This window comes from Triticum urartu, chromosome 2, assembly GCF_003073215.2.
Source record: "Triticum urartu cultivar G1812 chromosome 2, Tu2.1, whole genome shotgun sequence".
NCBI classification, from domain to species: Eukaryota; Viridiplantae; Streptophyta; class Magnoliopsida; order Poales; family Poaceae; genus Triticum; species Triticum urartu.
In genome coordinates this window covers 209,502,124-209,574,212 of record NC_053023.1, presented here as the reverse complement: position 1 = coordinate 209,574,212, position 72,089 = coordinate 209,502,124, and the positions used below count along the sequence as shown (strand labels likewise).

The 72,089-nt window shown below is 46.3% G+C and overlaps 1 protein-coding gene across 4 annotated transcripts; it reads left to right on the top strand.

Annotated features, from left to right (window-relative positions):
* The first annotated feature begins 24,092 nt into the window (after positions 1-24,092).
* Positions 24,093-52,939, top strand: LOC125536818 (septum-promoting GTP-binding protein 1). Of its 4 annotated transcripts, none has more exons than XM_048700092.1 (6): positions 24,093-24,894; positions 25,241-25,364; positions 25,479-25,575; positions 25,712-25,751; positions 25,912-25,995; positions 33,255-33,392. In XM_048700092.1, exons 1-6 carry the CDS (start codon positions 24,520-24,522, stop codon positions 33,375-33,377), a joined length of 843 nt encoding a protein of 280 aa, XP_048556049.1. In that variant the 5' UTR covers positions 24,093-24,519; the 3' UTR covers positions 33,378-33,392. The 4 variants fall into 4 exon arrangements, with proteins under 4 accessions (XP_048556049.1, XP_048556050.1, XP_048556051.1 ...); XM_048700093.1 differs by lacking the exon at positions 33,255-33,392 and adding an exon at positions 51,757-52,939 and having other exon boundaries at positions 24,095-24,894; XM_048700094.1 differs by lacking the exon at positions 33,255-33,392 and adding an exon at positions 50,941-51,066 and having other exon boundaries at positions 24,095-24,894.
* The last annotated feature ends 19,150 nt before the right edge of the window (positions 52,940-72,089 follow it).

The following is a 72,089-nucleotide window of genomic DNA, read 5'->3' as shown; positions in this document are numbered from 1 at the left end:
CCACGCATAGCTTCGATCTCCTTAAGCAGCGGGGGGCAAGTTTCTTGAGTAATCTAGTGCAGAAAGTTTTGATGTTGCCCAAGGCAACCTGTTCCTTCTCTGTGAGTTTATCTCCTTCCGCCAGAACTCCCACCCCTTGGACGCCCATTCCATGTGATGGGGCCACAATTTGCATGCCATGCGACGTAGTCATGTCACATGCACATGCAGCATCAACCAGATCCCTAGGTGGCCCCACCACCACATCAGCCTGGGGCGACCCGTCCTGGTGATCATTCGCGCTGGCACATCCATCCAACGCACCGAAATCTGAGCCCCGGCGCAACTGGGTGGGATGAGCTCCGCCATTGGCTGCCAGCCGTTTGTCTCGGGTTGCGGGGCATGCAACAGTTCTGACCGGATCAAATGTGCCTCCGAACCCAGGTTTGTAGCGACAGCTGTGGATGCCACACCACCATCCTGGAGCATCAGATCTGTCGTGTCCATGAGTGCGGCAGACGGTCCCACCGGCTCCACCACCTTGGCAATCATAGACTCAGTCTTGTCTGACCTCAGTTTCGGGATCCGTGGCTCCCCCACCGAAGCTGGCTCTGCCAGCCCAGCTACCAATGGGACGGCCAGTGGGACCGGCGTGGGATCTGCAACTGCCAGACCATGGTCTCTCGAAGGTTCCACCGCAGTCTCCACCAATGGATTGGCTTGCGCGCCTACCACAAGTGCCGGCTCCACCATCTGGGCACCTGGGCCAGCGGGCATGACCGAGTCAAAAGCACCTCCAACTCCTGTGTTGCTCTGATCCGCCGGTGAGGGGATGCCAAGTGTTGGCATCGGATTCGCTATCGGCACCCCCGGGCAGGGCCTCTGATTCGAATTTCCTGGTCTTCCCGAGCCTGGCACTTGAGGGGCCCCAGCAGGAGCTTTAACGGACAGCTCAGACGTCATTGGCGGAATCCTCCAGTCCGAGGGCCCCACATGACCAGCCAGAGCTTGCCGGTAGGAGCGGCCACCGCCGCCTCCGCCACCTGTCGCCGGACCAAACAAACGCCGACCAGCACCGCGATCATCCAAAACACCTCGCGTCCAGGGAAGAACTTGCACGTCACCACCTGGGCCCAGATCATCGGAGTCATCCGGCAGCCCGCTCTGCCCGCTGTCATCCGAGCTCCCTTCCCTTCTCCAAAGATCCGGAGCGGAGAAATCCCTCATCCGCCCGATGTGAATGATGGTGGGATACTCCAGCAATTGCAGGAAGGACGGACGGCGCGCCGCGGGGTCCGGGAACTGCTCCGGCGGCTCAGGCACCCACAGCCGCTTAGCAACCGGCACCTCGTCCGGATCCACACACCACGCAGAAGCTTAAACAGAGAGAGGTCTTCTCGGCTATCAGTTTCCGGTGCCAGGCTATCGATCCAGCAAGAATCCCCAAGGAGTTTGGCCACCGTGCCGCGCGACCAGGCATGCGAAGGAACACCCTCAATCATGATATCCACCTGCGTCCGCATGATCCTGGATTTCGCTTGAGCTTGACGAAGCTAGGGCTTGACGAAGAGCTTGAACCTGTCGTGCTCGATCGCGGGGACACCCAGCACTCTGTTCCGGAGCTCATGCGACGCAAACACAACCAGAAAATCCTCGGGATGGTACTTGTGCACGGAGAAGCGGTGCCGCGGCATGTCAAGCTAGCGCGAGATGGCTACCGCCACGTCCTCACATGACACCGGCGGCCTAGCTCCGCCAACGTACATCACAACCGCGAGCTGCAACCTGCGCTCAAGCTCGTCCATCCCCGGCGAGCATTGCAGAACACAGATGCCTGCCTGCGCAGCCGGGGAGGCCATGCCGGCCATCACGGGAGGGAGATTGGGCGCAACTGACAGAGCTAACGCACGCGGTGCACTCTGTCCAGGCTCCTGCAATGTCCTCCCCATGGGTGCAGCCACTGGCAGTGCCGGCACCGTCTCGGACACCTTAGCAATCACAGCGCGCCGGAGCTCATCCTCCGGGGTCGGGCTCCTGGGTCTCTTGCACTGCGATGAGACATGCCCCCGACAGGCCGCAACGAATGCACACAGGGTCGTTGGTGCAGTCTTGCCGCTGATGCCCCTCCTTGAAACAGCGAAAGCAGAGTCCATACATGTCCTGAGGAATCTCACGGCACAGAGAGGAAGACGAGGGCGAGGTGCTCCGGCGGCCGCCATCAGCCTCCTGCTGACGACGGAACGCCTTCCGGCGATGCCACATGGCCTTCCGGGAAGGCCCCTTCTGGCACCAAGCCTGGTCCGGAGCCGAGGCCTCAACACCCGCCGGAGCGACACCCGCAGACGAGGAGTGCGCCGAGCCAGGCGACCCCGAGAGTCCTAGCCCAGAGACGATCGGTCGCTCCCGAGGAAAGGTCGAGGACACCGAAGGGGGGCTCCGCGGGCCCGAGGCCATCGGAGGCAGAGGGTGGACGCCGGGGCCGGAGTGGCCGCCGGCGAGGAGGGAGGTGGGCGCTGGGGCCGGAGCGGCCGTCAGCGAGAGGAGGGGGAGCGAGAGGAGGGGACCTCAGCGGTTTTCTCCCAACGGAAGAATAACTACAATCAAAATAAAACTAACCCTCAACAAGATTTTGAACCTGGTACTTCTTGACACTACTGCTGCAGTGAATACAAATGAGCTACCAATGGCATTACGAGTGGCAGGCGCATTTCCCCACCCCCCCACTAGCACACTGCGCATCTCCCCACCGCCGTTGTCATGCTATATACAAGTGGCAGGTGGAGAAGCACACCCACAAGGCCACAACTACTAACATGCATACAAGTGGTGAAGGAAATATGCCCTAGAAGCAATAATAAAGTTGTAATTTATATTTCCTTATATCATGATAAATGTTTATTATTCATGCTAGAATTGTATTAACCGGAAACTTAGTACATGTGTGAATACATAAACAAACAGAGTGTCACTAGTATGCCTCTATTTGACTAGCTCGTTAATCAGAGATGGTTAAGTTTCCTAGCCATGGACAAAGAGTTGTCATTTGATAAGCGGGATCACATCATTATAGAATGATGTGATTGACTTGACCCATCCGTTAGCTTAGCACGATGATCGTTACAGTTTCATTGCTACCGCTTTCTTCATGACTTATACATGTTCCTCAGACTATGAGATTATGCAACTCCCGAATACTGGAGGAACACCTTGTGTGCTATCAAACGTCACAACGTAACTGGGTGATTATAAAGATGCTCTATAGGTGTCTCCGGTGGTGTTTGTTGAGTTGGCATAGATCAAGATTAGGATTTGTCACTCCGAGTATCGGAGAGGTATCTCTGGGCCCTCTCGGTAATGCACATCACAATAAGCTTTGCAAGCAATGTGACTAATGAGTTAGTTACGGGATGATGCATTACAGAACGAGTAAAGAGACTTGCCGGTAACGAGATTGAACTAGGTATTGAGATACCGATGATCAAATCTCGGGCAAGTAACATACCGATGACAAAGGGAACAACGTATATCGTTATGCGGTTTGACCAATAAAGATCTTCATAGAATATGTAGGAATCAATATAAGAATCCATGTTCCGCTATTGGTTATTGACTGGAGATGAGTCTCGGTCATGTCTACATAGTTCTTGAACCCGTAGGGTCCGCACGCTTAACGTTCTGTGACGATTTGTATTATGAGTTATGTGATTTGATGACCGAAGTTTGTTCGGAGTCCCGGATGAGATCAGGGACATGGCGAGGAGTCTTGAAATGGTCGAGACGTAAAGATCGATATATTGGAAGGCTATATTCAGATATCGGAAAGGTTTCGAATGATTCGAGTATTTTTCGGAGTACCAGAGAGTTACGGTAATTCGTATTGGGCCTTAATGGGCCATACGGGAAAGGAGAGAAAGGCCTCAAGGGTGGCCGCGCCCCTTCCCCATGGACTGGTCCAAATTGGACTACGGAAAGGGGCGCCCCTTCATTCCTTCTCCTTCTCCCTTCCCTTTTTCCTATTCCATGTGGGAGGTGGAATCCTACTAGGACTAGGGAGTCCTAGCAGGACTCCACACTTCGGGTGCGTCCTATGAGGGCCGGCCTCCTCCTCCCTCCATCCTTTATATACGTGGCCAGGGGGCACCCCATAGACACACAAGTTGATCATTGATCTCTGAGCCGTGTGCGGTGCCCCCTCCACTATAATCCACCTCAGTCATATCGTAGCGGTGCTTAGGCGAAACCCTGTTTCGGTAGCTTCATCACCACCGTCATCACGCCATCGTTCTGACGAAGCTCTCCCTTGACACTCTACTGGATCGCGAGTTTGTGGGACGTCACCGAGCCGAACGTGTGCATATCGCGGAGGTGCCTGTGATGGCCTGGCTTATTAGGGATGATAGACTACTCATATCAATAAGGAATTCCTTCTTTTTCGGGAGCCCATTCGGACAGAACTCCAAAGTTAAGCATGCTCAGCTTGGAGTAGTGCCAGGATGGGTCACCGACCGGGAAGTTGCTCCCGGGTGCGCATGAGTGAGGACAAAGTGCGCAGAAAAGACTAGTATTGATCTGTGGGGCCAGTCTAGATCCTGCCAGGAGTAACAACCACCAGCGGGTGTGTCCGAAGCGTTACAAGTTGGTATCAGAGCCGACCCTAGCGGTTACACGGATGGTTGCGGATAGGTGCGTGGTCATGTTGTTCATGACGTTTGTGACCCGTCGTGGCACATGGCATGACACATGTACTGGACTGGAAGCACAGACGTATGTGCCAAGAGGGAACGTTCCTGTGGCCCGACGAGGACATCGGTTCCTCTGAGTGGGGGCGTATGTGATGGCCTGGCTTATTAGGGATGATAGACTACTCATATCAATAAGGAATTCCTTCTTTTTCGGGAGCCCATTCAGACAGAACTCCAAAGTTAAGCGTGCTCAGCTTGGAGTAGTGCCAGGATGGGTGACCGACCGGGAAGTTGCTCCCGGGTGCGCATGAGTGAGGACAAAGTGCGCAGAAAAGACTAGTATTGATCTGTGGGGCCAGTCTAGATCCCACCAGGAGTAACGACCACCGGCGGGTGTGTCCGGAGCGTTACAAGTTGGTATCAGAGCCTTCCCCGACCTTAGGAGCCCCCACTGCTTGATCGAATTAGCTGACGAGTTGAGTCTAGAAAAATGTTTTGAGTCATTTAGGAATTATATATCGGAGAGTTTAGGAATTCTTTTTACTCCTCAGTCCCTTCATCGCTTTGGTAAGGCATCCTGACGTAGAGTTTTGTCTCTTCTCTTCTCAAATTTCACTAAAAAAAATTTAGGATCACGCGGGTATCTTGGAATCGTTCCGATCGATTTGTGACGAGAACATTGTTCTTGGTGCCTCCTGTCATTTAGGGGTTGTGGCAGTGTCCCGGGGAGTTGAGCTCCGAGGTGTTGTCGTCACAATTTTATCGTTGCAGTTCTGGAATACCTGAGATAGTTTCGCCGACATCAAAAATCTCTTTTATGCAGTTGTTGGTGAGATAACCTCGACGCCACCCAGTACTGGGGCGGGAGTTTGGGAGTATTGCCATAACTCGTATAACGAATGCTTTTCGAAGGTTGAGGTAGACGATTTCCGAAGGTTTCTTGGTTATGTGTTGAAGGATGGATACAGCTGGATGTAGGATTTGCTAGTTTTGGGTGAGATATTATGCTTCCCCTGTATCCCCAACAACTGATTGCATAACCGGAAAGTTTCGGGAGTTTATAAGTGGGAATTCAAGTAGCTCTTAGGATATCTTTCCGACATATGTATGATATGAAATTGGGGTTCGACGTCTAGTGGTCCGCCTATTCACGGTTGGTTTTATAGTGGTCTCGTTGTGTCTTAAAGAGTCCTTGGCTATGCCGACTCGGGGACGCTTCGTATGTCATGTGCACTGCCTTGTACATGATGGTGCTGTACGATCGAGCCCGTGTAGGCCCCACCATGAAAACTTCGGACGAAATCTCTATCATATGTTTGTTCCGGCTTATTTTGCAAGCCAATCCTTTGTTTTTTGTTTTGATTGTGGTATTCGAGTTGCTTCGAAGTCAAATGTTGATTCCATACCTTCTCTAAACGGTGTTCTCATATTTCTATGGGAATACTAATCCTTCTTGATCATTGAGATTGTCATGACAATCCTTTTCAACCGGCGTATTTCTCTTCAAGTGGATCCGATCAACATCCGCAAGATCAACTCAAGTTTTCTCAATGTTGTTTTTTTTCATCCGTCTCCAAGTTGCCTTTGTTTTTCCCACCCACCCACCCTTTTTCTTCAAGGACTAAGATTTCTTTATCAAGTATCCTTTTATTCATGTGAAGTCTCTCCATTCTTTTCCTTCATGTTCTTACCCGGTGATTCTCATGAAGATTCTAACGGAGCTTCAAGTTCGTCACTCTTCACTTGTTTTCTTCTCCGGTGGATCCAATTCAAGCTTTCGGTGTTGTTCATATTCTTTTCCGTATTTCAAATGTTTTCTCATGCCGGTGCACCTTATATTTAGTCATTCCACGCTCGTTATTCTATTGTTCTGGAGTGCTCAAGACATCTCGAAGATTCGTGTTTCCACTCTGCTTTTGTAATCCTTTTAAGCTCTTTCGAAGTTGTTATCTCATTCAAGCTATTTAATTCAACCGGGGCAATCTTCCTTTTAAATCGTTCAATGGTGTATCTTTTGAGTGGGCCCTAACCCACAGGTCTTTTCCCAGGATCTTACCTAACTCTTCTTATTTTCCCGAAGTTATCCTCAAATTTTTCTCAAAGTTTGACGTAAGAATGAGTTAACATCAGTCAAATGCCTTTCTCCAAGATCGGTTAAATTATTTTCATCGTTGGCTCAACCTCTTCGCTTTTGATTTTTCCTGAGTGTCTCAACGATTCTTGGTGGTGTTTCTCGTCGTCATTCTCAGATTTTGAAGACCGAAGAAGAGTTCCTCTTAAATCCTTATCCGTTCTCTTGAAGATTTGTGGTTCTAACTTGATGCCTTCCTCTCATAATTGTTTTTGATTGTGAGAATTTTTTTCCACCTATCCGGAGAAATTCAGGAGTCTTTTCTGCTGATTCTCCGAAGCGACCTATTCATTCTCAGCTTTCAGCTCTATTTCTCTCAATCTTACTGGTGCATCATTCAATATTCTCTAATCAGTTCATGATCTCTTCGTTCTTTTGTATCTAAACTCTCTCATGTGTCTTCGTTCAGTTGCTAATTCTTACCGGGGATTCATCCCTTTTCATCATTCATTTCCAATTCTTACGGTGGTTCATTCAAGATTCTCTTCTTTTGTTTATCATATCAATTTATTTGTTATTTCTATCCTACCGGTGGTTCGTTCAATATTTTCCCAGGTTGGCGCTATATCTATCTTAATGCTCTCGACGAGAATAAGTAATATGCAAAATCCGCTGCTTGTCATCAATTTAAATTGGTGAAATATACGCATAACATAATTCTTATTCTTGTTTCATCCAAGTGATTAATTCCTTATTCCGGAGGTTCATCAAAATTCTTGATCTCAATTGCTCATCTTATCTTTTTTTCCGGAGTTCCAAGCTCTTTCAATTATATCACCACGAGGACCCGTCTAAATCATTACAAGGTTTCACCTTGTGTTTCCAACTTGTCTTTATTTTCGTTATTCTTTTTGTTTACCGGAGTTCTTCATGAAGGTTCTACATGATGGTTCATAAAGGATTTAATTCCTTCTCGAAGTGTTCATCAAGTTTCTTTTCGGAGGAGATCAAGTATTCTTCATCTTGCAATCCAGAGTGCAATTCTTCCTTCCGTATCAATAGAGGTGGTATTATATCATTCTTGATAATTTGAGTTCATGTTTCATGATTCACATGTGGTCAAGAATGGGATATTAAAATCCATCAATCTCTTCCTTGGAGTTATCTTGGGTTATATTTCACCTTAAGCCTTCCCTAAGGTTTGTTGCTGTCTATGGTGCTTATAAAGGACCCAAGTTCTTCTTTATCCTCCTGGTGAAATATTTTCTCGTCTCCTTGTTCATACCAATCCAATTCTTTTTCCCGTGAGTGGCAGGTTGTCACCTCATAATTTGAGATGTATTCCATAAGACCATATCAAGCGTATTCTTTTCGTTGTTGGTGTTCCAACAACTCCGCTCGACCCGTCTCCTAAGGATGCCTTCTCAAGCTCTTTTGTGGCATAAGATGGCATTTTCGTCTCCATTCTTTTATTTCAATTATCTATCTTCTATTCTTTCGTTCCGGAGGCATTGTGTTGTTGCTCTCTTCAACCCTTCTTCTTGTTCTTGTCAGGACCTTGTTCTTTTCATGCTTATCCTTTTAACCAGAGTGTCGCGTCCTCTTTTCAAGTATCCTCTCATCTTGTCAAGATCATGTTCAATTCCTTCCATTTCCAACTGGAGTATTGTCGTAATTGATCTTTATCATTCCTTGTGCTTCTCGTTTCAACCGGAGTGCTTGCATGTAATTCTTGTTCATTGCAATCTTTTTCTTATGTCGTCAACCTACAAGGTTCTAGTAATGTTCTTTGTTCCTCTTGTCTAATGGAGTGTTTTCAACTTCGTTTATCTCCGATGTATTCTTTTATCGAAATGGTTTAACTTTTCAAGGTTCTTTGGTTTCACTCGTTTGTCGATGAAGCAACTTAGTTTTTACCTCTTCTCTTTCTTTTCCGTTGTTCCTCCGGTGCCATTCTAGATCCCGGGACGAGATCCTCTCGTAGTGGTGGAGTGTTGTGATGCCCCGAGACCGATGTGCCAGGTGTCCTCCAGTTATTCGCTGTTGTTGCCTTGTCATTGGCTTGCGTGTTGCATTTCATCATGTCATCATGTGCATTGCATCATCATGTTTTAAAACTTGCATTCGTCCGGGTTCCCCGAGTTCTCTCCGTTGTCCGTTCTGAGCCCAACCACACTTGCACGCGCCCGCGGCATGTCCGAAATATTATTTTATAAGTGGCCGGAGAATGTTCTCGGAATGGGATGAAAGTTGGCGTGCGATGTTGTTTTGTTGTCAGTAGAACGCCCGCCAAGTTTCATCGCCTTCGGAGTCCGTTTGATGCCCCAACGAATAACTATAGCGGCAATATAGCCGGTCTAACGTCGGACGTTTTCGGTCTCCGGAAACAGTCGCCGGGCCTCCCTCTCTTCTCTTCTCTCAGCTCGAGACCGTCTGCACAGGCTACCTACCGCCAGGTCCAACTTAACCTCTCTCGTCAGCTCGCGGCCCACCCCTCGCGCGTCCGAAAATTGTCCCGGACCCGACCCGAGCAGTCGTCACCGTCGTGTCCGGATCATCCCCAAACATCTACAAAACATCTCCTTTTTCCTATTTGTTCTTCCTATCTTTTATTTCTCGACCGTCCGATTAAAATCGGAGGAACCAAATACCCCTAACCAAAAATTCTCGTTGCTATATAAATAGATGGAACCCTAGTCCTGTCCCATCGATCCATTTAATCCTTCCGCCACCGCCACCCATGTTCCTCGGGAGCTTGTCCCATCGCCAACCAAATCCCCCTCGGGATCCATTCCCCACCAACCATCGCTCGCCACCAACTCCTCCTTGCCTCGATCCAGCCCACAAGAGAGGAGCTCCTCCTCTGTTTTCTTCTCGAGGCCGCAGCAACAGCGCAGCTCCCGAGCGCACCTCACCTCTCTTCTCCTCGCTGATGGCTCCGCCCATGCCGGAGCACGCGAACTGCAGCAGCTCCTCGCGTGCCCCTGCTCCTCCCCAAGCATGCTCCAGCAGGCCGTCCTCACTACCCCACGCCCGAGGCCCTGCCTTCTCCTCGTCCGTGCCGACCGAAGCCAGCAGGTCGCCGTATCCTTGCGTCCCTTCTCCCTTTTTCTCTGGTTCTCCTCTAACCTTCTCTCTCTGCTGCTCATGAACCAGCGCCGGCCGCCGCCGTCCCGTTCGTCTTCCAGCGAGGCGAGGCACCGAGCTCCGCCGCAAGTCCCTCTGCTGCTCTGCGTCGCGCCGCTGCTCTGCTTCCCGGAGGACCTCGACGGGAGCCTCGCTCGTGCCCCCTCTGTCCCGTCGCCCGGTTCCCGCCGCCGGCGCCCCCAAGTCCCGTCCAGCCGGCCTGGAACTTCTTCGCTGTCCGCCCAAGTCCGAGCAAGCCATCGTCCCCGGAACCTGGCCGTCTTCCTCTGCATCGAGCCAGTATGCTCGTCCGCGTCGACCACGGCCCCGCGTGACCCGCCGCCCCGCCAAGTCCCTGAGTCGTCGCGCGCCCCACATCGCCTGAAGCCGCCGCGCCAAGTCCCCTGCCTCACCTCTGCTTCGTTCGACGGAGGTGGACGACGCGCCCGGTCACTCGCGTTGACCGCGCCCCGCCTGCTTCCCCTTCGGCCTCCAAGACCCAGTGTCGCCAGCAGCCTCCCAGATCCAGCCGGCCTGCTTGCCCTGCCGGCCTGCCAAGCCTCTCTACAAACGGGCCAAAGCCCATGGTGAGCCGCCCCCAGCGCCTGCCCTGTTCGGCCCCTGTTCCAGATTCGGCCCGCATATGTTTTTTTACAGATCTGCGATTTTGCCTATTATCCAGAGACTGCAGTTTTTACAGAAAAACCCTCGTTGTCATGCATATAATAACTTATTAATCATGCATCATGTGTAAATAATTTATATATTAAAAGTGCTTAGAAATTCATCTAATTTCATAATATCCAACTTTCATCTATGTTTAAAATGTTTAAAATGATGTTTGGTTAAATCTGCTCCTATGCCATGCTAAAATGCTTTTATTCATAACTAATTAACCGTAATTCGGATTTTAATAAACTTTATATGTAAATGGGGTAGAAAATGCCTAGATTTACTTGGTGCACTCATCTTGCATGTTTAACAACTCTAAAATAATGTTTAGGGCAGAACAGGACCTAACCTAATATATGCACATGAGGAGTTCCCGGACTTGTTGTTTTGTTGTTCCGGCCTCATTTAAACTTGCCTAGATAGGTAGTTTTCTTTTGCTTAACCCCTTGTCATGTTAAGAACAATTAATATTGTTGGGTACATAACAAGATCGAACTAAATAATGGAATGTGGTGTTTTGTCAATATGCATCCCGATGCATATTGTGCTCCACTTAATTTGTAGGATTGTTTGTGCACTTTGCCATGGCATGCCTCATTAAACCGGACATGCATCATACTTGGTTGTGCATCATGCCATGATTATGTGGGGGTTGTTTACTATGTTGTTTGCTCCTTTCCGGTGTTTGCTTCTTCGGGTTGGTTCCGGTAACGTTGCGTTTGTGAGGACCCGTTCGACTACGTCCGTTTGTCTTCTTCATGGACTCTTTCTTCTTCCTTGCGGGATTTCAGGCAAGATGACCATACCCTCGAAATCACTTCTATCTTTGCTTGCTAGTTGCTCGCTCTTTTGCTATGCCTATGATGCGATACCTACCACTTGCTTGTCATGCCTCCCATATTGTTGAACCAAGCCTCTAACCCACCTTGTCCTAGCAAACCGTTGTTTGGCTATGTTACCGTTTTGCTCAGCCCCTCTTATAGCATTGTTAGTTGCAGGTGAAGATTGAAGTTTGTTCCTTGTTGGAACATGGAGATGTTGTTCCTTGTTGGAACATGTTTACTTGTTGGGATATCACAATATCTCTTATCTAATTAATGCATCTATATACTTGGTAAAGGGTGGAAGGCTCGGCCTTATGCCTGGTGTTTTGTTCCACTCTTGCCGCCCTAGTTTCCGTCATATCGGTGTTATGTTCCCGGATTTTGCGTTCCTTACGCGGTTGGGTATAATGGGAACCCCTTGACAGTTCGCCTTGAATAAAACTCCTCCAGCAAGGCCCAACATTGGTTTTACCATTCGCCACCTAGCCTTTTGTTTCCCTTGAGTCGGCCGGCTCAAGGGTCATCTTTATTTAAACCCCCGGGCCAGTGCTCCTCTGAGTGTTGGTCCACCTTGTCAGCCGCCGGTGGCCACCAGGGGCAACTCTGGGCTGGCCTACCGGAAGTTTGGACAATCCGGTGTGCCCTGAGAACGAGATATGTGCAGCTCCTATCGGGATTTGTCGGCACATTCGGGTGGCTTTGCTGGTCTTGTTTTACCATTGTCAAAATGTCTTGTAACCGGGATTCCGAGTCTGATCGGGTCTTCCCGCTAGAAGGAATATCCTTCGTTGACCGTGAGAGCTTGTGATGGGCTAAGTCGGGACACCCCTGCAGGGATTTGAACTTTCGAAAGCCGTGCCCGCGGTTATGGGCAGATGGGAATTTGTTAATGTCCGGTTGTAGAAAACCTGAAGTTGACCTTAATTAAAATACATCAACCGCGTGTTTACCGTGATGGTCTCTTCTCGGCGGGGTCCGGGAAGTGAACACGGTGTTGGAGTTATGCTTGACGTAGGTTGTTTTAGGATCACTTCTTGATCATAGTTCATCGACCGTGCTTTTGCCTTCTCTTCTCGCTCTCTTTTGCGAATATGTTAGTCACCATATATTCTAGTCGCTTGCTGCAGCTCCACCTCATACCTTTACCTTACCTATAAGCTTAAATAGTCTTGATCGCGAGGGTTTGAGATTGCTGAGTCTTTGTGACTCACAGATACTTCCAAAACCAGCTTGCAGGTGCCGTTGAACCGTGCCGGTGATGCAACTGAGCTCAGGAGGAGCTCGATGAAGACTTTGTCCGTTGTGTTGTTTCATTCCAGTTGATTAGTAGTGGAGCCCAGTTGGGGTCGATCGGGGATCTGTGTAGCATTTGGGGTAGTCTTCTTTTATTTTGGTTCCGTAGTCGAACCTTGATTGTATCTGGATGATGTAATGCTTTATTCATGTATTTGTGTGAAGTGGCGATTGTAAGCCAACTATGTATCTCTTTCCCTTATGTATTACATGGGTTGTTTGCGAAGATTACCTCACTTGCGACATTGCTTTCAATGCGGTTATGCCTCTAAGTCGTGCTTCGACACGTGGGAGATATAGCCGCATCGAGGGCGTTACAGTGCCATACTTTCGGTACTAGGATCGGTCGATCGTGAAGACGTACGACTACATCAACCGCGTTGTCATAACGCTTCCGCTTACGGTCTACGAGGGTACGTAGACAACACTCACCCCTCTCGTTGCTATGCATCACCATGATCTTGCGTGTGCGTAGGAATTTTTTTGAAATTACTTTGTTCCCCAACAGTGGCATCAGAGCTAGGTCTATGCGTAGATGTTATATGCACGAGTAGAACACAAAGGAGTTGTGGGCGTGGGTATATACATATTGCTTGCTGTCACTAGTTGATTCTTGATTCAGCGGTATTGTTGGATGAAGTGACTCAGACCGACATTACACGTACGCTTACGCGAGACTGGTTCTACCGACGTGCTTCGCACACAGGTGGCTAGTGCGTGTCTGTTTCTCCAACTTTAGTTGAATCAGATTCAATGAACAGAGTTCTTTTTAAAGATCAAAAAGCAATCACTATACTGCGTTGTGGTTTTTGATGCGTAGGTAAGAACGGTTCTTACTCAGCCTGTAGCAGGCACGTAAAACTTGCAACAACAAAATAGAGGACGTCTAACTTATTTTTGCAGGGTTTGTTGTGATGTGATATGGTCAAGACGTGATGAGATATAAGTTGTTGTATGAGATGATCATGTTTTTGTTGAAGTTATCAGGCAACTGGCAGAAGCCTTATGGTTGTCTCTTTATTGCATAAGATGCAAGCGCCAAATAATTGATTTACTTTATCGCTATGCGATAGCAATAGTTGCAAGAGCAATAGTTGGCGAGACGACCATGTGATGACACGTTGATAGAGATCAAGATGATGGAGATCATGGTGTCATGCCAGTGACGATAAAGATCATGACGGTACTTTGGAGATGGAGATCAAAGGCTCAAGATGATCATGGCCATATCATGTCACATATTTTGATTGCATATGATGTTTATCCTTTATGCATCTTATTTTTCTTAGTTCGGCGGTAGCATTATAAGATGATCTCTCACTAAATTTCAAGGTATAAGTGTTCTCCCTGAATATGCACCGTTGCGATAGTTCGTCGCGCCGAGACACCACGTGATGATCGGGTGTGATAAGCTCTACATTCACATACAACGGGTGCAAGCCAGTTTTGCACACGCGGAATACTCAGGTTAAACTTGACGGGCCTAGCATATGCAGATATGGCCTCGGAATGCTGGAGACTGAAAGGTCGAGCGTGAATTATATAGTAGATATGATCAACATAGTGATGTTCACCATTGAAAACTACTCCATCTCACGTGATGATCGGACATGGTTTAGTTGATTTGGATCACGTGATCATTTAGATGACTAGAGGGATGTCTATCTAAGTGAGAGTTCTTAAGAATATGATTAATTGAACTTTCATTTATCATGAACTTAGTCCTGATAGTATTTGCATAACTATGTTGTAGATCAATAGCTCGCGATGTAGCTCCCCGTTTATTTTTGATATGTTCCTAGAGAAAAACTATGTTGAAAGATGATAGTAGTAATGATGCAGACTAGGTCCGTGATCTGAGAATTATCCTCATTGCTGCACAGAAAAATTATGTCCTTGATGCACCGCTAGGTGACAGACCTATTGCAGGAGCAGATGCAGATGTTATGAACGTTTGACAAGCTCGGTATGATGACTACTTGATAGTTTAGTGCACCATGCTATACGGCTTAGAACCGGGACTTCAAAAATGTTTTGAATGCCACGGAGCATATAAGATGTTCCAAGAGTTGAAATTGGTATCTCATATTCATGCCCGTGTCAAGAGGTATGAGACCTCTGACAGTACTTTGCCTACAAGATGAAGGAGAATAGCTCAACGAGTGAGCATGTGCTCAGAGTGTCTGAGTGCTACAATCACTTGATTCAAGTGGGAGTTAATCTTCCCGATAAGATAGTGATTGACAGAGTTCTCTAGTCACTATCACCAAGTTACTAGACAACATATATCGTGTGGCAAAAGGAATGGAAGTATGATGTACAGGTTCGCCTAACCAGCTTCATAGTCTGTTTGGTGTTCGACATGCCTTGCTAGAGGCCTCTACCAACGGTGTAGTTCGGAGGTGTTCCGAACTGCGACCAAGCCGGCTTGAACCTAAGGGGTCGCGCGCTTAAGGGAAGGAACCTACGAGGTCGGATCCGAGGACACTGGTCGGATGTGATCCGAGCTATATTCGGATTGTGGCCGAGTAAACTTATGGGCTTTAGGGTCCGTGCGAGGCCCAAGTGTTGAGCCTGCGCCGGACGCCTATATAAAGTGGAGGTGCCGCACACTCACGCGGTTGATCGCTTCGGTACTGTCCCTAGGGTTTGCATGTGTTGTGAATAGACACCTCCACTCGCTGTCGGTTGTGTGATCGGACCTAGCAGTCCGCCGCACGACGTTCCTCCTACACGCACGGATACCGTTAGAGGTGGTGCACTTGCGCCGCTTCGGTGAACCTGTACGTGGGAACCGACTACCGGCTGTACGAGGGAGATCGGACGAGGAGGAGACGATCCACACGGATGCGCTGCCTCAACTCTTCTTCCGCTGCACGGCACTACGCGTCTAGTGGGAACGAACTGTGATCCATCTCCCGTAGCATGTTCTTGGTTATTCTGCGCATAGGAAAATTTTAATTTGCAGTTGACGCACCCTACCGTAGAACCCAACACTGAGGACCCTCCTCAGTACACCGGAGAGAGTAGCTTCGAGCAGTGGCCATAGACTAACTTAGGCCAAAGGCCTAAGCTTGGGGAAATACGTATTTCTCACCGACATTACATTCATGTTCACACACTCATTCTAGTTGTCGGTGCTCATAATTTTTCACTGTACTATCCATGCTAGTTTATTTTCTTTTCTAAGCCTTCTTCTTGTGTGTTTGAAAAACCTTAAGAAAAACAAAAAAATTAGTTGTAGCTTTTAGCTAGTTTACTTTCCATGCCTGTAGTAGTAGTAACTAAAAGAAAACCCAAAAAGATTTCTCGTTCTTCTTCTGCTTGTTGGGAGCTTTCCCGTGTAAATAGTTTTATTTCTTTTCTTATTCTTTGTGGGTCGAGAGGAGAAGACCATATTAAATGCTTGCAGATTCCAGCTTAGTCCAATGAACGTGCACTATTATTATTATCCACACCGTTCGGTCGTGCGAGTGAAAGGCAATAATGATGATATATGATGTACTGATTGAGATGAGAGAAGCTGGTATGAACTCGACCTATCTTGTTTTTGTAAATATAATTAGTTCATCGTTCCTGATTCAGCCTATTATAAATGAAATATGTTTGCAATGACAATTAGAGATTATAGTTGCCCATGCCATGCTTAATTAGCTAGGAGTTTATAATAGTTTACCTTGTGTGCCAACATGCTATTAAAATGGTTGTGATGTGGTATGATAGGGTGGTATCCTTTTTTGAACGATTCGAGTGGCTTGACTTGGCACATGTTCACACATGTGGTTGTAACAAAATCAACATAGCGTCCACGATATTTATGTTCATGGTGATTTATATCCTATTCATGCTTGCACTCATTGTTGATTAATCTTAATGCATGTTCATGACCGTTGTCGCTCTCTAGTTGGTCGCTTCCCAGTATCTTTCTAGCCTTCACTTATACTAAGCGGGAATACTGCTTGTGCATCCACTTCCATAAACCCCAAAATTATTCCACATGAGTCCACCATACCTTCCTATAAGCGGTATCTACCTGCCGTTCCAAGTAAATTTGTATGTGCCAAACTCTAAACCTTCAAATGAAAATCTGTTTTGTATGCTCGAATAGCTCATGTATCAACTAGGGCTGTCTATATCTTCCATGCTAGGTGGGTTATTCTAACGATGAGTGGACTCCGCTCATCACTCACGAGAAAATAGCTGGTAACCGGGATGCCCAGTCCCATGCTCAAATCAAAATAATTGCAAACAAAACTCCCCCGGGATTGTTGTTAGTTGGAGGCACCCGTTGTTTCAGACAAGCCATGGATTGATGTTTGTTGGTGGTGGGGGAGTATAAACTTGACCATTCTGTTTGAGAACCGCCTATAATGTGTGTAGCATGGAAGATATCGAGATCTCTTGGTTGTTATATTGACAATGAAAGTATACCACTCAAAATATTATTTATCTCTGTTTCAACTCGAGCTCTGGCACCTCTGTAAATCCCTACTTCCCTCTATGAAGGGCCTATCTATTTACTTTTATGTTGAGTCATCATCCTCTTATTAAAAAGCACCAGTTGGAGAGCACCGTTGTCATTCACATGCATTGCTATTAATTTACATTGAGTATGACTGTGACTGGATCTCTTTTACCATGAATTACAATGTCTAGTCAGTCCTTGATTTTCAGGCGTGCTCTGGATTTATGTTTTGCGGTCTTAGAAAGGGCTAGTGAGATACCATCTTGTTATATCATGTTATGATTGTTTTGAGAAAATGTTGTTATCCGAGATTTATTATTATTGCTCGCTAGTTGATTATGCCATTGGTATGAGTAAACATGAGACCTAAATGTTATTGTGAATATGGTTAATTCATAATCTTTGCTGGAAACTTTAATGCTGGCTTTACATATTTGCAACAACAAGATCAAACAGAGTTTGTAAAAGTTTTGTTTGTTTATCACTTTCAGTTTGTCAACTGAATTGCTTGAGGACAAGCAAAAGTTTAAGCTTGGGGGAGTTGATACGTCTCCGACGTATGTACTTTTCCAAACACTTTTTGACCTTGTGTTTGGACTCTAACTTGCATGATTTGAATGGAACTAACCCGGACTGACGCTGTTTTCAGCAGAATTGCCATGGTGTTATTTTTGTGCAGAAAGAAAAGTTCTCGGAATGATCTGAAAATTCACGGAGACACGTTTTGGAATTAATAAAAAATACTGGCGAAAAAATCAGCATCAGGGGACCCACACCCTGTCCACGAGGGTGCAGGGCGCGCCCCCTGCCTCGTGGGCCCCCTAAGACTCCACCGACGTCAACTCCAACTCTACATATTCACGTTCGGGGAGAAAAAAAATCAAAGAGAAGGATTCATCGTGTTTTACGATACGAAGCCGCCGCCAAGCCCTAATCTTCATCGGGAGGGCTGATCTGGAGTCCGTTTAGGGCTCCGGAGAGGGGAATCCGTCGCCATCGTCATCATCAACCTTCCTCCACCATCAATTTCATGATGCTCTCTACCATGCGTGAGTAATCTCATCGTAGGCTTGCTGGACGGTGATGGGTTGGATGATATTTACCATGTAATCAAGTTAGTTTTGTTAGGGTTTGATCCCTAGTATCCATTATGTTCTAATATTGATGTGGCTATGACTTTGCTATGCTTAATGCTTGTCACTAGGTCCCGAGTGTCATGATTTCAGATCTGAACCTATTATGTTTTCATGAATATATGTGAGTTCTTGATCCTATCTTGCAAGTCAATAGTCACCTACTATGTGTTATGATCCGGTAACCCCGAAGTGACTATAATCGGGACCACTCCCGGTGATGCCCGTAGTTTGAGGAGTTCATGTATTCACTAAGTGTTAATGCTTTGGTCCGGTACTCTATTAAAAGAAGGCCTTAATATCCCTTAGTTTCCAATAGGACCTCACTGCCACGGGAGGGTAGGACAAAATATGTCATGCAAGTTCTTTTCCATAAGCACGTATGACTATATTCGGAATACATGCCTACATTACATTGATGAACTGGAGCTAGTTCTGTGTCACCCTATGTTATAACTGTTGCATGAGGAATCGCATCCGACATAATTATCCATCATTGATCCATTGCCTACGAGCTTTTCACATGTTGATCTTTTCTTAGTTACTTTTCCGTTGCCATTGTTACAATTGCTACAAAAACTACTACTTTTACTTTTGCCACCATTACCGTTGTTTCCATATTACTTTGCTACTAAATACTTTGCTGCAGATATTAAGTCTTTCAGGTGTGGTTGAATTGAAAACTCAAATGCTAATACTTGAGAATATTCTTTGGCTCCCCTTGTGTCGAATCAATAAATTTGGGTTGAATACTCTACCCTTGAAAACTGTTGCGAACCCCTATACTTGTGGGTTATCAGAGCACCGGTTGTTTCCCTTGTCGTTGCGAAGATGAAGTCTTCCTAGTGCTCCTATTCTGTGACGTGCGGTAGTACTGCTCAAGGCAGCACTAGTACCGCAGTTGCCCATGGTAGTACCATCCATGGCAGCGGTAGTACCGCTCCTAGCACGCGGTAGTGCCGTGGCCTCTGGCCCAGAACGGTGGCGTGCGCGGAAGTAATTTTTTACTTATGCACCCTACGCGGTAGTACCACTCCATGTGAGCCGTAGTACCGTGCCGGATTTTTGCACAGACCGAAACTCAGCGGAAGTAGCCACGAATGTAATTTTATTAGTCCGTGCCTTCCCAGCCCAGAATGAGCCCTGCCTTGCGGTAGTACCGCAAGGGCGCGCGGTAGTACCGCTCCAGCGGTTCTACCGCTCATTGCCGTGTGCAACAGGGCCTCCTCTGGCCCCTGTCGCGCGAGCGGTAGTACCGCACTTCCAAGCGGTAGTACTGCACTTCCAAGCGGTAGTACCGCATGCCTATGCGGTAGTACCGTGAGTGTGTGCGGTAGTACTGCATGTCGCGGGCTGGTTAATTGGGTAACGGTCGGATCTTTCCTTTCCCTATATAAGAGGGGTCTTCTTCCCCAAGTTGACCACCTCTTCCCTCTCCAAGTTCCATTGTTGCTCAAAGCTCCATTTTCGCCCGATCTCTCTCCCTAGCCAATCAAACTTGTTGATTTTCTAGGGATTGGTTGAGAAGGCCCCGATCTACACTTCCACCAAGAGAAATTTGATTCCCCCCACTAATCCCTTGAGGATCTTGTTACTGGGTGTTTGAGCACCCTAGATGGTTGAGGTCACCGCGGAGCCATATTCCATTGTGGTGAAGCTTCGTGGTGTCGTTGGAGCCTCCAATTAAGTTGTGGAGATTGCCCCAACCTTGTTTGTAAAGGTTCGGTCACCGCCTCCAAGGGCACCAATAGTGGATTCACAGCATCTCACATTGTGTGATGGCGTGAGGAGAATACGGTGGCCCTAGTGGCTTCTTGGGGAGCATTGTGCCTCCACACCGCTCCAACGGAGACGTACTTCCTCTCAAAGGGAAGGAACTTCGGTAACGCATCCTCGTCTACACCGGCTCCACTCTTGGTTATCTCTTACCTTTACTTGTGCAAGCTTACATTGTGTTGTATCCCTTGCTTGCTTGTGTGCTTGTTGTTGTTGCATCATATATGTTGCTCGCCTAGTTGCATATCTAGACAACCCACTTTGATGCAAAGTTTAAATTGGTAAAAAAGCTAAAAATTGTTAGTTGCCCATTCACCCCCTCTAGTCAACTATGTCGGCCCTTTCATAAATAACACATGAATTAAATAAAAATGAATAGAAAAATGAGTTTGTTACTGTTCAGCCCTTTGCCAATGGTGCTCAATGAGATCCTTCTGAAGCTAAAAATGGGTGTTTGCATTTTCAATCTCCTTGTATGTCTGAAGAAAAGCTGTAATGCGGTTAGGGTCTCTGGCTGATTTGACACGGCTACCCACATTGTCATAGAAGAACTCCAAGTTCATGCCTCTCTCATCTTCGAGAATCATATTGTGAAGGATAACATAGCATGTCATGATGTTTTTCAAGGTCCTCTTGTCCCAAAAATGAGCAGGACCACGAACAATGGCAAACCTAGATTGCAAAACCCCCAATGCTCTTTCAATGTCTTTTTGGGCCGCCTCTTGCACCCTTGCGAATTCACATTGTTTTCTAGTTTTGGGTTCTTTTATGCTTGACAAAGGGAAAACTTTGTTTTTGCCACTCTAGCTTTTGACCACTTTGTTTATGCCACTTTTGAATTTTACATTTCACTTTTGCCACTCTTAGTTTTTGACAATACATCACAATTGCCATTCCATGGCAAAAGCAATAATTTTAGAGTGGCAATTGTGATGCATTGTCAAAATCTAAGAGTGGCAAAAGTGAAATGAAAAGTTATTGCTTTTGCCACAGAATGGTATTTGTGATGTATTGTTAAAAACTAAGAGTGGCAAAAGTGATATGTCATATTCTAGAGTGGCAAGCAAAGTAGGCAAAAACTAGAGTGGCAAAAACAAAGTTTTCCCCTTGACAAATGTGCACCAAGGAGGGTATATACCATCTGCAATATAGTACCATTTTGTGTATTCATGCCCATTGATAATGTAGTTGCAAGCAGGAGCATCACCACTAGCATACCTACCAAACAAATGAGACCGTTGCAACACATTGATATCATTGAGAGTGCCCGGCATACCAAAAAAGCAATGCCAAATCCATAAATCCTCGGATGCTACGGCCTCTAGCACAATTGTTGCATCACGAGACTTGCCACAATATATTCTCTGCCATGCCTTCGGGCAATTTTTCCAAGTCCAATGCATACAATCAATGCTACCTAGCATGCCTGGCCAACCTCTCCTCTCATTAGATGCCATCAATTTTTTTGGTCATCCTCGTTGGGTGCCCGAAGAAATTCAGGACCAAAGACACGATGATCACTTTGGCAAACCTACGCACTGACTCAATTGTGGTATCTTCACCAATGCGAAGGTACTCATCGGCATAGTTAGCTGGAACACCATATGCAATCAGCCGCATAGCTGCCAAGATTTTTTGATATGCACTAAATCCCTTCAAGCCTGCGACATTTCTTCTTTGAGTAAAATACCGACAATTTGCCTTCCAAGCTTGAACAATTTTCACAAAGTGAGATCGGCGCGTACGTTACCTTCTCTGGAAGAGGTGCGGTGGATATGTTGGATTCTCCGCGAAGTAGTCTTGCATCAACATCTCGTTCCCGCGATGGCGATTTCGAGGAATGCAAAGACGCCCGATGGTCGATCCTCGCCACCTCTTTCGGTTCTCGTCTTCGTGCTCCTTCACGGCAAGCGCCATCACCAACGTCTGCTGCCGATAGTTTGCAAGCAGTGTCTCAACATCCGAGTCGTTTGAATCGAACGAATCGTCGAGCAAAAACTTCTCACAGGGGCTCAGTTCCATCTACATGAACAAAAATCGCACGCCGCATCAACCAAGTATGCATAGCGCTCGGCACAAAGCACAAGCAAACACTCACCGATAACTCATGGGGCGGGCGAACCCGAGCGGCGACTAGGGGCGGCTCGAGGACAGTCGATCCCCGGCGGCGGCGGCGACCAGGGGCGGCTCGTCTTGCCGGATCCGGGGGGCGGTGCAGCGTATCGGTGGTGGAGGGTGCGGGACGCCCCCGCGGCGTGATTCCACCTACAGATTTGGCCGGAATTGCCGGCGGCGGACGGGCGGAACCAATGGCGGGCGGCGGCGGAAGGAGGCGGGGAAAGGGCGCGGGCTGAAATGTCCCTCCCGCTAACCGCTTTCCTGCGATACAGGACACCGTAGGGGCGAGGCGGAAACCTGCGTATTCGCGGGTTGGGGTCAAGATTTTGCCGCGCCCCTCAGAAATTTTTGTGGGCCGGCCGCGTTTGCGGGGTCTGTTCGGGTGGGATTTTCCATGCCGACCCGCATTTTGGCGGTTATCTTGCGGGCCGGGGCTTTTTGCGGGGTCTGCTAGAGATGCTCTAAGAACATCACCCTTCCAGCGGTCCATCCACATATCAAAGTACCAAAATAGTGAACGCGAATCAACTAAAATATGATGAAAGTTAACTAGCCAATATTCACATGTGTCCTCGACAACGTTTTGCTCACTATAAAAAGTACTTTCGGCTTGTCCTTTGCTATAAAGAGGATTGGGCCAGCTTGCTGCACCTTTGTTACTATTGTTACGGATTATCTTGCTATCAAACTATTAGTTACTACTACTTGGAGCACTTGCAGAGAATACCTTGTTGAGAACCGCTTATCAATTCCTTTTGCTCCTTGTTGGGTTTGACACCCTTACTTATTGAAAGAACTACGGTTGATCCCCTATACTTGTGGGTCTTCACTTGTGAACTCTACATTGTTGTTGTTTTGCCGCATGACGCCGGCTTTCCGTCCCCCCTGAACTTTAGGAAAAAAAATCTTGGTGGTGTAATATGATCTAGCTATGGATCTCTAGTTCTTCGCCTTAGTTAAACCAACCAATACATTGCACACCTCGGTACAACAATGTAAGTAGGACATGTGGTACAACAATGTAAGTAGGACATGTGGGTTCACCATTTTGAGAATTTTGGGCTGAAAATTTTGTTTGAACCTGGTTAACACCAAGATCGTCGAATGTGATTTCAAGTACTCACTTGTTTTTTTCCTGCGAACTGGTAAATGGATGATATCCTAGAAAACATGCGATGAAACCTTTACGCAAGTTAGACTACTAACAAATACCAATTATTAAGATTGATACGGTGAGATGATATCATTAGATTAGATTTGCAATGAATTTGTTTTATGACACTAATGATCAAAATGCACATAAGGGAGTATTTGATAGCTTCGCACATGTGACCAAAAAGCAATGATCATAACACACATTGAAAACCATATCAATATTTAGAAGTCATGTATTCATGAACTCGGGGAGTAATACTTTTCACCGACTACACCAAATGTTGATAATCGATGATTTATCGTGAAATGAGTTTTGGTTTTTACAATTTTCTATTAACACACGGCCGCAAAAAGGTAATGTTTAAAGATGGATGCTGTGTCCGTGTCAATATTTAGAACATATATGAATTTACTAGCGGATACAGCAGTAATTTTCGCTGATTATCACAGTCTATTTTTGCAGGAAATGAGAAGAAAAGCTTAAAGCAGAAGGAGATAATTCGAATCCACCACATCAGAATCGGTCGTTGTGTGGGAACAACTTTCGGTGCCAATGGGACGGTGGATAACGGACTAGTAGCAACGGCTGCAAAGGATGCCCTGGCTAGGCAGCCGGCGTTTTGGACTCCACCAGCGCGGGCTGAAACGTCATCCAGAATAATTCCGGGTCGGAGACTAGCACTTGCCACTTGTGACCGTGGCGCTAACGGGTCAACAACCACCACCTCCGCTCGCACCCTCCGGTCGTTACCGCCAGTAGTACATACTCCTACATGACATCCACCACGGCACGTCGTCGTCCGCCCCCCAACGCACACGCGCGCGCACGCACGCACGCACGCACGAGTCCCTCCTTCCGCATTATCACTTCCCCGTCGCCCGCCCCCGCGCGCGCGCCAATTATCCCGGCCCATGCAGGACCAGAGTTTACCCGAGCCCTGACTCTCCTCTCGAGCACGCGCCCAAAGAAGCGCTCGTTCGTGCGTGCCATCTATCATCCCATCCATGGCGCTGGCGCCTCTGCCGTGAGCAGCAGGGACGACGACGACACCACATCAAAAGAAAGCGTCGCCCTCCTTTTTATAGCGCGAGCGCTTTGTTTAGCCTCCGATTCTCAAGTTTTAATCCCAACATCGTGCTTCCCTCCGTTCCGGCCTCTCTCCGCGCGCGTAATTCATCCCTCCTCACCGGGGGCGCCCTTGGTGTGCATGGGCGCCGCGGCGCCATGACGACCACAGCTGCTGCCATGAACGTGGCTGTCACGCAGCTATGTGGCCGGGGTCGCCGGCGCAGGCCGGCCGCGCTGCGCCACGATCACCGGTGGGCGCGCCTGCTCCGCCTCGCCGTCGCCACCAGGGCCGTGCGCCTTGTCTGGGACCAGCTGCTCGCCTGCTCCTCCTGCGGCGGGGGCGGCGGCGCCCGCTACCGCCGGCTCGGCCCGCCGCACGGACCGGACGTGCTGCCCCCCCTCGCCATGGACGACGACGCCGGCGCCCACGCCCACACCGACGCCGACGACGACGCGGCAGATGTCGAGGACGTGGTCGGCCTCAAGGTCAGCCTGCTCGGGGATTGCCAGATCGGCAAGACCAGCTTCATGGTAATCAACGCTCTTCCTTCTTTCTGTCCACCTGCGAGTGTAATCTCGATTGATTCTTTCTTTTGGTAGTACTATCACGGTTATGCGTGGTGTCCGTGCTCCTTTTCTTTTTCTCATTAAAGCCTAGCTAGTCAAATCAAGAAGCAATTGCCAGAATCTATTTGCCCAGTACAACCTACAGAGACATTTCAATGGCACACCTATTCTCCCAATGCACAACCTCCTATTTTGACAAAGAAAAATGGCACAAGAGTGCAATACTTCGAATGCATCACAAATTCACCTCTGTAGATTTGAGATTCAGAACTGCATGTCCATTCAGCTAACTGAATCTTGCCGTGTGCAGGTTAAGTATGTTGGGGATGGGGAGGAGCCGAACGGGGGCTTGCAGATGACGGGCCTGAATCTGATGGACAAGACGCTGGCTGTTCGGGGCGCCAGGCTCGCCTTCAACATCTGGGATGTGGCAGGTACTCACTCACTCTTTATGTGGCTGCACTGCAGATGCAGATGCAGATGCAGGCACCAAATTGCGATTGCGTTGGTTCCCTGAACCCTCTTTGTTGTGGAATGAATGGATGCAGGAGACAGCCAGTCCGCCGACCACGTCCCGATCGCGTGCAAGGACGCCGTGGCGATCTTGTTCATGTTCGATCTTACCAGCCGGTGCACGCTCAATAAGTTAGTACTAGCATCATCCAGCTCAGTTTCACAGCATTTGTTTCAGGCTCAGAGAACTAACTCTGAGTCCATTGGGTTTCTCCCGTCCCGTCCCTAGGTGCTTATGATTGCTGGTTTTTCCATTTGGTTGCTGCAGTGTTACCGATTGGTACGAGAGGGCCAGGAAATGGAATAAGGTTGGTGTTTGTTATTCGCTAGTGTTATTTTTTCTCATTCGAGTTCTTTGTTGATATGAATTTGAAATACATCACTGCTTTAGCTGAATGATGAATATTGTTCAGGGTTCTTGATGTTGTAATAGCTGAACGTACATTACTTTTTTTTCCCTTGTGGCAGACGGCTATTCCAATCCTAATAGGAACGAAGTTTGACGACTTCGCTCAGCTTCCTCTTGAGATGCAATGGACCATTGTCGATGAGGTACTACAGTTTTACAATAGTTTTCGTGCGATCAAAACATTGTTCACTTTTGTCTTTGTTTCGGACGGTCTTGAGTGTCGGACCTTCAGCACCTCCAATGCACTAGTTATTAGCATAGAAAGATGAGACCATACCTTGGTTCTGACGCTAGGACGAGTTGGGCTGCACATGTGTGTTTCATCTGAAGCAGTGCAGCTTAACAGGGGCCAGAAAATTTAATTTCGGACGGGCCTTTTCATGCCCACCGGTTTCCTTTTGTTTTGAACCGATTGCTGGTGCTAGATTTACTAGTTTTGCGTAGTCAAAGGCCACACAGTTTTGAGTTTTATTATTACAGCCACAAATATGCCATTCTTGGAGAACCCGTGTGACAGCGACAATAGCCCATACCAAAACCTGAATCGAGTACAGGGGACTAGACTAATTAAGACTGATCTAATCTGAGACAGAGTACTCCACCATATATGAATGCCTATTACTGCACATTGAAGCCAGTGGAACTTGTTGGTCAGAGACTCAGACTAATCGTCATGTAGGCCTGACCGAACCGATCTTTGACGATGAGTGTTTCCCAAGAACAAGATAGAAAAATGGAGAAGTTAGAGTATATTTTCCCACGTCTTGTCCCACCAGCCACTGGTCGAAACTATGCTGATCTTTCAGATTCAGAAATGTAGATTGATGGTCACTTGTTACTTAACCTGATAAAGACGGAAAAGACAGTTGCATCTATCTATCTAATAAAGAAAAGAGGTTGCAAGATATCATGTCAAAAAGAAAAGAACAAAAGTTCCATGGATGGATGCATAGGAGATATAGGAGCTTCATGCATAAAATTTGGGTGCATCTCTTTCAGAATGTCCGTACCTTTTTCTTTAGAATGCAATGTCTGTACCTAGTGCAGTGCGGATGTATCTATGAACTGAGACCTGCGTTGCGTTGGTGCCTTGGTGGTCTATGAATTTGAAGATGCCGTTTGTTGACATGACAGGCCAGAGCATACGCAAGAGCGATGAAGGCGACCCTCTTCTTCTCGAGCGCGACGCACAACATCAACGTGAACAAGATCTTCAAGTTCATCACGGCCAAGCTCTTCAACCTCCCCTGGACGGTGGAGCGGAACCTCACCGTCGGCGAGCCCATCATAGACTTCTGAGCACCAACTAACCACTCCTCCGATCCCCCGTCCTACGACTAACCAACCTCTCGCCGCCGCTCGCGATCGATCGAGGCAAGATGCGCAGCGCTGTACATAGGTGTATGTATGCCGAGTTGGTTCCTGTGCATCCCTTACCTCCCTCCCTTGTCCCGGAGAGGAAACCGCGAGATGTTCGTCGCTCCATGCATCTCGCATGTAGTAGTATGTATGTATAGGGAATCCATGCATGTAATATACACCGCCCCGTTTTCCCACTTCACAGGATAACTGTGCGCTGTGCGATCGTGTGGCGTAGTGGTAGCTCGCACGGCCGGCCTGTGCATGAAGGATGCAGATTCAACATCTTTTCGAATTCAGTCTTGAGTACCGGTGAACACGTCCTGGTTATAGTTTTTCCTCTCCCTCGAAACAGGCTTTTGCCCTGCTTTTTTAAATATATATAAAAGCCAACGGCCGAATCTCATATAAAATAGTGAAGAAAACCCCATACAAGCAGATTGAAAGATAAAGAAAGACCACCAAACGAACAATGAAAACCCTGCCATCCTTGAGAGTTTACTCCGAGATAAAAGGCGAAAGTCTGCTATATTGAAACATATTGGCTTCCAAGAGATCATATTGGTTGGTGCCTGGTACATATGGTGACAACGAAGGGAATCCGTGAAGGGGGAAGTGGTGGCGAGTCCTCCTAAGTCAGCACCGGCTATACATGCAATAACAACGAATTATGCGGGGGCTTCGAGTGCTGGCCAAATTACTGAAGGGAAGTGGTCTAAACCTTGTCACAACATGTATAAGATGAACGTGGACGCATGCTTTATGGAGGATGGATGCGGGGCTACTGCGGCCGTTCTTCGAAACCACCATGGACAGGCTTTGGCTGGTTCATCGTCCCTGGTTAGTCACGTTCTCGACGCCCCTTCCACCGAGGCGATGGCATTGAAAAATGGCATGATGCTTGCAGGCCAACTTGGATGTTCCAATATCACTTTTGAATCAGACTGCCTCGAAATTATCTTAGCATGCAAGGAGGAAGTGGACATTCTGCGTCCTTATTCGGTGATTTTGAGTGACTGCTTTATATTAGCTTAAAGAATTGGGTCAGTATCCTATGCTCATTGTCCAAGAGGGGCAAACCAAGTGGCACACAAGGTAGCTATGTTGTTACGATTCTAATTCTGTAATCTCGTGAGATAATCCCAAGAAAACTGCGGAGCTACTTCACATTCTAAGGTGGTTCCCAATTCACAATCGCAGACACCTTCTCAGGATTAACAACAATGCCCTTGGTGGAGATGATACGGCCAAGGTAGAGAACCTCATCAAGCCAGAACTGACACTTTGAAAACTTCGCATAGAATTGATGCTCTCTGAGTTTGTCCAGCACCAATCTCAAATGCTTGGCATGATCCTCCTTATTCTTGGAAAAGACCAACATATTATCGAGATACACTAAGATGAAATCATTTGTGTAAGGGTTGAAGATGAAGTTCATCATGCGAGAGAACGTTGGAGGAGCATTGACAAGGCCGAAAGATATGGCAGTATATTCATAAAAACCATAACTTGTTCTGAATGCTGTCTTGGGGATATCTTGTTCACGAATGCGAATCTGATGATAACCCATACAGAGGTCAAGCTTGGAGAATACTTGAGCACCTTTAAGTTGCTCGAAAAGCTCATTGATGTTGGTGAGTGGGTACTTATTCTTTATTGTTTTCTTGTTCAACGGACGGTAGTCGACACAGAGTCGTTCCGTTCCATCCTTCTTCTTGACAAAAAGAACACCACAACCCCATGGAGATGAACTCGGTCTGATCAGACCCATGCACTCTTGTTCATCGAGTTGTTTCTTCAACTCCTTCAACTCTTCTGGTCCAAGCTTATATGGACGTTTGCAAACAGGTTCCGTGCCAGGCTCAAGATCGATAATGAATTCAACTGGCCGGTGAGGGGGCATTCCTGGAAGCTCTTCTGGAAAGACGTCTTGATATTCACAAACGAGTGGAATCTGAGAGATGGTATTCAACTCTCCCTTCTCACTGAGAGAAAACAACCGAATGGTTTCGTCATGAGCGGCATAGATGATCACTTCCTCAGAAGAGTGTGTCAATTGAATTTCTCTGGCAGCACAATCAGGTAGAGCCTTGTGCTTAGAAAGCCAGTCCATGCCGAGAATTAGATCAATATCCGAGTCGTCAAGAACAATTGGAGAAGCCAGAAATCTATAGTCGCCCATCTCGATACCGATATTCGGAATCATCATGCTAGAACTCAAACGCTTAGCCGGAGAAACAACTTGCAATGCTTTAGGTAGTGCCTTAGTGTCAAAATTGTGCTCCGAAGCAAATGGGAATGACATGAAAGAATGCGATGCACCAGTATCAAATAAGACTTTAGCAGGAATGGAGTTAACTGGAAGGTTACCCATGATCACTTCTGAAGAATCCTCTGCCTGAGCTGCGTTCATCATGTTGACCTTAGCATGCTTGGGATTATGCTTGACCACTGCATTGCTGGCAAATCTCACGGGAGGAGGAGGCGGAAGGCGCCTTTGGTTGAAGCATTTGTTTGCATAGTGCCCTTTCTGCTGACACTTGTTGCAAGTAACCTCTGAGAGTGGACGGTGATAAGGAGCACTTGACCTTGGAGTATGAGACTGAGCTTTGTTCTGATAGCCTGGGTTGGGTGGGTGGGAAGATCCATTGCCACCTTTACTCTTCTGCTGATAAGGCTGATGAAACGAAGGAGGAGGAGGCAACCAGAACTTCTGTTGCTTAGCTGCCACTTGAGTTGAAGAAGAAGATTGAGTTGCATCCCTGACCCTCTTGTTAGAAGCATCACACTTAATCTGAGCGGCCTCTTGATCTAGTGCCATGTTGTAGAATTCATCATACTTGGTCGGCTCAAAAAGCACGAGAGCTAATTGCAGATCTTCTCTGAGGCCACCTCTGAATTGATAAATCATGCTCTTTTCATCAAGGACGTCTTGTTTAGCGAAGCGAGCGAGCCTCTGAAACAGGATATTGTATTGATACACAGACATGCTGCCTTGCTTGAGATTACGGAACTCCTCACGCTTACTCTCAGCAACACTTTATGGAATGTGATGAGCTTTGAAGTCTCGTCGAAAATCATCCCAGGTAATCACACGACCTCCTCTGGAATCTCTGTATCGTTTATACCACTCAGCAGCTTGATCCTTGAATTGAAACGAATCAAACTTGACAAAGTCCTCAGGCCTGACATTGCTACACTCAAAATGTTTGCAGATATCCACGAGCCAGTCGTCGGCGTTTGTGGCCTCGACACAGTTGCTGAAGGACTTCGGCTGGTTTGCGATGAACTGATTGAGGGTAGCAAACTGGGGTTGATTGTTGCCTTGGCATTGATTTCCTTGGTTGCCTTGCCCTTGGTTGCGCTCTTGCAAGAGTTGCAAAAGCATCTGAGTGTTGGCGTTGGTGGCTGCCATGACTGCTTGCCATGCCTCCGGAGGTGGAGATGGTGGCGGAGGGTTCGACTGTTCCCCATCATTGCGGTCCGGATTTTGACACGTTGGAGGAGCCATCCTGAAGAGGTTGACATCCGTTAGCATCTTGAAACACATATATTCAAGCTAAATCAATGGATCGAAATTGCAACATATAGCCTTAACATTCGAACAAGAATGAATGAATGAATTCCAAAGTAAATCATCACACTTTCATAAGTTGAGAAGCCACTTAGGTAAAGGTAGAAGAATAAAACAACAAGGTACAGATAAGAACAAATAAGTGGTAAGGATTACCCAATCACAAACCAAATATCTGTGGGAAGAAATAATAGAGCTACTTGAATTCCCACCTATGGAACTCCCGAAACTTTCTGGTTATGCAATCAGGTGTTGGGGATACAGGGGAAGCATAATATCTCACCCAAAACTAACAAATCCTACATCCAGCTGTATCCATCCTTCAACACATAACCAAGAAACCTTCGGAAATCATTTACCTCAACCTTCGAAAAGCATCCGTTATACGAGTTATGGCAATACTCCCAAACTCCCGCCCCAGTACTGGGTGGCGTCGAGGTTATCTCACCAACAACTGCATAAAAGAGATTTTCGATGTCGGCGAACTCAGGTATTCCAGAACTGCAATGATAAAATTGTGACGACAACACCTCGGAGCTCAACTCCTCGAGACACTGCCACAACCCCTAAATGTCAGGAGGCACCAAGAACAATGTTCTCGTCACAAAACCATCGGAACGATTCCAAGATACCCGCGTGATCCTAATTTTTTTTTGTGAAATTTGAGGAGAGAAGAGTCAAAACTCTATGTCAGGAGGCCTCACCAGAGCGACGAAGGGACTGGGGAGTAAAATGAATCCTACTCTCTGATATATATAATCCTAAGACTCAAAACATTTTTTTCTAGACTCAACAACGTCAGCGATTCGATCAAGCAGGGGGCTCCTAAGTTGGGGAAGGCTCTGATACCAACTTGTAACACCCATAATGCGGCTATATCTCCCATGTGTCGGGGCACGACTTAGAGGCATAACCGCATGGTAGGCATGTCGCAAGAGGGGTAATCTTTACACATCCCATGTACTGAATAAGAAAGGGATAAAGAGTCGGCTTACAATCGCCACTTCACACAAAACATAAATATAGCATACATCATCCAAAATACAATCAAGGTCTGACTACGGAACCAAAATAAGAAAGACAACCCCAAATGCTAGATCCCCGATCGCCCCAACTGGGCTCCTCTACTGATCATCCGGAAAAGAAACATAGTAACGGTCCGAATCCTCGTCGAACTCCCACTTGAGTTCGGTAGCATCCCCTGCACTGGCATCATCGACACCTGCATCTGTTTGGAAGTATCTGTGAGTCACGGGGGCTCAGCAATCTCACACCTGCGAGATCAAGACTATTTAAGCTTAAGGTCGGAAAGGGTAGTGAGGTGGAGCTACAGCAAGCACTAGCACATATGGTGGCTAATATACGCAAAAAAGAGCGAGAAGAGAAGCAAAGCATGATCGAGAAGCTAATAACGATCAAGAAGTGATCCTAAAGCTACTTACGTTCAAGCATAACACGAGACCGTGTTCTCTTCCCGGACTCCGCCGAAAAGAGACCATCACGGCTACACACGCGGTTGATTCATTTTAATTAAGTTAAGTGTCAAGTTCTCTACAATAGGGCATTAACAAATTCCCATCTGCCCATCACCGCGGGCATGGCTTTCGAAAGTTCAAAACCCTGCAGGGGTGTCCCAACTTAGCCCATCACAAGCTCTCACGGTCAACGAAGGATATTCCTTCTCTCAGGAAGACCCGATCTGTCGTGGAATTATCATGGCAGATGTCCTAATGAGAGGACTTAGCCGTGAGGCCAACGCATCTTTGTAGTAGTTTGAGAGGGGTTGAGCGGAATCGAGGGACGCAACACAAGACAAGGATTTAGATAGCTTCGGGCCCCGGGAAACATCGTCCGGTAATAGCCCTACATGCTGTTTGTGGCTAGATCTCATTATGCTCATGAGAGAGTCGCCGCATGAGCCGACTCCTCCTTTGTGTCTAGCCCTAGATTGTTTCTTGTTGCTTGTCCCTCTTGGGGAGCCCTGCCCCTCCGTATATAAGTTGAAGGGGCAGGTTACATGTGGAGTCCTATTAGGATTAGGACTAGTCTATTACAAGTGGAATCCTAGTCTGCCCCCTTAAGGGAAAACTCCTTATGCCTTTCCTCGTAAACCGGCCCACCATAACATGAACCGACATTCTGGGCCTTGGGCCTAGTCTTCTATCTGATCCGTCGTTAGGGCCATCCGTGAGTCGCCAGGCTCGTGAGTCGCCAGTCCTCCGGTGGGTTACCAATGAAAACGCCAAGCCCGGCCGGGTCATATCACGGGGTATATCCCCGACATTAGCCCCGAGTTTAATTCGGATTTATCCATGTTAAACTGATCCTGTAAAATAAATATAAGAACAAACTTGACAGGTTGTGCTCCAAGTTAAATATTTTCCTGAACCGGCACCTGATCATCTTTAATTCCTTGTCATTTCCTCCTGGATGTATATTCAAGATCTTATAGCAAATCTCTTTTAACAGATATGCCCAAACCTTGCCAATGCAAAAATCCAGGCACTTCTTCTAAAAAATCTGGGTCAATTGGCCAGCTTCATAACCAATTTGCGGACATTGGCTCTTGTAGAGAAATATTATAAGAAATAATCCATTTGAGTCGGCCTTTAATGCTCTGACCTGACAAAAATATTGGTCTTGAAATATTCGACTGATATTCAGCCGGCTTGAAGATGTAGAACTTGCCGGTTTATCATTGCCAAAACTGCAATTTGTAAATATTGATGGTACCGAGTCATAATTGTTGCTTACGCCGGGTCATAATTGTTGCATACACCGGGTCAATCTGGTTTACTCAAAACTGAGAATTTGAAGATATTTCTCCTTATATGCATATTACCTGTAACCCCCAAGTCTTAAGAGGAGAACATAGTGATAGCTTAAGACTTACTTCAATATAAATGTTGCAACTTTGAAGAAATCCAATTTGTTCATCTCAATCACTAGTCAGAACTGAGTATTCCTCATATGTAGCCCCCAAGTGTCGGGTTGTCATGCTTGCAGCAAACTGGAATTTGTAATTTCCTTATGCTCATAAAAACTTTCAACCAGTGTAACCTCCAAGGGCCGGGTCATTATGCAATAATGAGCAGGGAGTTTGTAAATATAATCATGTAGACTTGAGCAGTGATGTGTAGCCCCCAAGGGCCGGCTTAGTAAGATAATACTGAGCTGGGACTTGATATATACTTCAATGAAAGTAACGTCTTATAATGTAACTCCCATCATGGGGCTCGAACCCATGTCCATAAGGTTAAGAGATTTGTACTCTACCAACTAAGTAGTGGACCTTTCAATATAATGGATTTAAGACTTGTGTACCTTGAATTGTTGACATGAGCAATTGGTAGCCCCCAAGGGCCGTCTTATTACAATGTGATGAGTCGGGTCTTCAATAAGGCCAGTAAAAATGACTTTGCATTAGCCCCCAAGTGCCATGGTGCATGCTGGCAGTGACATGGGACCTGCATATTTGATATAATCTCAATTTAAATAATGTAGCCCCCAAGTGTCAGGTTGTAAGCCTGCAGCGACTCGGGACTATTCCTTCCATTGTAGAATAAATCATATCCATTGATAAAATAATAGCCATTGCGCCAAAGCGACTTTGAATACCTCATCTGTTGATAAGTGAACCCGAAGTTTAAATACCCGGCGGCTCTTGGCCGATGATGATTTAATACGCCTCCATTGTAAACCAGAATTTTTATAATCCGGCAGCTTATAGCCTTTGAGAAAATCAAGAATTGATAACCCTTTTGAGATACCAATTTCTATCTTTGATGACGGGCTGGAACTTAATCACTTATGTAAGTCATAGCTCAGTAAATCATGCATAGAGTTTAAACAACATATGCCCTGGCGACTTAACGTCAAAAGCCAGGGCGGGTAACCACCCAAATGTAGTCTTATCCTGCACACAAGTAGATCACAAGATCCCTTGGCGGTTTACCGCAGGGCGGGTCATAATATCCCACATATAACCATTGTGATATTGAATTTGTACTGCCACTTTACATGACCTGTGCAGTAAGGGTAATAACCCAATCCTTAGAAGCCAATACTTCCAAATATATGATGATTGTTAGACGCTGGCAACTTATTGACCAAGATTAAGCCGGGTTAAATAGAAGACACTCATAAAACACCTCAAATATGATTTAAAAAGTTTCAAGACAAAACTCAAAAGATTATTTGTAAGAAACTGTAGACAAAAATAGATAAAATAGACCAAATTGTAAGGTTTCTGATTCGAATACGATCAGTAAACCGTTCCAAAGGGGTTAAGCTAGGGTTCGAATACGATCATGTAGCCCCCAATGGCTCTGGCGTTGCGTCGATCAAGAGGGTACCGACAGCTATGTTCTCTTTGGTTCGAATACGACCTATGTTTGAACAGGAAGCCCCTAGATGACCTTGAGAGTTTTTTAACAACGCTGATTCGAATACGATCAACGTCGGACCCAAAAGGGGTTGAGCTATGATTCGAATACGATCAGGAAGCCCCTAGAGAGTTTGGCAGTGTGCCGATCAAAAGGGTACCTACAGCTATGTTCCCTTTGGTTCGAATACGACCTATGTTTGAACAGGAAGCCCCCAAATGACCATATAAATTTTGGCATCGCGCCGAACAAGAGGGTACCGACAACTATGCTCGATGAGCAGGAAGCCCCCAAGTGACCATAATAAGGTAAGCCGTAAGGCAGGATACCCATGTTTGAACCAGGCATCATGGCAGCAAGTTCTCTTTGACAACCTTTAATTTTTCCGAGAACTAGAATCTTGCGAGAGATTAATTCTTTTTGAACCAGAACTTTAAACCGGATTTGAAAGTTTCAAAACTTTGTGGGAGACAGATTGTCCTTGAACCGGATGTTTGAACCGAATTTGAGAGCTTAAAAGCTTTGTAGAGACAAATTTACCTTGAGTTGGATGTTTGAACCGGATTTGAGAGCTTCAAACCTTTGCTGGAGAGAGATGTCTCTTGAACCAGATTTTAAACCGAAATCTTTATTTTGAACCGACAATTTTCTGATGGCCTTTAAATTTTCATCAATATGGCGGTGTCCTTCGGAACCGGGTTATCATTCCCTCCAATGACCCAGAGTTCCCGAGTCATGTCATTATAGCCCCCGAGTCTTAAGACTACTCGAGGAGTTGGCTTTGAGACTCTCCATATTTGACCATGATATAAACCGGTATGAGTCCTTCAACCGCGCAATGATATAATAACCCCGTCCTGCATTGGAGAACTTACAAGCCAGAATAATTGCTCTTTTAAAGAAAGCAATATGTCGGGGATATACCCCGCTGTGTAACCCGGCTGGATGTATGACCCGGCTGGATCTTGGCGACTCATTGGTGACCCGCTCGGAGCTTGGCGACTCATGGGTAACCCGCCCGATCTTGGCGACTCATTAGTAACCCGGTGGGCGGGTCAGATGGACGACAAGGCCCAAGGCCCAGTAGGCCGGTTCATGTGTGGTGGGCCGGCTTAAGAGGAAAGCGTAAGAAATCTTCCCTTACAAAGGAAGCAAGACTAGGACTCCACTTGTAATAGAGTAATCCTAATCCTACTAGGACTAGTCATGTAACCCGCCCTTTCAACATATATAAGGAGGGGCAAGGCACCCCAAAGAGGACAAGAAAAATAATCTTTAAGGCTAGACACAACTAAAGGGGAGCCGGCTTATGCGGCGTCTCCCGGATGAGCATAATGAGATCTAGCCACAAACAGCGTGTAGGGCTATTACCGGATGATGTTTCCCGGGGCCCGAAGCTGTCTAAATCCTTGTCGTATGTGTTGATCCGTCCCGCGTCTCTCGTCCCGACCAACCCCTTTCAAGCTACCACATAGATTCGTTGGCCTCACGACTAAGTCCTCACACTTGGACATCTGCCGTGATAATTCCACGACAGTTGGCGCCCACCGTGAGGGCTCGCACACGGTGGTGTTGAATTTTTGAAGAGATCTTTTTTAGGGTTTGAGAAATTCGCAATTTCTAGATGAAGAGCAGATTGGAAAGGATCTACATCGTCTTTGAGTTCGTGAGTCGAAATCAAGAAAAGAAAAAAAATTGCGCCGTCCGTGAGACGTTTACGCGCCGGAGTCATGGCTTCATGGACTTCAACTTCAGCAAGATCGTATCCGGCCGGTTCATCTTTTTTTGGCGTGCGCAAATTCCGTCATCAGCAATGGTTCGCAATGGTTGTGATTCTGACAGGAGACGTGCTGATATTTCATTGATTAAAGCATCAGATCAATCAAGGCATATACATACTGAGTACGGTCTTCAATGTCCGATGAATCGAGGCATCAATCTCTAGTGAAAGTCGAAGGAGGAATTTTCTTTCGCATGATTAATCGATGCAAGATCGGATCGATCTCCGGTTTCCAAAACTACAAGGAAAGGCTACGGCGCCGGATCACACGCGACTGTCGCGATGTCTCTAGTAATCCAAAAAAAAAAGAAAGAGGGAGAGCCACGATCTGGAGGGTATGGGCGTGGACTCGGGGTCAACCGCCCCGGTCCGTCTCCACCAGGGGCACCCCGGCCTCAAGCCATTTTCGCAAGTCGAATGACCCCCGGCCTCGTTCAGCCGCCGCGGCCTCGCGCCGAGCCGCTGCCTCTGTCAGCACAAGCTCGCGCCTCGTCGTGCTGTTTAACCTCGCCGGCGTCACCTTTGAACCGCCGCTGCATGGCCGTATCCGCACTTCCAATCCGTTCTGCGACCTCGCCGGGGCACGTCTCGAGGCCCCTGCCTCCGCTTGGATTTGTTTCCGAGTCGCTGTCACCTCTTCTGCTCCGATTCGGCCTCGAGCATCCGCGCCGCTGAGCCGGCCGGCCTTGTCCTCTTCCCCTGCCGCACGCCGCCATAGCCTCGGGCTCGACCTCGTGTCGCCTGCCGCCATCCCGGCCTTGTGCCACTTCAGCCGCACTCCTCCACAAGTCGCCGTTGCCGGCCCGCGCGTCAAGCCGCCGCTGATGCGGCCTTGAGCTGCTACCTCTGTGGCCCGAAGCCGCCACCTCCGTTGACCTCTATCGCTTGGTTGGGCCGGCCCTGCCACCACCAACTCGCCTGTTTTCAAGTCGACCCCACGACTTTATTCGCGTCCGCGCCTTCGCCTTTGAGCCGTCAGACCGAGCCATCACATCTGCTGCCATGGCCCGCTGGCGTGTCTCTGTTGTTGCCTTGCACCTCGAACCGGCTACAAGCTGCCTCGCCGGTGCCCTTCTGCCACTTAGTTCTTTTTCCCTTGGAGTGATTTGAAGTCAGCAGTTGCAGTTAGATAATTTTCGTAAAGATACCTGCCATGATGCGGCACCTCAGCTGTCTGAAGGTGTCCCGGTGTTCCATGCTACAAGTGATAGAACGCAAGGTAACAAATATCTCCAGTTTTCACTTTGACGGTGGACAAGTACTGCTATTTCTTGGAGAATCGCTGGAGATGAAGACAATTTTCACATCACATTCCTGTGTTCTTCACTATGCTTGTGCCACGCTCCCGTCCAGTATGCCAAATCTCGAAATTCTTAATATACTTCTAACGGGTGATATGCCTAAATGCTGTAATGAGACGCTAGAAGCATGACTCCATCTTTATAAATCCCTCAAATTTGGAGCGGACTCCGGGATGCTGCTATGGCAATCTTAGCCGCCCCACACCACTATGACTCGCCGTCTCCAACCTGCCTTTGTGCGCCTCTGCCGCCGGATCACTTCACGCGTGGCTGCAGAGTCGGTTTCGCCGGGGACCTCCACAAGCCGCCTCACCGGGTACAGACGAGGAATCCGTCACCACGGCCTCGGGCTTTCCCCTAATGATTATCTAGTTACAACTGCAAGAAAGTCTCAAGGCTGCAGCCTGAAGACGCTGCTGACAAGCTGCGTGTGTACGCGCCGCAGGCCTGCAACAGTAGCGGGTCAAATCATCGAAAGGAACAGAGGGAGTAACATGCAAAGAGAAAAGATCAATTAGTACTCATATTTAAAGTACCACTACAAGCACTGCATCAGTCCAAAAGCTAGTATGGAGCATTAATATTACCACGTGCAAAAATTCCACGTATAGATCATCTGTCATTCACAAATGTCGGGTGATATTTATCTAAATTTATTTTATTAATGCATATTGTTTTTTGTCAGAAAACAATCACTTTGGTCTGTGTATATTATATGCAACATAATTATTCACTAAAAAAAGTGGTTTATACCGCGGGTACGGAGCACGGGCTTATAATGTTCCGTCCGGCGATAGTCCGTGACATATTACCCGATGAATGGATGCACACAAGCCGCCACCCTTGCAGCCCAGTCTACATCGACTTGCTGGGATCATGTTTGCTTGTTGTTCAATGGATGTGCGCAAGTTGCCGCCCTGTGGCTTGAACTACATCAACTAGCCGGGACCGCGCCTGTGATTGACTCGCCCGTCCACGCTGGCTCACAGCGACGCGGCCGGCTCACCGTGATTGATTTCAGCTTCACCGTGGTGATCATCAACTCCGCGGGGGATAATCACTGGCCTGACATATCAGGTGAAATCCATCCAGTATATTTTTATATTACATATTATTTTCCTTAAAAGAGCAATTACTTTGGCTTGCAAGTTCTCTAGTGCAGGACTCAAACCGGTCTATATCATGATCAAATATGAGAATCTCAAACCAACTCATTGAGTCGTCTTAAGACTCGGGGGCTCTATGGACATGGCTCAGTAAATGTTGCCAGTTTAAAGGCCGTCATAAAAATTTCCGGCTCAAAATGAAGAATATCCGGTTTAAAATCCGGTTTAAGAGAAATCTGTCTCTCATAAAGCTTTGAAGCTATCAATATCCGGTTTAAAATTCCGGCTCAAGAAGAATTTATCTCTCGCAAAGTTCGAGTTCTCAGGAAAAATTAAAAGACCAAAGAGAGTCTGTTGCAAAGCACAACTCAAACATATGTACCCTGCTTCAATGGTCATTTAGGGGCTTCCTGTTCAAACATAGGTCGTATTCGAATCAAAGAGAACATAGCTGTCGGTACCCTCTTGATCGGCGCAATGCCAAACCCACTAAGGGGCTTCTTGATCGTATTCGAATCATAGCTTAACCCTTTTTGGGTCTTATTTTGATCGTATTTGAATCAGAGTCGTTAAAAAACTCTCAAGGTCATTTGGGGGCTTCCTGTTCAAACATAGGTCGTATTCAAACCAAAGATAACATAGCTGTCGGTACCCTCTTGATCAGCGCAACGCCAAAATCACTAGGGGGCTTCATGATCGTATTCGAATCCTAGCTTAACCCCTTTTGGTCCGGTTTACTAATCGTATTCGAATCAGAAGCCTCATTTTTTTCTCTGTTTGACTTAAGTTTTTTGAAAACAGTCTTTTGGGTCTTGTCTTGAGACTTTTTGCTCATATCTGAAGTATATATATATATATGTGTGTGTGTGTGTGTGTGTGTGTGTGTGTGTGGTTTCGATTAACCCGGCTTGACTTTGGATGATAAGTCGTCATATATGACAATCATAAATATTTGGAAGTTTTGGCTTCTAAAGATTGGGTTATCACCCTTACTGCACATGTATCCTAAACCGGCAGTACGATTCAATATCACAGGAACCGGTTTTTCAAACCGGATTATATTATTCAAATATTTAATAGCCAACATGGCTGGATGTTTATTATGGTTATCAATAGAATTTTTTTATGATGGAGGTCCTCAAAGTCGCTTCACCGCAATGGTTATTATTTTGTTAATGGACATGATTTATTTTTACAATGGAGGGAATAGTCCCGAGTCGCTGCAGGCTTACGACCCGGCACTTGGGGGCTACATTATTCAAATTAAGATTACATCAAATATGCAAGTCCCATGTCATTGCCAGCATGCACCATGGCACTTGGGGGCTAATGTAAAGTCATTTTTTGATCAACTTATTGAAGACTCGACTCATCCCATTGTAATGAGCCGGCCCTTGGGATACCAATTGCTCCTGTAAAAAATTCAAGGTACACAAGCCTCAGTCCATTATATTGAAAGATCCATTACTCAGTTGGCAGAGTACAAAGCTCTTAACCTTGTGGATGTGGATTCAAGCCCCATGGTGGAGATTACATCATATGATGTTATTATCAATGAATCATATACAAAGTCCCAGCTCAGTAATATCTTACTGAGTCGGCCCTTGGGGGCTACACGCTGCTGCTCAAGTTTACATGATCATATTTACAAAGTCCCTGATCATTGTTGCATAATGACCCGGCCCTTGGGGGCTACACTGGTTGAAATTTTTATGAGCATAAGGCAATTACAAGTCCCAGGTTGCTGCAAGCATGACAACCCGACACTTGGGGGCTACATGTGATATGCATATAAGGAAGGAATAACTTCAAATTCTAAGTTTTGAGCAAATTAGGTATTATATTATTATCAAAGAAATCTGCAAAGTTTATTACCCGGCGTCATCATAAGATTAACCCGGCATCAGCAATAATTACATGACCCGACATCATTTGTTTATAACCCGAAAAATTTGGCAATCATAAATTGGCAAGATCTACATCTTTAAGCCGGCTGAATATCAGTTGAATATTTCAAGACCAATATTTTTGTCAAATTAGAGCATTGAAGGCTGACTCAAATGGATTATTTCTTATGATATTTCTTTACAAGAGCCAATGTCAGCAAATGGATTATGGAGCTGGCCTAATGACCCGGATTTTCTAGAAGAAGAAAATAACAAGGACTTAAGGATGACCAGGTGCCGGTTTACAAGAATATTTAGCCCGGAGTACAACCTGTCAAATTTGTTCTTGTGTTTATGTTGCAGATCAGTTTAATATGGATAAATCCAAATTAAACTAGGGGCTAATGTCGGCGATATACCCCGCGGTGTAACCCGGCTGGATCTTGGCGACTCACTGGTGACCCGCCCGGAGCTTGGCGACTCACGGGTAACCCGCCCGATCTTGGCGACTCATTAGTAACCCGGTGGGCGGGTCAGATGGACGACAAGGCCCAAGGCCCAGTATGTCGGTTCATGTGATGGTGGGCTGCTACCTCTTGAGCACTGCATTGGATTTCCCCGAAGAGGAGAGGATGATACAGCAAAGTAGCGTAAGTATTTTCCTCAGTTTTTGAGAACCAAGGTATCAATCCAGTAGGAGGCTACGCACGAGTCCCTCGTACCTACACAAAAACAATAGCTCAACGCAACCAACGCGCTTAGGGGTTATCAATCCCTTCACGGCCACTTACGAAAGTGAGATCTGATAGAGATGATAAATAATATTTTTGGTATTTTTGGTATAGAGATGCAAAGTGAAAAGTAAAAGGCAAAGTAAAAGCAAAGCAATAATAAAGTAATGGAGATTGATATGATGAGAAAGAGACCCGGGGGCCATAGGTTTCACTAGTGGCTTCTCTCAAGAGCATAAGTATTCTACGATGGGTGAACAAATTACTATGGAGCAATTGACAGAATTGAGCATAGTTATGAGAATATCTAGGTATGATCAATGTATATAGGCATCACGTCCGAGACAAGTAGACCGACTCCTGCCTGCATCTACTACTATTACTCCACTCATCGACCGCTATCCAGCATGCATCTAGAGTATTAAGTTAAAAACAGAGTAACGCCTTAAGCAAGATGACATGATGTAGAGGGATAGTTTCATGCAATATGATAAAAAAACCCATCTTGTTATCCTCGATGGCAATGATACAATACATGCCTTGCTGCCCCTTCTGTCACTGGGAAAGGACACCGCAAGATCGAACCCAAAGCTAAGCACTTATCCCATGGCAAGATAAACCAATCTAGTAGGCCAAAGCAAACTGATAATTCGAAGAGACTTGCAAAGATAACCAATCATACATAAAAGAATTCAGAGAAGATTCAAATATTATTCATAGATAGACTTGATCATAAACCCACAATTCATCGGTCTCAACAAACACATCGCAAAAAGAAGATTAGATCGAATAGATCTCCACGAGAGAGGGGGAGAATATTGTATTGAGATCCAAAAAGAGAGAAGAAGCCATCTAGCTACTAACTATGGACCAGTAGGTCTGAAGTAAACTACTCACACTTCATCGGAGGGGCTTGGATGATGATGTAGAAGCCCTCCGTGATCGATGCCCCCTCCGGCGGAGCTCCGAAACAGGCCCCAAGATGGGATCTCGTGGATACAGAAAGTTGCGGCGGTGGAATTAGGTTTTTGGCTCCATCCCCGATCGTTTGGGGGTACATGGATATATATAGGAGGAAGAAGTATGTCGGTGGAGTTTCGAGGGGCCCACGAGGCAGGGGGCGCGCCCTAGGGGGGGCGCCCTCCACCCTCGTGACCGCCTCGTGGCTTTCTTGACGGAGGGTCCAAGTCTCCTGGATCTTATCTGATGAGAAAATCACGTTTCCAAAGGTTTCATTCCGTTTGGACTCCGTTTGATATTCCTTTTCTTCGAAACCCTAAAATAGGCAAAAAACAACAATTGTGGGCTGGGCCTCCGATTAATAGGTTAGTCCCAAAAATAATATAAAAGTGAATAATAAAGCCAAATAATGTCTAAAATAGTAGATAATATAGCATGGAGCAATAAAAAATTATAGATACGTTGGAGACGTATCAAGCATCCCCAAGCTTAATTCCTGCTCGTCCTCGAGTAGGTAAATGATAAAAACAGAATTTTTGATGCGGAGTGCTACTTGGCATAATTTTAATGTAATTCTTCTTAATTGTGGTATGAATATTCAGATCCGAAAGATTCAAGACAAAAGTTCATATTGACATAAAAATGATAATACTTCAAGCATAGTAACTAAGCAATTATGTTTTCTCAAAATAACATGGCCAAATAAAGTTCATTCCTACAAAATCATATAGTTTAGTCATGTTTCATTTTCATCACACAAGAATGCTCTCATCATGCACAACCCCGATGACAAGCCAAGCAATTGTTTCATACTTTAGTAATCTCAAACCTATAAACTTTCACACAATATATGAGCGCGAGCCATGGACATAGCACTATGGGTGGAATAGAATATAATGAGGGGGGTTATGTGGAGAAGACAAAAAGGAGAAAGTCTCACATCAACGAGGCTAATCAATGGGCTATGGAGATGCCCACCGATTGATGTTAATGCAAGGAGTAGGGATTGTCATGCAATGGATGCACTAGAGCTATAAATGTATGAAAGCTCAACAAAAGAAACTAGTGGGTGTGCATCCAACTTGCTTGCTCATGAAGACCTAGGGCACTTGAGGAGGCCCATTGCTGGAATATACAAGCCAAGTTCTATAATGAAAAATTCCCACTAGTATATGAAAGTGATAACATGAGAGACTCTCTACTATGAAGATCATGGTGCTACTTTGAAGCACAAGTGTGGTAAAAGGATAGTAACATTGTCCCTTCTCTCTTTTCTCTCATTTTTTGGGCCTTCTCTTTTTTATGGCCTTTTTTTGGGCCTTCTCTTTTTATGGCCTTTCTCTTTTTTTATTCCTCACTTGGGACAATGCTCTAATAATGATGATCATCACACTTCTATTTATTTACAACTCAATGATTACAACTTGATACTAGAACAAAGATGACTCTATATGAATGCCTCCGGCGGTGTACCGGGATATGCAATGAACCAAGAGTGACATGTATGAAAGAATTATGAACGGTGGCTTTGCCACAAATACTATGTCAACTACATGATCATGCTAAGCAATATGACAATGATGAATGTGTCATGATGAATGGAATGATGGAAAGTTGCATGGCAATATATCTCGGAATGGCTATGGAAATGCCATAATAGGTAGGTATGGTAGCTGTTTTGAGGAAGATATAAGGAGGTTTATGTGTGAAAGAGCGTATCATATCACGGGGTTTGGATGCACCTGCGAAGTTTGCGCCAACTCTCAATGTGAGAAAGGGCAATGCACGGTACCAAAGAGGCTAGCAAGGATGGAAGGGTGAGAGTGCGTATAATCCATGGACTCAAAATTAGTCATAAAGAACTCACATACTTATTGCAAAAATCTACAAGTCATCAAAAACCTCGGCACTACGCGCATGCTCCGGGGGGGATAGATTGGTAGGAAAAGACCATCGCTCGTCCCCGACCGCCACTCATAAGGAAGACAATCAAATAACACCTCATGTTTCAAATTTGTTGCATAACGTTTACCATACGTGCATGCTACGGGACTTGCAAACCTCAACACAAGTATTTATCAATTTCACAACTACTCAACTAGCATGATTTTGCTATTATTACCTCCATATCTCAAAACAATCATCAAGCATCAAACTTTTCTTAGTATTCAACACACTTATACGAAAGTTTTATTATTAATCTTGCATACCAAGCATATTAGGATTTTAAGCAAATTACCATGCTATTAAGACTCTCAAAATAATCTAAGTGAAGCATGAGAGATCAATAGTTTCTATAAAACAAATCCACCACCGTGCTCTAAAAGATATAAGTGAAGCATTAGAGCAAAACTATAAAGCTCAAAATATATAAGTGAAGCACATAGAGTATTCTATCAAATTCCAAATCATGTATGGCTCTCTCAAAAGGTGTGTACAGCAAGGATGATTGTGTTAGACTACCAAGCAAATACTCAAATCATAAAAGACGCTCCAAGCAAAACACATATCATGTGGTGAATAAAAATATAGCTCCAAGTAAAGTTACCGATAGAAGTAGACAAAAGAGGGGATGCCTTCCGGGGCATCCCCAAGCTTTGGCTTTTAGGTGTCCTTAGATTATAGTGGTGGTGCCATGGGCATCCCCAAGCTTAGGATCTTGCCACTCCTTGTTCCATAATCCATCAAATCTTTACCCAAAACTTGAAAACTTCACAACACAAAACTTAAAGTAGAAAATCTCTTGAGCTCCGTTAGCGAAAGAAAACAAAAGACCACATCATGGTACTGTAATGAACTCATTCTTTATTTATATTGGTGTTAAACCTACTGTATTCCAACTTTTCTATGGATTATAAACTATTTCACTAGCCATAGATTCATCAAAATAAGCAAACAACACACGAAAAACAGAATCTGTCAAAAACAGAACAGTCTGTAGTAATCTATAGCTAGCGCAAGATCTGGAACCCCAAAAATTCTAAAATAAATTGCTGGACGTGAGGAATTTATCTATTGATCATCTGCAAAAAGAATTAACTAAATAGCACTTTCCAAATAAAACAACAGTTCTCGTGAGCGCTAAAGTTTCTGTTTTTTTACAGCAAGTTCAACAAGACTTTCCCCAAGTCTTTCCAACGGTTCTACTTGGCACAAACACCAATTAAACACAAAAAACACAACCAAAACAGAGGCTAAATAATTTATTTATTACTAAACAGGAGCAAAAAACAAGGAATAAAAATAAAATTGGGTTGCCTTCCAACAAGCGCTATCGTTTAATGCCCCTAGCTAGGCATAACAAGCAAGAATAGATCTAGGTATTGCCATCTTTGGTAGGCAATCCATAAGTGGCTCTCATGATAGATTCATAAGATAATTTTATTTTCTTTCTAGGAAAGTGTTCCATGCCCTTTTTTAATGGAAATTGAAATCTAATATTCCCTTCCTTCATATCAATAATTGCACCAATCGTTCTAAGGAAAGGTCTACCGAGAATAATAGGGTAAGAAGGATTGCAATCTATATCAAGAACGATAAAATCTATGGGTACATAATTCATATTTGCAACAATAAGAACATCATTAATTCTTCTCATAGGTTTCTTAATAGTGGAATCCGCAAAATGCAAGTTTAGAGAGCAATCATCAAAATCATGGAAATCTAGCAAATCACACAAAGTTTTGGGAATAGTAGAGACACTAGCACCCAAATCACACAAGGCATAAAACTCATAATCTTTAATTTTAATTTTAATAGTAGGTTCCCACTCATCATAAAGTTTTCTAGGGATAGAAACTTCCAATTCAAGTTTTTCTTCATAAGATTGCATCAAGGCATCAACGATATGTTTAGTAAACGCTTTATTTTGACTATAAGCGTGAGGAGATTTTAGCACGGATTGCAACAAGGAAATACAATCAATTGAAGAGCAATTTTCATAATTAAATTTCTTGAAATCCAATATAGTGGGTTTAGCAACATCTAAGGTTTTAATTTCTTCAACCCCACTTTTATCAAATTTAGCATCAAGATCAACAAATTCCAAATTCTTAGAACGCCTTGTAGGTAAAGATGGATCATATTCAGTCCCATCATTATCAAGATTCATATTGCAAAACAAAGATTTAATAGGGGACACATCAACAACTTTTAGATCTTCATCATTATTTTCATGATTCATATTGCAAAACAAAGATTTAATAGGGGACACATCAACAACTTTTAGATCTTCATCATTATTTTCATAGGAACTAGAAGAACACGCTTTTATAAAGGCATCTTTCTTAGCACGCATCCTAGTGGTTCTTTCTTTGCACTCGTCAATGAAAATTCTCATGGCTTTGAGAGACTCATTGATATCATGCTTAGGTGGAATAGATCTAAGTTTCAAGGAATCAACATCAAGAGCAATTCTATCCACGTTCATAGCCAAATCATCAATCTTAAGCAATTTTTCTTCAATCATAGCATTAAATTTTTTTTGCAAAGAAATAAATTATTTAATATTAGATTCAAAATCAGAGGGCATCTTATTATAATTTCCATAAGAATTGTTGTAGGAATTACCATAATTATTAGAGGGGTTACTAGGATAAGGCCTAGGATTGAAATTTCCTCTATACGCGTTGTTACCAAAATTGTTCCTACCAACAAAATTCACATCCATAGATTCATTATTATTCTCAATCAAAGTAGACAAGGGCACATCATTAGGATCAGAAGAAACACTCTTATTAGCAAATAATTTCATACGTTCATCCATCTTTCCACTCAAAACATTAATTTCTTCTATCGCATGCACCTTTTTAGTAGATCTTTTAGTATGCCATTAAGAATAATTAACCATAATATTATCTAGGAGTTTAGTAGCTTCTCCTAAAGTGATTTCCATAAAAGTGCCTCCGCAGCCGAATCTAAAAGATTTCTAGAAGCAAAATTCAATCCGGCATAAATTTTTTTGTATAATCATCCACAAATTCAAACCATGAGTAGGGCAATTACGTATCATTAATTTCATTCTCTCCCAAGCTTGTGCAACATGTTCATGATCAAGTTGTTTAAAATTCATAATATCGTTTCTAAGAGAGATGATCTTAGCGGGAGGAAAATACTTAGAGATAAAAGTATCTTTGCACTTGTTCCATAAATCAATACTATTTTTAGGCAAAGATGAAAACCAAGCTTTAGCACGATCTCTAAGCGAAAAAGGTAATAACTTCAGTTTAACAATATCATTATCGACATCTTTCTTCTTTAGCATGTCACACAAATCAACGAAGCTATTAAGATGGGTAGCGACATCTTCACTAGGAAGGTCGGAGAACGGATCTTTCATGACAAGATTCAACAAAGCAGTATTAATTTTACAAGATTCAGCATCGGTAAGAGGAGCAATCGGAGTGCTAAGGAAATCATTATTGTTGGTATTGGTGAAGTCACACAATTTAGTATTATCTTGAGCCATCGCGACAAACAGGCAATCCAACACACAAGCAAACAAAAAGCAAACGGGAAAAAGAGGCAAATAGAGAAAGAGAGGGAGGATAGAGAGAGAGAGGGCGAATAAAACGGCAAGGGTGAAGTGGGGGAGAGGAAAACGAGAGGCAAATGACAAATAATGTAATGCGGGAGATAGGGATTGTGATGGGTACTTGGTATGTTGACTTTTGCGCAGACTCCCCGGCAACGGTGCCAGAAATTCTTCTTGCTAGCTCTTGAGCACTGCGTTGGATTTCCCCAAAGAGGAGAGGATAATACAGCAAAGTAGCGTAAGTATTTCCCTCAGTTTTTGAGAACCAAGGTATCAATCCAGTAGGAGGCTACGCATGAGTCCCTCGTACCTACACAAAAACAATAGCTCAACGCAACCAACACGCTTAGGGGTTGTCAATCCCTTCACGGCCACTTACGAAAGTGAGATCTGATAGAGATGATAAATAATATTTTTGGTATTTTTGGTATAGAGATGCAAAGTGAAAAGTAAAAGGCAAAGTAAAAGCAAAGCAATAATAAAGTAATGGAGATTGATATGATGAGAAAGAGACCCGGGGGCCATAGGTTTTACTAGTGGCTTCTCTCAAGAGCATAAGTATTCTACGGTGGGTGAACAAATTACTATTGAGAAATTGACAAAATTGAGCATAGTTATGAGAATATCTAGGTATGATCATGTATATAGGCATCACGTCCGAGACAAGTAGACCGACTCCTGCCTGCATCTACTACTATTACTCCACTCATAGACCGCTATCCAGCATGCATCTAGAGTATTAAGTTAAAACCAGAGTAACGCCTTAAGAAAGATGACATGATGTAGAGGGATAGTTTCATGCAATATGATAAAAACCCATCTTGTTATCCTCGATGGCAATGATACAATACGTGCCTTCCTGCCCCTTCTGTCACTGGGAAAGGACACCGCAAGATCGAACCCAAAGCTAAGCACTTATCCCATGGCAAGAAAAACCAATCTAGTAGGCCAAAGCAAACTGATAATTCGAAGAGACTTGCAAAGATAACCAATCATACATAAAAGAATTCAGAGAAGATTCAAATATTATTCATAGATAGACTTGATCATAAACCCATAATTCATCGGTCTCAACAAACACACCGCAAAAAGAAGATTACATCGAATAGATCTCCACGAGAGAGGGGAGAACATTGTATTGAGATCCAAAAAGAGAGAAGAAGCCATCTAGCTACTAACTATGGACGCGTAGGTCTGAAGTAAACTACTCACACTTCATCGGAGGGGCTTGGATGATGATGTAGAAGCCCTCCGTGATCGATGCCCCCTCCGGCGGAGCTCCGAAACAGGCCCCAAGATGGGATCTCGTGGATACAGAAAGTTGCGGCGGTGGAATTAGGTTTTTGGCTCCATCCCCGATCGTTTGGGGGTACATGGATATATATAGGAGGAAGAAGTATGTCGGTGGAGCTTCGAGGGGCCCACGAGGCAGGGGACGCGCCCTAGGGGGGGCGCCCTCCACCCTCGTGACCGCCTCGTGGCTTTCTTGACGGAGGGTCCAAGTCTCCTGGATCTTATCTGATGAGAAAATCACGTTTCCAAAGGTTTCATTCCGTTTGGACTCCATTTGATATTCCTTTTCTTCGAAACCCTAAAACAGGCAAAAAACAACAATTCTGGGCCGGGCCTCCGGTTAATAGGTTAGTCCCAAAAATAATATAAAAGTGGATAATAAAGCCAAATAATGTCTAAAACAGTAGATAATATAGGATGGAGCAATCAAAAATTATAGATACGTTGGAGACGTATCATGGGCCGGCTTAAGAGGAAAGCGTAAGAAATCTTCCCTTACAAAGGAAGCAAGACTAGGACTCCACTTGTAATAGAGTAATCCTAATCCTACTAGGACTAGTCATGTAACCCGCCCCTTCAACATATATAAGGAGGGGCAAGGCACCCAAAGAGGACAAGAAAAATAATCTTTAAGGCTAGACACAACTAAAGGGGAGCCGGCTTATGCGGCGTCTCCCGGATGAGCATAATGAGATCTAGCCACAAACAGCGTGTAGGGCTATTACCGGATGATGTTTCCCGGGGCCCGAAGCTGTCTAAATCCTTGTCGTATGTGTTGATCCGTCCGGCGTCTCTCGTCCCGACCAACCCCTCTCAAGCTACCACATAGATTCGTTGGCCTCACGACTAAGTCCTCACACTAGGACATTTGCTGTGACAATTCCACGACACAATATGTAATATAAAAATATACCGGATGGATTTTACCTGATATTTATCCACCGTGAAGTTGATGATCACTGTGGTGACGCTGAAATCAATCACGGTTGAACGGACCGTAGGAGCAGAAAAATGAACCGGTCACGGCGTTGTAAGCCGGTGCGGGAGTCCATTGAGTAACGACGACTACCTGTGCCAAAAGATGTTGGCATGCCTCCATCTCCGCGGTTTAATATCACTTTTTGTCATAAATAATTGCCCTGATTCGTTTGGACGACGGATGATCCTTTTATCGTGACAGAGGTGGCTCAGGCAGACCAGCGACTCAATATAGGTCCAGCGGCTCAGGCAGACCGGCGACTTAATATAACCCCGGCGGCTCAAAGCGGCAAGGACGGCTCAACGCGGCTCCGGCGGGTTGATGTAGATTAAGGTATGTATCCATCGAGCATCACGGCATGAACAAGTACTAGTGCAAACGTGACGTTGGCGCGCACCCCTTATGCGATACCTTTTTTGTAATGAATAATGGTCCTGCGGAAAATATTATAGATCAGAGTAATTGTTCTCAAACAATTTAATATGTGCTATTTAAAATAGTCTGGACAGATATCACCTGATGTATTTGGACTTTATGATCCCTACCGGTGTCCGTTAGTCAACCCGACATGTTGAGTAGGTCAGACCGCAGGGCGGACAGTAAAACGACCGCAGCATCAGAGGCGGCTCGGATAGATGAGTCGGCTATGGCGTTGTAAGCCGGTGCTGGCGGGGAGAGTCGGCAACAACGTTGGAAACGGTTTGGCCATGGGTGCGGATGATGAGTCAATCGTGGGCGCGGTAAGTTGCACGGATGGCAATTAATCGTAGGCACGATCCTAACGAGTTGATGCAGATCGAATTGCATGGGCGGCGGCTTGCGCACACCCGTCCAACAGCAAACGATGAATCATTGTCCTGCATATATAAAATACACAGATAAAGTAATTGTTCTTTGACAAAAAACAATATGTACTAGAAATAGATTTAGATGGATATCACCTGATGTCTTTATCTGGACGACCGATGGGGCTGGCCCAGCAGATGTTTCATTGATCTCAGACTGTTTTATGTGCAGTGTTTGACCATCATGCTACTCCCTCACCTGGCCTAGGCTTCAAATTATAAGAGCGAGGCCATGGTGACTCCCGACGGGCGGCTGCTGCGGAGGTGACCCAGCCCCAGCGAGGCGCTGGCTGTGGAGGTGAACTGCCGCGACTCGAGGCAAAGGAGATCCAGCGAGGCAAGCGGGGCCTGCAGCGGCAACGTCGGCTCAGGGGCCGGTTCATAGCCAGAAAACTCAGCGGCGAACGGCAGAGCAGCTCAGCCAGGGCGGCTCAAAGTGGATGTAACCCAGAAACAGGGTCACGCACGGAACAGCCCACCGGCAAGGCCGGCAAGCTGACAGACCAAGTTGGAGCGTGGTGGCGACTATCCTGCTGTAAACTTTTAATAGGCCGCGACGACGACTTGGTTGCAGTAAAGACAACGGCTCAACCAGCAGAGGTGCGTACGGCGCAGTGAGGTGGCTTGGCGTGGTCAGGGCAACTCAATGCAGCGGAGACACAGTCGCAACGGCCTGGCGGGTCCGAGGCAGAGTAGGCCGAGGCGGCTCTCGACAGAATCGAGCAGCGGCTCACGGAGAATCGCGGAGGCAAACAGCGGCTCGCAGCAGAAACTGTGTGAGACCGGCCACTGTGGAACAGGCCGCCTCGGGGCGAGGCAGTTTGACCACGGCGGCTTAGTGCGTCACTGCGGCGGAAACGCACTGGCCAGCAGGGCGAGGCCACGGCAGCGGCGCGATGCGGCGAGTCACGATGGGGGCGGGTGTGCTCGCAAGTAGCGGAGCTCGGGCGCGGTGAAGTGGTTTTGCAGCCCGCGGCCAGCAGGCGCGTCAGGAGGAGCATGGAGGCGACGCAGACGTCGTAGAGAGGACGGCGAGGGGGTCCGCGGCAGCGTGGATGCGCAGGATCCGTGGCGGCGCGTGGAACGCGGCAAGGCGGCTCAGTGGAGGCTGCAGGTTGAGGCCGTGCGGCCACGGCGGCTCACGGCCGGCCCAACGGAGATCGGTGAAGGCGAGACCGGCTCGTGGGCTGTTTCCCTTTTTCTTTTTTTCTTTTTTTTGACTGCTGGAGACATCGTGACAGTCGCATGTGACCCGACGCCGTAGCCTTTTGCCTTGTAGTTTTGGAAACCGGAGATCGATCCGATCTTGCATCGATTAATCATGCGAAAGAAAATTCCTCCTTCGATTTTCACTAGAGATTGATGCCTCGTCTCATAGGACATTGAAGACCGTATACGCCCTGATTGATCTGATGTTTTAAACAGTGAAATATCAGCACGTCTCCTGTCAAAATCACAACCATTGCCGATGATGGAATTTGTGCACGCCCAAACGGATGAACCGGCAGGATACGATCTCGCTGAAGTTGAAGTCGACGAAGCCACAACTCCGGCGCGTAAACGTCCCACAGACGGCGCAATTTATTTTTCTTTTCGTGATCTTGACTCACGAACTTGAAGACGACGTAGATCCTTTCAAATCTGCTCTTCATCCGAAAATTGCGAACTTCTCGAACCCTAAGAAAGATCCCTCCAAAAACTCAACAACACCGTGCGCGGGCCCCACGGTGGGCGCCAACTGTCGTGGAATTATCACGACAGATGTCCTAGTGAGATGATTTAGTCGTGAGGCCAACGCATCTTTGTAGTAGCTTGAGAGGGGTTGAGCGGAATCGAGAGACGCAACACAAGACAAGGATTTAGACAGCTTCGGGTCCCGGGAAACATCGTCCTGTAATAGCCCTGCATGCTGTTTGTGGCTAGATCTCATTATGCTCATGAGAGAGTCGCCGCATAAGCCGGCTCCTCCTTTGTGTCTAGCCCTAGAGATTGTTTCTTGTTGCTTGTCCCTCTTGGGGAGACCTGCCCCTCCTTATATAAGTTGAAGGGGCGGGTTACATGTGGAGTCCTATTAGAATTAGGACTAGTCTATTACAAGTGGAATCCTAGTCTGCCCCCTTAAGGAAAAACTCCTTATGCCTTTCTTCGTAAACCGGTCCATCATAACATGAACCGGCATTCTGGGCCTTGGGCCTAGTCTTCTATCTGACCCATCGTTAGGGCCATCCATGAGTCACCAGGCTCGTGAGTCGCAAGTCCTCCGGCGGGTTACCAATGAAAACGGCAAGCCCGACCGGGTCGTACTTCCGGCCGGGTCATACCACGGGGTATATCCCTGACCCGACCAGTCTCAGAATCCCGGTTACAAGACATTTCGACAATGGTAAAACAAGACCAGCAAAGCCACCCGATGTGCCGACAAATCCCGATAGGAGTCGCACGTATCTCGTTCTCAGAGCAACACCGGATGAGACTGGCTACGAGTAAAACCAAACCTCAAGTTTCCCCGAGGTGGCCCCGCAGGCAGCTCGGTTCGGACCAACACTCAGAGGAGCATTGGCCCGGGGGGGGGGGGTTTAAAATAAGACGACCCTTGAGTCTGTAGAACCCAAGGGAAGGTATATGGTGGTAGGTAGGCAAATGGTAAAACCAAGGTTGGGCCTTGCTGGAGGAGTTTTATTCAAAGCAAACTGTCAAGGGGTTCCCATAACACCCAACCGCGTAAGGAACGCAAAATCAAGGAACATAACACCGGTATGACGGAAACTAGGGCGACAAGAGTGGAACAAAACACCAGGCAGAAGGCCGATCCTTCCACCCTTTACCAAGTATATTGGTGCATTAAAGTAAACAAGATATAATAATGACATCCCAACAATATCCATGTTCCAACATGGAACAAACTTCATCTTCACCTGCAACTAGCAATGCTATAAGAGGGGCTGAGCAAAGCGGTAACATAGCCAAACAACGGTTTGCTAGGAAAGGTGGGTTAGAGGCTTGACATGGCAATATGAGAGACATGATATAGCAAGTGGTAGGTATCGCGGCATAACAATAGAGTGAACAACTAGCAAGCAAAAATAGAACCGATTTCGAGAGTATGGTCATCTTGCCTGCAAAGTTCTCAAAGTTGACGAAAGCTTGATCCTCGTTAGCGTACTCAATAGGTTCCTCGATCACGTACTCGTCTCTCGGCTCTACCCAAAGCAAGAACAGAAGCAAATGACCAACAATCAGTCACGGTGCAATGCACAATCAACATGATGCAAAACATGACATGATATGCGAGATGTGATATGCAATGCATATGCGTGCTCTGGAAGGAAAAAGATGAACAAGGCATCAACTTGGCAAACCAAGTATGCCGCTAGAAAGATGAGTTGATTTCGGTCGAAATCGATATAAAAATCACCGGAATCGGATGCACGGTTTGCAAATGGCAAGCAAAACAATAATGGCACAATTCTGCGATTAACAACACCATGCCATCTAGAATGCAACAAGAAACTAAGCTACTGCACTCAAACATAACAACAAAGCACATGGAGGTCATCTACTCAAGATTCTTGACAAAATATGAACACTGAGCTACGGCTAAAACACACTATAACATGTTCAAACAAGCATGACAAAAGTGCAAAAGTTATCTGCTTCACATACTTAGTGAAAATACTAACATGCCAGGAATAACATCAGGAAGCCATGTTTAGAGCAAGCAAACAACATGCTACAGGAACATATCATTGCAAACAAAGGCATGAAATGAATCTACTAAATTCATAGAACAAAAGTCCCGTACTGATCATGAGCCAAAACGGCACAGAAGATATGATGGCACCCATGTAAACATAGCAAGTTTTATTAACAGATTCAGACTTAGCAGAAAACTGAGCATGGCAAAAACAGAATTATGAAGGCATATTTGCGAGCTCAAAACACTCATCACAAGGCATTGCATTGCATGACAAGAGAAACATACCTACAGCAAGATGACATGTTCATGAAGCTAACCATGGCAAGAGCAAGTTCATAGCATGCATGGATCAACTACAACAACCATGGCAAAATTGATTAACATGTAAACAATCTGTCAGAAACATTTTATAGCAAAAGTAGAGCAAGATTAAGACATGCTAGGGCACTCCATAATAGCAAACAGGGGCCTGGACGGATAGAGCATAACCATATGTCCAGAATACCCTTACTGAAGATGCTCAAAACAAGCATGGATCTCACTGTAGCATCATGTTTACATGACATAAAAATAACAGCAGGGAAATGACTTAGTAAAATCCTAAGTCCTAGAAATCAGCAATAACACGAAGGCTACTTTGCATGCTTATGCTAGTCACCACATTGATCACAAAAATACATGGCAAACACCCTTGTAAAGATGGCATGGCATAGATCAAAACACATGCAGAGCTCATGCCCATAAGATGCACACAACAAATGTGACACATGACAAATCAACATACTCTGATAAGTAACAACAACTAACAATTTATAGCCTCTTGCATCCATGATTTGAGAATCAAGATGGACTCAAACAAGCATGCCACAATGTAATAAATGAAGAGCATCTCCCAATGAACATTTTGATATATCATGCGCATCAAACGGAGCTACGGTCACAGATTTATGACATGATGAACTGGGGCATAAAACATGAGGGGAAAAGGACTTGGTGGAAAAATCGACCTCCGGATCAGATCTAGGGTTGACTTGGACGTGAACCGAGGATCGCCGGGGTTCGTCCCGCGGTGGCCGGAGCTCGCTGGGACCTCACCGGAGAGCGCGGGGAGGTAGATCCGGCAAAGGGGCGTCCGGATCCGGCGAAGGAGGCGGCGCTTGGCGGGGCGCGGGGCGCGGTGGCGGAGACCACGGGCGATGGCGGCCGGCGTCGGAGCTGCGGCGGGGAGCGGCGCCGGAGCGCGGCCGGCGGCGGAGGGAAGGAGACGGCCGTGGGAGGCGGTGTTGGGGCGCAGACGGCGGCGGACGGGAGCGAGCGGCGGCGGCTCCCGCAGCCTCGCGCGGGCCCGTGACGGGCCTGGCGGGCCGCGGCGGCGTGGAGGCGATGCGGGGACAGGTGGCGGCGCAGGATTCGTTGGGCGGCAGTGGCGGACGTGTCCGGCCGTCGTGGACGCGTCCGGTGGCGGCGGGGGAGGTTTATCTAGGGTTTGGACCCAGATTTTGGACGGGGAGGACATATTTATAGGTAGGAGGAGTTTGGAGTGTCCAAATGGAGTGTAGTTTTCGACCACGCGATCGTGATCCAACGACGGAGGCCATGGGAGTGGTTTGGATGGGTTATTGGGCCGTTTTGGAGGGGTGTTGGGCTGCAACACACACGAGGCCTTTGCGGTTCCCCGGTTAGCCGTTGGAGTATCAAACGAACTCCAAATGGAACGAAATTTGACAGGCGGTCTACCGGTGGTATACCAAGGCCGCTTGGCAAATCTCGGTCCATTCCGAGAATGTTTAACACCCGCTCACGAAAAGAGACAAAAGGGGGCACGCCGGTGCACGTAGGAGTGTCAGATTGCGAAACGGACAACGGGGAAAATGCTCGGATGGATGATACAAACACGTATGCAAATGAGATGCACATGATGACATGATATGAAATGTATGACATGAACAAAATGCAAAATGAAGATAAAACCCAACCACGAAGGGAATCTCATAACTTAAAGCCGGAAATGGCAGAGTCGAAGTTACAAATATGGCAAGTTACATCCGTGGTGTTACAGTTGAGCACCATGTTTTAGTAGAGATTACAGCGGGGAGAAGGGGTGTTACACCGCTGGATAGAGGGAGAGAAATTTGGTGTTGATGGTAGCAAGATTGTTGATGTAGATCGTCGTGACGATCCCGGCCCCGGTGGCACTCCGATGCCACCGGGAGAGAGGGGGAGAGAGCCCCCATCATTCTTCTTCTTCCTTGGCCTCCTCGCTAGATGGGAGTAGAGTTCCCCCTCTGGTCCATGGGCTCCATGCCGGCGGAGGGGCGGGAGCCCCTCCGAGATTGGATCTCCCTCTCTGTTCTCTTATGTTTCGTGTTCCCCAGATATGGCCGAAAACCGTTTCTTATATTCCGGGAGAGCCGTAACTCCGATTGTGCTGAAATTTTAACACGTTTTTTTGGGATATAAGCTTCCTTGTGCCCGAAGTAGAGATCCAACCGACATACGAGGTGGGCATAAGACACCTGGGTGCGCCTGGGGCCTGGGCACACCCTGGTGTATCTTGGGGCCTGTGGGCCCCCGTTTGCATTGATTCCACCTCCCAAAAATCACATATATTTGAAAATAATTCTCCGTAAATTTATCGCATTTGGACTTTTTTGATATGGATTTTCTGCAAAACAAAAAACATGCAACAAACAGGAACTGACACTGGGCATTGGATCAATATGTTAGTCCAAATAAATCGTATAAAATGGTGCCAAAAGTGTTTAAAAGTTGTATAATATTGGCGTGAAACAATTAAAAATTATAGATACGGCGGAGACATATCAACATCCCCAAGCTTAATTCCTGCTCGTCCTCGAGTAGGTAAATGATGAAAAAGATAATTTTTGACGTGGAATGCTACCTAGCATAAACTTGATCATATATCTAATCATGGCATGGATATTATGAAATAAGTGATTCAGAGCAATAGTCTATAATTTGACATAAATACATCAATACTCAGGCATCCCAACAAACAATCATGTCTTTCAAAATATCAACGCTAAATAAAGTTATCCCTACAAAATCATATAGTCTTGTCATGCTCTGTCTTCTTAACACAAAGTATTTATCATGTACAACCTCGATGACAAGCCGAGCAATTGGTTCATACTTTTTAACTCACTTCAGGTTTTTCAACCCTCACGCAATAGATGAGCGCAGGCCATGGATATGACACTACGAGTGGAATAGAGTATGATGATAGGTGTCGTGGAATTGTCACGACAGATGTCCTAGAGCAAGGACTTAGTCATAGGGCCATCGCACTAGGAAGCTTAAAGGGGTTAATCGGGACAAAGGACACAAGAGAGTTTTATACTAGTTCGGCCCCTTATGATGAAGGTAAAAGCCTACGTCTAGTTGGGATTGGTATTGCTGGGGTTTCGATCACCAAGAGGCTCAACTCGCCGGCTTGGTTCTCGACTTGTTGTTTCTTGCCCTAAGCCGCCACCGGGTCGTCCCCTTATATACCTGGGTTGACGCCTGTTGGCCTATAGAGTCCTGGCCGGCTCATAATCGTGTCCGGCTCGGTGACTTCCTTTACACGCCTTTCTTTACAAGTCTTTCCTTACATACAGCGGTTCACAATAACGGGCCTTAAACCGCCTTTCAGGCCTTTGGGCCTTCTATAAGACTTCATAAACGGTAATCTTGAATGTTGGCCGGGCTTCTTGTGTAACCCGCCATTGGGGCTAACCCGGCCCCTCCTGGGCGGGTCATAACTGATAGTAATATCCCCAACATTAGGCCCCAGGTTGACTTTGAACTTCGTTCTTTGTCAATCTTCAATACTTAGACAAAAAATCCATCTTCTTATCTTCGCTGAAATTTTCTTGTAACCCGCCGTGACGTCACCTCTTAAAAATGCAAAAAACTGTCATGACATCATCTTCCAACGGATCTTTTATCTTTAATGTTTCCTGAGAATCGAGGCGCCTGTATAGCTGGATAACCATTTATTCGGTTCTTCCTTGATCTTCGCACCCGTCTGTTCGCATCTTTTCCTTATAAATAGGCACACCTCGGCCTTCTCATTCTCCTCTCTCGCTCCGTCTTCTTCCTCACGCAAACCCTCTGCTGCTCGAGTTCTGCCGCCGCCGCGCCTCATCTCCGTCTCCGTCGACTTAGGCCGCCGCATCAACCTGAACCGATCAGAGAAACCACGGTGACCTCCGCAGTAGGCCTGCAACTGTAAGTTTTCTTTCCTTTGTTTCTCAGATCTTCATTAGGATTTCCAAGCTCCTGCGTGTTCTTCGTAGTTCATCATAGTTCTTCATAGTTCTTCCACTGCCAGCTTTTTCTGATCCAAAAAGTCATATATATGCTCGCGCAGTAGTGTTTTTGTACCTCTTCTTGACCCATAGATCTCTTTCTCTGTTCAAAATGAACCAGCATGTTGCTTTTCTTTTCAGTTCCTTGCACATCATGCCGTCCAAAACACCAACCATCTGTAACTGGGTTCCCTCAACCATAACTAAGGAACGTTTAAAGGAGTTCTTCACCATAGGATTTCTGCCAGCGAAAATTGTCATGTCTTACCGTGCCCCTGACCCGGAACAAGAACGGCCCAATCCGAGAGATGGTGAGGTGATCGTTTTTACTGACCACATGAACCGTGGCTTCTCACCGCCCGGCTCAAAGTTCTTCAGAGAGGTCCTCCACTTTTTCAAACTCCACCCTCAAGATATCGGGCCCAACTCCATATCTAACATCTGTAACTTCCAAGTGCTCTGTGAGGTATATCTTCAATAAGAGCCGACCGTGGAGTTGTTTAGAGAATACTTTTATCTAAACCGGCAGAACGAGTGCACCAACGGTCTTAGCTTAGAGCTCGGAGGCATATCGATTCAGCGCCGGCAGGGTGCCGTCTTCCCCCTCATTGTCTTACCAAGTCATCCAAAGGACTGGAACCAGACTTGGTTCTACTGCCAGGACATTTCACCAGCAAACGAGAAGCCACTGCCAGGTTATCACCCTGATCGTCTTGACTCCAAGTTTGCACTTCCTGATAAACTTACCGTCGCTGAACGCAAGAGGCTGATACCATCTATCAAAAGGATCAATGCTCTGTTGGGGAATGGGTTAACTGGAGTTGATTTGACCCGCTGCTGGATCTCATGGCGGGTCATCCCTTTGAGCCGTCGGTCAAAGCTGATGTATGAGTATGGTGGAGGCCCGGATGACTCTCTTCGTCACAGCCCTGTTCAATTGAAAGAAGAAGATATTGTCTCAATGTCAACTCTTCTGGTGAACGGGAAATATGAAGATTGCAGTGTCGTTGGGTTAAACCCCTTCTGCCAGCTTAACCTGGTGCCAGAAGTAAGGATGTCATTATTTCTCTCTTTTGTATTTTTCCGGCCGTATTGTTTTAATACTTGCCTGACTCTTTACCTTGTTTTTACCTGTCTGTAGGCCAACTCTGACTTCTTGAAAGTTAAGTATGACCACGAGGCGGTCAAGAAAGCGAAAGCCGCCGCCATAAACGCCAAGAAAATGATCTAGAGGTCGAAAAAGAAGAAAAAGAGTACTGCTGAAGATTTGATGAAGCTTGATGATACATCTGACTCAGAGGTAGCCCTTGATTCCCTTGGCCAATTTTTTAACAATCTTATTGACACTGCTCATTACCAGGATGACACTGGGGCCAGTCAGGCTGTGGAAGCAGAGGTAACTATCATTTCCTCCGACTTAGAGCCCTTGCCAAGACAAAAAGTTCGACGAGTGATCCATAAAGTAAGGTTTTCTAACCCTTTAGCTCACTTGGATCCCAACTTTTGTTTGAAAACACGACAATATGAAAGCCGCCGTCAAGCTTGGACTGAAGATGAGCCGGCTATCATTCAAAAAACTCCTCAGAAGCATCCGAATGAGGTTTACTTCTTTCTTTCTTTAACTGTTTTTACTGGATCCTCCTCCTTGTATTACTTTTAACTCTATTTTATCCTTTCAGGAGGTGTCTCGCTCTTCTGGCGACTCATCGCAGATGCAATTTCCGGCCTTCAAGACTGCCCCTGGGTGATGAAAAATCCTCATATTTTCCGGGTTTGTTCAAATTGTATCTTTATACTGATGATCTTGCAACACTTTTCTTAGTGGCCAAGCTAAATCCAAGAAAGCGAAGGTAGCTAAATTGGTGGAAGACCCGCCAGTGCTTGCATCTGACCCGGCCAGGCCATCCTCTCCATTAACCGACGCTCCACCAGACCCGCCTGTTGATGTAGAAGCAAATCCTCCTGAGCCGTCATTTGATGAGACCACTGTGAACCCTTCTGCTACTGGACCATCAAGCTCAGCCAACCCACCATCACCGTCTGCACAAGACGTTCAGATCACCAGGAGCCGCTTTATTGAACTAGGGAATCCAACCGTGCTGGCTCGGTGTACTGCAAAACAAGAGGCATTGGAGAGGCAGAAAGTTCACTTTGACGTTGCCAACTATGACCATCTAAATGCCAATGATATTCTATCCGGCTATCTTAGCCATGTACACTCCAGTCGCGACTCTGAGATTGAAATGGTCAAAGATCTGCAGTTGAAATACGAGGTACGTTCTTCCGGCTTATCTATATTCCTTCAGCCCCCAAGTCTTCAGATTTTTATGAGAGAACTGGAATGATCTGTAGACTTTAAAATATAGACCGAGACCTTTACCTTTGAAACTTGTCTTGAATTCAATAGAACAAAGCTTCACCTATAGTCCCCAAGGGCCGGTTCATTTTGATCATAAATGAACCGGTACTTTAAATTGTTTGGTACCATATTCAAAGGACTTAATACTCCGGCTTAACCTTGAGAAACTTGCTGAACTGCATACATTAGCCCCCAAGTGCCAAGTGCTGTTACTTTGTAAAGGACTTGAGACTTAAAGTATGTCTTTAGAGTCATAAAAATTTGATTTGGCATACATTAGCCCCCAAGTGTCAAGTGGTTTTTTGTAAAGTACTTGAGACTTGAATCTTGCTCTTTGAACTTGAAACAAAATCTTGACTCACCTGAATGTTTTGCAGAATGCCTTATCGGAATTGAACTCGCAATTGACTGATGCGAAGACCCGGCTAGCGAGTCAGGAAGCAGAAATCAAATCTGCTAACTCCAAACTGCAAATAAGTCTCTCTGAGACGGAAAATTTAAAGACCACCTTCGCTGCAAAGAAGAAAACTTGGGAAGAGGAAAAAACGCTTCTGACCCAACGTGCTGAGAAGGCCGAAACAACCCTTGAAGAGATTTCAACAGAGCTGAACGGGTTAAAGGGCCGGGTGTCTCAAATGGTGGCTGCCATCTTTGGTAAGCCGTACAACTTTAATTTTGTGTACTTTCTGCTGATCCAGAGTATAAACCGCCAGCTGACTTTGTGTATAAAATATGTGCAGACCCTCGAAGAAAAAATTTGAGCCAAGACCCTTTGATTAAACTGAAGGCAGTGTATACTTTGGTAGAACAACTGTATATTGGTGCACAGCAGGCTCTTGCCCCCATCTCTCCTGTCAATCAAGGACCCAACCGGCTCAGCGACGTCCTGAAGAAACTGTCAATCCTGCCCGCCAGGTTTCAAGAAGTGAAACGCTCCTGCACGTGAGCCGGAGCTTTGACTGCCCTGAGCCGCTCCAAGGCTTGGGTGCCAGACCTAGACCCGGCGGACGTGGCCAGAGGCTATTCCACTGTGAAAGAAGATGGTTCTCCTTTTGGGCAGGATGACTTCATGGCCTGCATGCGCGGAGTCCGACCTCAGGCAACTACCCTGGGAGATGACACCAATATTGACAAATACCAGCCGGGTTTTGATGCTGAAAATAAGAAGATGGCCACTCCCTCGTACAAGGTAACAGATTTGATTCCACCGGTAAGAGAAGACACATTTGCCCCGGAAGTTGACCCGGTCGGCCTGATCGACGGCGAAGCCGAATTTGTCGCCGTGAATGGTTTTGATTGGTCAAAACCCAACTTCCAGCCAATAGAAGGTGGTGAACCGGCGAGGGAGGAACAATGATCATCTTCATGGGTTTATAAAGCCTTGTAATAGCTTAGTTGTGAAAACACTATATGCTTTGCTTATGCCATCGCGCATAAAACACTTCTATGTGATTCTGTGTTTCCTGATGCCACTGTATGCATCGTATTTAATGTTTGTTTCTGCAATATTTGAACTCTGTTCCTGTAGATACAAAGAAAAGACTAGCTTGGCGGCTTAGAACCAAACGGGTTAAAACACCCGGTTTATAGCCAATATGTTTACCATAGTAGGAACCAAAAACAAATATAAACAAAGGACAAGGGCTGAGATTAACTCTTTTAGTTAATACAGCAGGCAATTGTGTATAAGTAATAACCATACCTTGTACCTTTTGATCCCTAGACCGCCATCTTGAATAACCCGAGTGATGAAATTGATAATTCAAACTTTATGAGAAGTCAATGCTTTTGAATACTCAATGATAATTATACCTTGGTAGCTGTGTTGTCAAATAGTCAAGCCGGTGAAGAAGATCAGGCTACTTATTTGTAATATTGAGACAACAAAAAACTAAAAGGCAAACAATAGATAATAAGCATAATTTAGCCTCGTATTCAAAATGTTGGGGGCTTCTGATTCGAATACGATCAGTAAACTGGACCAAAGGGGTTAAGCTAAGGTTCGAATACGACCATATAGCCCCCAATGGTTTTGGCGTTGCGCCGATTAAGAGGGTACCGACAGCTATGTTCTCTTTGGTTCGAATACGACCTATGTTTGAACAGGAAGCCCCCAAATGACCTTGAGAGGTTTTTAACGACCCTGATTCGAATACGATCCAAGTCGAACCCAAAAGGGGTTAAGCTATGATTCAGATACGATCAAGAAGCCCCCCAAGTGAGTTTGGCCTTGAGCCGATCAAGAGGGTTACGACAGCTATGTTCTCTTTGGTTCGAATACGACCTATGTTTGAACAGGAAGCCCCCAAGTGACCATGATAATTGCAGCTAGATTCGAATACGATCATAAGCCGGTCCAAAAAAGGTTAGACTTGATTCAAATATGATCAGCTCCTTAATAGTCATTTGAGAATAAGAAATAACACAGATGCATAATATTTTAAAAGAAAAGAGACCGATGGTCTTACTTTATTACTTATCATGGTATATATAATGTCAAAGTATGTACATGATGAGAGCCGGTGGCTCAGGTGTAGTATGGCTAAAGTTGAGCAATGTTCCACGGCCGGCGGGTCTCCTCCTCCGACTTACGTGAGTCTTTGTGCTCTCGAACGTCAATGATGTAATATGACCCGTTGTTTAAGTTCTTACTGACCACAAAAGGTCCTTCCCAAGGTGGGGATAACTTGTGTGCATCTGACAGATCCTGGATGAGCCAGAGCACCAGGCCGCCTTCCTGAAAAGTCCTGGACTTAACCCGACGGTTGTGATAACGGCGCAGGTCCTGTTGATAAATTGCTGACCGGGCCGCTGTTAAGTCTCTTTCTTCATCCAACAAGTCAAGTGCATCCTGTGTGGCTTGTTCATTATTAGCTTCAACATAAGCCGCCACACGGGGCGAGTCATGACGGATGTCACTAGGCAACACTGCTTCTGCTCCATAAACCACGAAGAAAGGTGTGTAACCTATAGACCTGTTGGGTGTGGTGTTGATACTCCACAACACCGAGGGTAATTCCTCTACCCAACAACCCGGCATTCGCTGTAAAGGAACCATAAGCCGAGGGTTTGAGCCCTTTCAAAATTTCCTGATTGGCTCTCTCAGCTTGACCATTGGATTGAGGATGCGCTACAGAAGAAACATCAAGCCGGATGTGCTCACGTTGACAAAACTCCTCCATAGCCCCTTGGGACAGATTAGTGCCATTGTCAGTGATAATGCTGTGTGGAAAACCAAAACGGAAGATCACCTTTTTCATGAACTGAACCGCCGTGGCCGCGTCACACTTACTCATAGGCTCCGCCTCAACCCACTTAGTGAATTTATCAACTGCCACCAAGAGATGTGTCTTTTTATCCTTAGACCTTTTGAAAGGTCCCACCATATCAACCCCCAGACCGCAAACGGCCAAGTGATTGGAATCATCTGGAGCTCTTGAGCCGGCACATGCGCTCATCGTGCTAACTTTTGACATCCATCACATCTGCTGACCAGATCCTCTGCATCAGCGTGAGCCGTCAACCAGTAAAAACCGTGACGAAAAGCCTTGGCCACCAGAGATTTTGACCCGGCGTGATGACCACAATCGCCTTCATGGATCTCACGAAGTATTTCTTGACCTTCTTCGGGGGAAACGCACCGCTGAAATGCTCCGGAGACACTGCGATGGTATAATTCTCCATCCGAAATCGTCATTGACTTAGACCACCGGGTTATCTGTCGAGCCAGGGTCTCATCTGCTGGCAACTCTCCCCGGGTCATGTAAGCCAAGAACGTTACTGTCCAATCTGGGATGATATGGAGAGCCGCCACCAACTGCGCCTCCGGGCCAGGAACAGCTAAATCTTCTTCTGTGGGCAATTTGATAGAGGGGTTATGCAAAACATCCAAAAAGGTGTTAGGTGGTACCGGCTTTCGCTGAGACCCCAACCGGCTTAAGGCATCAGCCACTTTGTTCTTTCGACGGTCAATGTGCTCCACCTGATAGCCTTTAAAGTGCCCTGCAACAGCATCATCCTCCCGGCGATAAGCCACCATGAGAGGGTCCTTGGAATCCCACTTGCCCGATACCTGTTGAGCCACTAGATCTGAGTCGCCAAGACATCTGACCCGGCTCAAACTCATCTCTTTTGCTACTCGAAGACCATGGAGCAAGGCTTCATACTCTGCTGCATTGTTAGTGCAAGGAAACATTAATCATAATACATAACAAAATTTGTCACCTCGCGGAGAGGTTAACACAACTCCATCCCCCGAGCCTTCCAACTGTCTAGACCCATCAAAATGAATAGTCCAATACGTGTTGTCTGGTTTCTCTTCTGGCATCTGCATCTCTGTCTAGTCATTAATGAAGTCAACCAGTGCTTGAGATTTGATCGCAGTACGTGGCACATACTTCAATCCATGAGACCCAAGCTCAATTGCTCACTTGGTGACTCGCCCAGTGGCTTCTCTGTTTTGAATGATGTCTCCCAAAGGAGCAGAGCTAACCATGGTGATTGGATGTCCCTGGAAATAATGCTTAAGCTTCCGGCTTGCCATGAACACCCCATATACAAGCTTCTGCCAATGTGGATATCGTTGCTTGGATTCAATTAGCACCTCACTAACGTAATAAACCGGCCGTTGAACCGGATGCTCCTTGCCAGTCTCCTTGCGCTCCACCACAATAGCCACACTAACAGCTCGTGAGTTGGCGGCTACGTATAACAGCAGCGGCTCTTTCTCAATTGGAGCAGCCAGGACCGGCGGCTCAGCAAGCTGTGTCTTCAGATCTTCAAAAGCAGAGTTCGCAACATCGCTCCAAACAAAATCATCTGTTTTCTTCATCATCTGATACAGAGGCATTGCCTTCTCCCCTAACCGGCTTATGAACCGGCTCAAAGCAGCAACACGGCCCGCCAGTCATTGAACGTCATTGATGCATGTTGGTCGGGCCAGGGATGTAATTTCCTTGATTTTCTCCGGGTTAGCCTCAATACCTCGGTTAGACACCAAAAAACCCAAGAGCTTGCCGGCTGGGACTCCAAAAACACACTTGGCTGGGTTAAGCATCATTTTGTAGACCCGGAGATTATCGAAAGTCTCTTTCAGATCTGTGACCAAGGTTTCCTCTTTCCTGGATTTTACCACTATATCATCCACATAAGCATGAACATTACGCCCAATTTGATTGTGAAGACAATTCTGCACACACCGTTGGTAAGTCGCCTGGGCACTCTTAAGCCCAAAAGGCATAGACACATAGCAAAAAACTCCAAAAGGAGTAATAAAAGCTGTCTTCTCCTGATCCTTGACCGCCATCTTGATCTGATGATAACCGGAATAAGCATCCAAGAAACTCAAATGTGCACAACCCGCCGTAGCATCAATGATCTGACCAATATGGGGGAGGGCAAAAGGATCAGCCGGACAAGCCTTGTTCAGATCGGTGTAATCTACACACATACGCCAAGTGCCATTCTTTTTAAGTACAAGCACCGAGTTAGCTAACCACTCTGGGTGAAAGACCTCTACAATGAACCTGGCCACCAAGAGCCGGGCCACCTCTTCTCCAATGGCCTTGCGCCTTTCTTCATTGAACCGTCGGAGAAACTATCTGACAGGTTTGAATTTTGTATCAATATTAAGAGTGTGCTCAGCGAGTTCCCTCGGGAAACCCGGCATGTTTGAAGGTTTCCATGCAAAGATGTCCCGGTTCTCATGGATGAACTCGATGAGCGCGCTTTCCTATTTCGGATCCAAGTTCGCACTGATGATGAACTGCTTGGATGAGTCGCCAGGCACAAAGTCAACCATCTTGGTGTCATCAGCTGATTTGAATTTCAACACCGGCTCATGCTCTGTTGTTGGTTTCTTTAATGACGTCATGTCTGCCGGGTCAACATGATCCTTATAAAACTTTAATTCCTCACAAACAGATTCAGCATAGGCGGCATCACCTTCTTCACACTCCAAGGCTATCTTCTGGCTCCCAAACAGAGCATGATATGGGCTTTTGATTTTCACGCTCCAAGGCTATCTTCCGGCTCCCAAACAGAGCATGATATGGGCTTTTTCAACTTTCACGCAATACATGAGCGTGAGCCATGGACATAGCATGATAGGTGGAATAGAAGGTGGTTGTGGAGAAGACAAAAAGAGGGAGATAGTCTCACATCAACTAGGCGTATCAACGGTCTATGGAGATGCCCATCAATAGATATCAATGCTAGTGAGTAGGGATTGCCATGCAACAGATGCACTAGAGCTATAAGTCTATGAAAGCTCAAAAAGAAACTAAGTGGATGTGCATCCAACTTGCTTGCTCATGAAGACCTAGGGCATTTTGAGGAAGCCCATCACTGAAATATACAAGCCAAGTTCTGTAATGAAAAATTCCCACTAGTATATGAAAGTGACAACATAAGAGACTATCTATCATGAAGATCATGGTGCTACTTTGAAGCACAAGTGTGGTAAAAGGATCGTAGCATTGCCCCTTCTCTCGTTTTCTCTCATTTTTATTCTCCTTTCTCTTTTTTTGGAGACTATTTTATCTTTTTTTTTTGTTTTTTCACATGGGACAATGTTCTAATAATGAAGATCATCACACTTCATTTACTTACAACTCAAAAATTACAACTCGATACTAGAACAAAATATGACTCTATATGAATGCCTCTGGCGGTGTACCGGGATGTGCAATGACTCAAGAGCGACATGTACAAAAAATGATGAAAAGTGGCTTTGCCACAAATACGATGTCAACTACATGATCATGCAAAGCGATATGACAATGACGGAATGTGTCATAATAAATGGAACGGTGGAAAGTTGCATGGCAATATATCTCGGAATGGCTATGGAAATGCCATAATAGGTAGGTATGGTGGCTGTTTTGAGGAAGGTATATGGTGGGTTTAAGGTACTGGCGAAAGTTGCGCGGTACTAGAGAGGCTAGCAATGGCGGGAGGGTGAGAGTGTGTATAATCCATGGACTCTGACGATGATATGTACCTAGGGTAGGGCAATAGACCTGATCTAAACACCCCTCCCAAGGACATTGCCCTACAATCAAAGACAACCAAAGGACAACAAGTTCTACTGACTGAGATCACCTGAGTGCATGCCTACTCGACTAACAACTCCACTCGGATATCTTAATTCCATTCGACCAGTACGTCAAGACTCGACCGAACAAGAAACCACTCGGAGTATAGAAGATCTAACGTCATTCAGGATGGCAACGGTCAGGCGTTCACTCCGTAGTATTAATGATCAGTTATATGACTTTATTGCTGGCGTTACCAGTAACGCCTCACCTTAATGTACATTGAACTCTTTGTAACGTGGGCTGGCTGGGGTCCTGGCGCACTCTATATAAGCCACCCCCTCCACTGGGACAAGGGTTCGCACCCCCTGTAACTTCATGCATAATCCAATCGACCGAGCCTCTGAGCACCGAGATGTAGGGCTGTTACTTCCTCTGTGAAGGGCATGAACTCATACATCTTGCGTGCACAATCTCACCGTAGCTAGGATCTTGCCTCTACATTCCTACCCCTACTCTACTGTCAAACTTAGAACCACGACAGTTGGCGCCCACCATGGGGCAGGTGTCTTAGCGACTTTTTGGTGAGGTTGCGATTTCTCTGAGTCCTTTCATCATGGTTTTCGGCGGAGGTTTGGCTGAGGGACGCGAGATCCGTCTCGGCGCGCTTGTCTTCATTGCCGACGACTCCGCTTGGCTTCAGGAAGCTCCTCTTGACGTCGAGGCACTCCCCATCCACAGGGTGACGCACTTTCACGCATGCGTTCGCGGCGTCCTTCTTCAGCAGCCGTCGGCTCAGTATCGGTCGGCCCCCACGGTACCTTCGCTCACCACTGTTCGCCGTCACAAGCGATCCGGTCGGTCGCGGCTACAACAGTGGGTGAAGCATGCGGTGGCACGTTAGCCGGCCACCCCTCAAGTTGCGGCAATCGAGCCCGACGAATCTCTCTACGGCCTGTTCGACTGGCTCCATTGAGACCATGTCCGAGTGCGACAGCAGCGACCCCGCGATGGAGGTCCTGATGGTCGATACGCCCCGCAGCCCGCCTGGCATGCATCGCAACAGCGGCGATGATGGAGGCGGAGAATCGTCGCGCGTTCATGAAGAATATCACCCCGAAACTCTCTCTTCTTAGCAGAGGGAGGAACTTCACCGCCGCAATATGGAGGCAGTCCACATGCCCGCTGTCGGAGAGACCTCTGAGGCTCGGGCCTTGGAGGCGGCGCGATTGGCCACTTTGGCTGAGCAGACTCGACTGGAGAACCTTCAGCGTGCACTCGACGACCGTGCTTGGCGACAGATCCCCGAGTCTAGTTGATGACAGCGGCAGCTATTTCCACCTAAACCACAGGTATACCGCACTCCGATTCAGAATCTTACCGCTGCGGCCCGCATAGCAGAATCCATTCAGCCGTCCCAGTCGGAAGCTGGTAGAGGTTTGATGCAGATCAAAGCGCCGCTCTGAGCAGCAGGACAACAGAACACTGTGGTGTCTCAGTCGCGTAACCGAATTCATAGCAGATCTGTAGTAGCTGACACTGTTCAATTGGCTCAGCCCAAGATCAACTCCGCGGCGTGAAGGACGAGGGCATCGCCAAGGGCAGTACTTGGGTTGGAACCACGAGCAGCATGACCATCGGCTCGACCGTGATGACCGCCGTCGAGTGCCTACACCCCCTCCGAGGGGCGAATCGTATGTGCCCCGGCATTATGATGATAGGTGCCTGTACAACAGAGCGGAGGAGGCCAGTCGACTCAAGAGGACCAGGGTTTGATGCAAGGTCAATTTTGGTGCAAGGTTTGGTGGACAGGAATCGAGCACATAGAGAAGGGAAATAAAGAGATCGCCCGACTGGAAGCAGAGTGCATGTTTCTGGTCCTGAGTGTTTTAGCAGAGCCATCAGGGCTGCAGAGATCCCTCCCAACTTCAGGTTGATGACTGGGGTCAGTAAGTTCACTGGTGAATCAAAGCCTGACACCTTGCTTGAGGACTACCGAGTGGTTGTGCAGATCGGTGGAGGAAATGATGAAGTGGCCATGAAGCACCTTCCCCTGATGCTTGAAGGGTCAGCTAGAGCTTGGTTGAATCAGTTGGCTCCGGGCAGTATATTCAGCTGGGAGGAGTTGGCCCGAGTGTTCGTCAGAACGTTTGAGGGCACGTGCAAACGACCAGCGGGATTGACAGAATTGCAACATTGTGTGCAAAAACCGAATGAAACTTTGAGGGATTATATCTAGAGGTGGACCACTTTGCATCACACTGTGGAGAATGTATCTCAGCATCAAGCAGTTTGCGCCTTCAAGGAGGGCGCCCGTTATCGGAAGCTCAACTTGAAATTCGGTCGGACAGGAGACATGTCCCTGACCCGAATGATGGAGATAGCCACTCGGTACGCGAACGGTGAAGAAGAAGACCGACTCCGTAGCGGCAAGAGCAAACTAGTCGGCCAGGACACTGGCGGAGGTAATTCCAATCATAAGCAGAAGCGCAAAGTAGAACCTGCGGGTCCTGGAGAGGTTGCAGTCGCAACCCAAGGAAAATCTAAAGGAAAACCTAAAGGGCCCTGAACCCCCAAGAAGGTGAAAGATTCAGCCGGGAATGACGTGTTGGATTTACCATGTTACATTCACATCAAGAAGGATGAAGAGGGTAATCTTATCTATCCCAAGCATACCACTCGACAGTGCTGAGTCCTTATATAGTAGTTCTGAGAAAAGCAACCCAGTGAGAAATAGAAGGAATCTGATAAGGATGAGGATAAAGAAGAGGATGATGAAGGATTTCCCAATGTTAATTCCACTTTGGTGATTTTTGCTGATGTCGAAAGCAAAAGTCGACTGAAAGTCATCAATAGGGAAGTAAACATGGTTGCTTCGGCAACGACGACGTATCTGAAATGGTCAAAGACTCCTATCACATCCGACCAGTCAGACCACCCGCCGCACGTTGCCACCCCTGGGAGGCAAGCGTTGGTGGTCGACCTGGTCATTGGGGGCACCCGATTGACCAAAGTCTTGATGGATGGTGGCAGCAGATTGAACATTTTGTATGCTGAGACCCTCCGAGGGATGGGCATTCCAATGTCCAAACTCAGCGAGAG

What these genes read in the sequence shown, in the direction of transcription:
- LOC125536818 (XM_048700091.1), top strand. Translation starts at nt 24,520, where the DNA reads ATGACGACCACAGCTGCTGCCATGAACGTGGCTGTCACGCAGCTATGT. An exon ending in TCGGCAAGACCAGCTTCATG is followed by an intron (nt 24,895 to 25,240) that starts GTAATCAACGCT and finishes TGCCGTGTGCAG; the next exon opens with GTTAAGTATGTTGGGGATGG. An exon ending in GGGCCAGGAAATGGAATAAG is followed by an intron (nt 25,752 to 25,911) that starts GTTGGTGTTTGT and finishes CCCTTGTGGCAG; the next exon opens with ACGGCTATTCCAATCCTAAT.